The sequence below is a fragment of the Pholcus phalangioides genome, unplaced genomic scaffold, assembly GCF_987345545.1.
Source record: "Pholcus phalangioides strain wild (caught in Gottingen) unplaced genomic scaffold, Ppha-v1.0 ptg000004l_1, whole genome shotgun sequence".
Classification (NCBI taxonomy): Eukaryota; Metazoa; Arthropoda; class Arachnida; order Araneae; family Pholcidae; genus Pholcus; species Pholcus phalangioides.
This window is the reverse complement of record NW_028301597.1, coordinates 17,431,476-17,503,564: the sequence shown is the minus strand read 5'-3', so window position 1 is coordinate 17,503,564 and position 72,089 is coordinate 17,431,476. Positions and strand designations below refer to the sequence as shown.

General features: G+C 38.0%; 4 protein-coding genes across 4 annotated transcripts; 3 read left to right on the top strand and 1 right to left on the bottom strand.

The window, feature by feature from the left end:
• The first annotated feature begins 20,340 nt into the window (after positions 1-20,340).
• On the top strand, positions 20,341-32,296 carry LOC149086626 (soma ferritin-like). The gene is made up of 4 exons (XM_089231016.1): positions 20,341-20,565; positions 26,181-26,327; positions 28,601-28,726; positions 31,962-32,296. The coding sequence occupies exons 1-4, from the start codon at positions 20,464-20,466 to the stop codon at positions 32,109-32,111; spliced, it is 525 nt and encodes a 174-aa protein (XP_089087142.1). The 5' UTR covers positions 20,341-20,463; the 3' UTR covers positions 32,112-32,296.
• A 2,725-nt stretch (positions 32,297-35,021) lies between these two features.
• On the top strand, positions 35,022-36,029 carry LOC149086625 (uncharacterized). Its single transcript, XM_089231015.1, has one exon. The coding sequence runs from the start codon at positions 35,119-35,121 to the stop codon at positions 36,010-36,012; it is 894 nt and encodes a 297-aa protein (XP_089087141.1). The 5' UTR covers positions 35,022-35,118; the 3' UTR covers positions 36,013-36,029.
• Positions 36,030-49,972: 13,943 nt separating this feature from the next.
• Positions 49,973-52,160, bottom strand: LOC149086624 (uncharacterized). The gene is made up of 2 exons (XM_089231014.1): positions 52,068-52,160; positions 49,973-51,455 (listed from the first exon to the last, which is right to left on the bottom strand). The coding sequence occupies exon 2, from the start codon at positions 51,449-51,451 to the stop codon at positions 50,048-50,050; it is 1,404 nt and encodes a 467-aa protein (XP_089087140.1). The 5' UTR covers positions 51,452-51,455; positions 52,068-52,160; the 3' UTR covers positions 49,973-50,047.
• A 286-nt stretch (positions 52,161-52,446) lies between these two features.
• Positions 52,447-63,606, top strand: LOC149086623 (uncharacterized). Its single transcript, XM_089231013.1, has 2 exons — positions 52,447-52,920; positions 59,653-63,606. The coding sequence occupies exons 1-2, from the start codon at positions 52,693-52,695 to the stop codon at positions 63,400-63,402; spliced, it is 3,978 nt and encodes a 1,325-aa protein (XP_089087139.1). The 5' UTR covers positions 52,447-52,692; the 3' UTR covers positions 63,403-63,606.
• The last annotated feature ends 8,483 nt before the right edge of the window (positions 63,607-72,089 follow it).

Sequence of the window (72,089 nt, the reverse complement as noted above, 5' to 3'; positions counted from 1 at the left end):
AGGAAGGTGGACGATAAAGGAAAATTGAAACTATTGTATGTAATTCCGAAGTGCATGCGGAAAGGTACTGTGATCAAATTTCATGATCTTATGGGGCATTTCGCCACAGACAGAACAGTTGGGAAGATCAAGGAAATGTACTGGTTCCCATACATGAAACGCTATGTAAAACGTCATATAGCTATGTGTCTGGAATGTTTGGTCAATAAGTTACCGGCAGGTAAGCAACAGGGATTGCTGCACGCAATCGAACCCGGAAAAAGACCGTTTGCAGTGATACATATGGATCATCTGGGACCTTTTGTCAAAAGTTCGAAGGGAAATCAGGAGCTACTAGTGATCATTGACAACCTTACCAGATTCGTACGATTATTTCCAGTTAGAAATACTTCAACTACTTCTGTAATGAAATCGGTCAACATCTTTGTGAATGACTTTGGACTACCGGACCGAATTATAAGCGATCGTGGTTCTTGTTTTACGTCACAGCAGTTTGAAAAGTACTGCAAGGATAACGGAATTCACCATACGCTCAATTCAACGAAACACCCTAGAGCAAATGGGATGGTCGAAAGAGCAAATAGGACTATATTGTCGTCGATAACTACAGGTATGGAGAACAGAGACCATAAGGACTGGGACGTGAAAATCAAGTTGGTAGAACGAAATCTGAACAACTTTGTGAACAAGTCATCTGGTAAGACACCATTTGAGATGTTGCATGGATATTCTCCAAGATTCAATGATGGAATGTTGAGACGGTTAGCAGATGAGGAGAATAACTCGTGGATGGATCCAGAGGAAGTAAGAAAAGAAGCTCGAGATATAATCGTGGAGAATCAAAGAAAAATGAAGAGCACCTTCGATAAGCGCAGATGTGCTACAATAGTGTTCGAACCAGGCGAGGTTGTTGTTATAAAGAAAAGTCCGAGAGCCATGGGGCAACCGACGAAGACTCAACCGAAGTATAGAGGACCGATGACTGTCACGGCTGTATTACCAAATGACACGTATCGGGTGACTGAATTGGAATCAACAGTGAAAGGTCATCTGTACACGACAACAGCGCACGTGAGCCAACTAAAAGCTTGGAGGTGTGAGTCTGAGTCCGATGATGAAGACATTTCAGTGCAAGAAGAAGATGAGCCAGTGTTACCAAGACGTAATCCGAAGAGGTCGACACGTAAAGACCAGTACTGTGGGGCAATCGGGACGATTGCAGGTCAGGATGACCGAGTGTAGGAAGCTGTTGAACAGCCGCTGAAAAGGAAGAAATGTAACGTGACTTTGTGCTCGAGGGAACGAGCGATTTGTAAGAACGTCAAGCTTAAAAAAGAAAGTATGAGAGCGGTAGTATTAGAGAGATTGAATTAAGGGATGGTAGAGGAGAGTAGTCGTATTTAGGCTACGCTTGTTAATGTTCTGAATTCGAATAAAGTCTGCTTTTTTGAAAACGTTAGTAAAAACCCGGAATACTTGAATTGAAGCCGCGGCCATTTTCCTTAGGAGCCAACATAATGTTCTGAAACATACCTGTAATGAGCTGACCTTTTATTGAAGGATGGGATTTGTTTGACATTTGAATTTTTTTCAAGTGATAATTTTTTCTAAAGGGAAATTATGAAATTTTCTGATATTATTATAATTTGTCACACTTTACTGATGCTTATATAGGGTTTAGTAACTGTAAATGTCACATTTCAATATGGTAATTTAAATTTGAGGAGTGAGTAGTTTGGTTTGATTCTCTTTATTTGAATTTTATACTTTTGTGCAATTTTGGTATAAGAGATGCTTACGTGGTAACTAAATGCTACGTTTAGATTTGAAATAGTTTTTCACTTTACATTTTATTGATTGAAACAGCAAATTAAAATTATTATCAGCAAATTGAAATTTCTCAAAAGGATCATTTATTCCTCCTTCCAGATCATTTTTATATTAAATAATGAACAAATATATATCCAAAGAAGATTAACCAAACATGTGATCAGACGTCATGTTAATTTATTTCTACTAATCCATACATGCACCTCATAACATTCATTCGAAGAATTTCTAACAAACTGGTGTTTTTTTATGTATGTATATATGCATGGTTCTAATGTATCCATTATGTTAGAGTTATGCGTGTTTTGTGTTCAAGAAGTGCTGTCGTCTGACTTCCATATTGGAATTGAAAGTGGCAGATGCCTGAATTCTCTATTTTATGTGTGTATAGTGTTGATGTCTGCCTCCTCTCCATGGACAAATGTTTATTTAATGTGGATTTGTCCAGCAGTGCTGCTAGTTCAGGACCCAATTATTAATATGGAAGTCCTTTTCTGGTTTGAACTGCTAGAAATAATATCCATTTGAAGGGTAACTGCAATATTTTAATGACTTGATATACAAGGTGGATCAGAAAGTCTCTTCATCCTGGAATAACTTGTGAACCGTTGATCCTGGAAGCAGGGGCGTAACCAGAAATTTTGTTCGGGGGGGGGGGGGACCAAAGTGACAGAACAATGGATTTGGCCATCTTTTTCCCCTTTTTTGGGTCATTTTCTCACATTTTGGGGGGGGACCAGAATCCCAAGTCCCCCCCCCCCTCACTACGCCCTTGCCTAGAAGCATACTTCCAGTTAGAAAAAGTATCAAAATGGCTCGCAGACCTCAGATAGGGCATTCATATTACAAGGGCTTGTCTAACTTTTTATTTGCCCACCCATCCGAAAAAACCCAATTAAAATCCTGTCTCTCCTTAGCCCAACAAAAAAAATTCCACCTTTCATAGTGCAATATTTGCAGAGATATTTCAATTGTAAAATCATTGAAAATAAAGAAAACAACCACATAAACTATATATATAATGAACATACTCATTCTGCACTTCTTTCCTCCCATTTTCAGCAATTTTTGAATTCAAATATCAAATATTGCACTTGAAAATATGGAATTTTTGTTTCTTAGGTTAAGGAGAGACAGCAGCAACTTTTTCTAATTGGTTCCTAAAAAGGATAGGATGAGAGTCCCATTAATGAACGAGAGGAAGGGGGAGAATATAGCAAGGAATTTTTAAAATGAAAGCATTTGTTAAGAAATTCACAGGGCTCCCACTCCAAATTGAAAGTTAGTTTCTTTAATTTTAATAATTATGCAACCTGTTGCATAATGAATGACGTATCTGAAGTCTACATGTTTTTTGGATACTTTTTTTCAATTGGAAGTATGCTTCTAGGATCAGTGGTTCATGAGTTATTCCAGGGACTTGCTTATGCACCCTGTGTAATCACATCCATTGTCAGAAACTTTATCTCTTGATTTTAAGTATTTGTCAAATTTAATTTGGATATATTTATAAATTTTAAATTTAATTTGGGGTTGGACATTAATTCAGTTGTGAAGACAAACAGCTGAACTTGACTTTTCAGATCCTGTCAAAAAATCATTACATTCACTGTGAGAGAAATTTTTGTCATAACAGAGTCAAAGAACCATTGAAATAATATCAAAGACAATTGGTAAATAAAAAGTTTTTGTGGATTTGTAAATAGTTTATGTATTTTTGATAATTATAATAATTTACACTTTCTATTATCATTTAAATAAAGAATGTTGTAAGTGTCACTGATGCACTGACTGAGAGTCCCATTAATGGACGAGGGGAAGGGGGAGAATATAGCAAGGAATTTTCAAAATGAAAGCATTTGATAAGAAATTCACAGGGCTCCCACTCGTCCTACTTTTCCTACTTTTTGGTAAAATGTCCTACTTTCTAGTTTTTTCCTACTTTTTCACCAAATCCTATCGACAAAATTTGTATAATTGATTTTAATTGAGCAGGAAATCATTGATATATTGTCAAATATTACAAATGTTGAAGAATGCAATTAATGATTCTGCCAAAGCAGAAATTTTATCATTTTGAAGGTTATTTGGGGGGGGGGTGTATGTGGACCATTTGGTTGATTAATTTTTCATTTGCTTAGTTTGAGGGTTCAACACGTATAGTAGTCATTAAAAACTTCTGTCTGGATGGGAGAAATAATTTTGTATTTATTACTTCATGGTCTTTGCAAATAGGTGAAACAACAGTTTGCATTTCAAAGCAGTTGGATACATAGGCCTATTCTAGGTTTGGTGATTCTGATGCTACCCAATAGCATTCAGTTGTCTTCTGTATTTTTAAGGCATGAAGAGGCATAAATAATATTTACAATGCTCAACAAAGAGCTAGAAATTTAAGTGCTTCATTTGTCAAAAATGATTACACTGGCATTGAACAGTAAAATGTGAACAAATCCCTCTAAAAAATGATGGACAATGCAGTAAAACAGGTTCACCTTGCCTTATTTACATCGGATCTTGTAATCTACACATTTTGCACTGTGCTTTTGAAAGTGGTCTTGAAGGAGCGTCATTCTTAAAAAACGTACGTCTTAAAAATATGATGTGCCTTGTCGAAGAGAGTTGACAAGCTCTACACTTTGGAAGACTCTCAAAAAAAGAATGTAATGTATATGAGGAGAGACAGCAAAGAATTATCTGTGGTTGCTAGTACACTGTTTTGGCCAATAATTAGTTTTGTAACCAAGTCATTTATCATTTTGCTTTGGCTTGAGTCAGTCTTATAGGATACTGAAATAGTGCTATGAAAAAAAAAGTTAATTCAAAATTAATTTTTTTTTTAAATTTGAAATTTTTTGTTTTGCAAAAAAAAAAAATTTTTTTCAGGGATTTTCTTCCATTATGCTATGATTACGTTGTCTAAGGGGGTTACCCTCCCCCATCCTACTTTTTAGTCCTGCGTTTTCCTACTTTTTCTCATTTTTTGAGTGGGAGCCCATCTCTCATATGTTATCTTATGGAAAACCATTGACATAGTATTCTTAAACCAAGGCCGTAGCCAGAAATTTCGTTCGGTGGGGGACCAAAATGATATAACAATAGATTTGGCCATCTTTTCCCCATTTTTCGGTCATTTTCTCACATTTTGGGGGGGGGCAGACCCCCTCGCTACGGCCTTGTCCAGGGCTGTCATTTGGGGGGGTCAGGGGGCCGTTGCCCCCCCCCCCCTGGCTTTTGAAAATGCACTAAAAATGGTATATATATGTACAACAAATATATATATACATACATACATTGAGTACATGTGCTTTGCCCCCCCCCCCCCCCCGGAATAAGTTGAATTGACGGCTCTGGCCTTGCCAAACATATTTTTTTTGTATTTTATGATCTTTTGAGATTTTGATATTCTCTAAAAAAACTCCTCTTAGTGAGATACTATACTGGTTTAAAAAAATTAAGAGCAAATGATCATAAGAAAGAAAAATATATATTTTGGCATGCTAAATTCACTGCCAAATGCATGGAATGCATTTTCATTATAAGAAGTAACAGTTAGGAAGTTTAAAAATGAATAATGTCAAAGCTTATTGCCGTTTAATTAGCAACAATGACTTTCCATTGTTTTTCTTCATGGTAAAAAGGAGTGTATAAGCCTCTGTCGCTCATATCTAGAGAATTGCGACGCTATCTAAGTGATTCTCTGCTTTTTCTACTTGCGATTAATTTTGCGAGTGGCGATTTGTTTTCGATCGTTGATTTTTTTTTTAGATGGACTGTGAACAGTTAGAGGTAAGTGCGAAGCATTCATTCATTCACTTATCTAAAACTTTTATTCAAGTATTCGGTGCTTGAAAGAGTTCGTTAACAATAGTTAATTGATACGTCCGTTGATTTTCTGAACAGGTGGAGGTTGGGCTCGTTGACACAGTGGCAGTGGTACTGAAAATGGTCGAACAAGTGGTGAGTGTTACACGGTTCAAACCCTCCTACCTTTCATTTACTTTTTCCGATTTGGTTGCATTTTAATATCATACTTGTTTTTGTTTTTTTTTTGGAGGGAGGAGTGAGGGGTAGTAATGAAAATGATATCAGTGCATTACTTTTCCATATTTAAAATGCAAGCCTTATATCGCAAAACTGAGTTTTCTAGCTCTGCTTTATAGGAGGTGCTCGAAGTCCTCAACGATCTGATAGATCAGGTCGAAGAGGAAGTGGAGGTGGATAGTCGTCTTGAGCCTTCCGAGGAGTCAGGCGCCTTGACAGAACAAGTGAAGTTCGTCAGGGAGGTGGTTGCGGAGTCATCCTCGGAGTCATCGAGGGTAACAATCAAATTATCCCTTTTTTATTCCATCTTTCCCCGATTTAGTTGTAGGTATCGATGAAGATATAAAATTATTACCACAGGTTCAATCAATTAAAATTTAATTAATTATTTTTTTTTTTACGTCGTGAAAAAAATATTTCAATAGCAGGAACATAAAAAAAATATGATACTGCGAAATTATCATTCGAATAAAGTGGGCTTGGAATCGAATGCAACTCGGATATTAGTGGGAATATAATCGGGAACTTGTTCGAAATTCCCGATAAGTCTTAAGCATTGATTAATTTCTCTTAATTTCTTGTAAAGGGAATAGCGTAGGAGATTAGATTCTATATATTACTTGTTGAAACAAGTCTTTACGATGTACAGCAGAGGGGTCTTCAACCTTTTTCCAGTCGCGAGCACTGCCTGTACCCATCGTCAAAAAAGAGCACCGTTACGGAAAGTTTAATACACGAATGCATGAAATAACAATGATTTCAAAATCCTTGAATGCAATTCCTCCAAGGTGTTTAATTGATGGAACGTTGTGTGTGAGAACTAGTGCTCGCGAGCACGAAATTGGATATGAGCATCGAGCACTCTGAGTACTTCAGGGAGCACCGTGGTGCTCGCGAGCAACGGGTTGAAGATGCCTGATATAGAGTAATACCCCGAATTGCGTGATTTTGTGAGAGAAATGCACATTTTTGAAATTCAAACACTAGATTATTGCTGAGGTAGTAGAGATTTAAAAATTATAATCAGGGCCGAAACTAAGGGGGGGGGCAGCAGGTGGGTCTCGTGCCCCCGGGGCTGGACCAGAGAGGGCGCAAATCTTATTCTCAAATCTCTCCTTCGACATTACATGTGGGCGCCAAAATGCGAACGTTCCCCGGGTGACCAAGCATCTAGTTGCGGCCCTGATAATAATCAAGTAAGGAATGTTTTATTCGATTCGTATGTAATGAAACTACGCTGATTTTTGAGAGCTATAAATAAAGATATAAACTTGCATGGCGTCTGCCATTTTTACAGAGAGGGTCGCAATTTCATACTTTAAGTGCTACGTTATTGCCAGTCTTAAACCCCAGTGCGCTTGGTCTTCAACCCTCGAATAATTTTGACCTACATCTACGAGTGATTTTTTTTTTTGCCTCCAAACACGAGCAGCTTACTTATTTGGATGGACCAAGATGTCAAAACAATCCAAGTGTTTAACACGTGGCTTTCATTTGGACACGGTCCGTGGGCCTCAAGGGAGGGGAACCTCAGAAAAAGAAGTAGTTTAATTTTTCGAGAATTTGCCAGTAAATCTCAGAAAAAACATTTAGCCCGGGGTTCCATGAGATGCTCTCAATACAGCCCTGGTCACACTGCAAGTTAAATTTTATGAAGTCAGGGAAGTACGATTTTGGGGTTACACCAATAATAAGAAGGAAAAGGGTGGGTGTTTTGCCCAAGTTTTTGTCTCAATTAACTAAGTTAATATTTATATGTACTTGCAAAATCTCAACCCGACTTAAGCGAATTCGACCTAATCGGTTATCGTCGGTCCCACCAATCACGTAACTTCGGGTATTACTGTAGTCTATATTGTTAAGATTATTGTAATATAGATTAGCAAATATGGCATTTCAGATGAACAGCTTTAAAGATTTCTATGTTGAATTTCGGACTCTCCATATTTTGATTTCAGGTGGTCTCCATCAACGATAGGCCTCATATCTACATTTATGTAAGTTCATTTTCATTGCTGTTTTATTCAATGGGGTGCAATGATTCTTCTTTATTTCCTTTCGTATATTCGAGTAAGCAAAGACAATTGCACTCGTAGGTCGTTGGATAATACTGCATAAACAACTGTGTGATTTTCGGGGGTTTTTTTTTGGTGGGGGTAATACTGTGAAGAACAGCTAATTTTCTTTTTATGAAACTATCTTAATCTAGATAATGAAACAATTGAAGAGTTAAAATTTCTACAAATGATATTTTCCAAGTAAAGCGCCAGATTTAACCCTTATTCAAGGGGTTCAGGACCCATTTACCCCAGACGACAAAATAAAATTCTTTCTGAACGGTTGCAACTAGGGGCTTGTAGGTTGCATGAATATTTTCTTTAGCTTTATCTCATTTTTGGGTACCCTTTTAACTCATTTTTGTGTTTTGAGACGTAACCATTTTGCTTTTCAGGATCCGAGGAAACCGCCTAGCGAGTGCATCGTGGATTTCTGCATCTACATGGAGAGTAAGTACCAATTCAAATGCATTCTAACTATCAAAGAATTTTTTTTTTATTTGCTAGAATATTCTTGTAGATTTCTATTTCACGTAATTGAGTAAACTTTTCTCTGGTTCTTTAAAAATGCGTTTATCTCAATTTCCTCTTATTTCTATCGACTTCCTACATGATTTGACATGTTGTTTCTGCAGCGATGTCTTCAACGAAGGAGGCCTGGCAACCACCTGTGGTATATTCCGAGCCCTTGTTCGACCGGATGGCGGAGTGGTTGAGAGTCCGCAGAAGGAGGTGCCGCCGTGTTGTTCGGCGTTCCTGTCTCTGTGTTCGTCGTTGTCTGCGTTCATGCTTTCGATATCGATGACTTTTTTTCTCTTATTTATTTATTTGCATTTTGCTATTTACTTACTATGGTTTTTAATTTTTTTATGTATGCGTTCGTGTGAATGTTGTCTATATTCGTTTGTCCCCCGTTATGTGTTGGGACTCATGCAGCCACCTCCTCGTGGTGAGCCCTGGGAAGTTTCTTAAGTTTGGGAAACTTGCTGAGAGCTGCACCTTTTCGATTGAACATATAGGAGTAATAATATTAAAGTGATACGTGATGATGTCATTGGTATAAGATAGCAGCGCCACAAATGGAAGAATTGACATTACATAGTCAATTCTTTCATTTGTGGCGCTGCTTATCTTATGCAATTTTCATAATTTTTTTTTAATGCCTAGCTAGGCATTATGGAGTGTGTTTTCTTGTATTGGAGTTCAGTCTGGCTCCCACCGTCGACCGAACATGTAATAAAAAATCTCTCTCTCTTCTATTTCTTGTATTAAATAACTTAAAAAAAAGGATTTGAGGCAGTACGTTTCCAAAATAAAGAGACATCCACCAACACTCGCGTCACCATTCATTCTATATGAGTAATAAAAGTTTTCTTCTCCAACACTTTATAAACGAATCAAATTCAATTAATTACTCGTAATGTGTTTTTAAAGTAGCTACTTTAATATTGCAGACAAACAAGATGATAAGTCACATTATTATGACCATCTCCTATTTTTGACATCACCCAAGTGTAGCTTATGAACTCTGAGGTGACTTTGGAGCTGGTTTAAGGGTAAATATAAAGCGAGATGCAAGCATTATGAATCCCTCGTTACTGTTCTGTTATAAATTTAAAAAGCTGTTTATCATATTTTTTTAATAAAAGGAACAATCGTCGCCTTTTCAGCCAAACATTACTATCTGTATATCTAAAACTGGGCAGTTTGTCAAATACTCCAATGCTGTTGATGTTCAAGCTTACCGTAACTTGACAAAATGCATCTGTTCATGCGATTAACGCTGCATGTAATGGATGATTGTTGTGGTATCAGAGAACAAATCTCCGACAATAAAACATCAACCACTTCTGGAAGAATAATTAATATCGACTACGCTATCCCGAGTTAAGCTGCGTGATTTCGGAAGTACGCGATGTCTGAAATTCAAGCGTAATCACGAGATTATTGTCAGTCCCCCAACTAGAAACAAAAATTTACTCTTTCGAACCGGTGCCGGTGTCCATTTTTTGCACCCCCTCTCTCTCCGTAATTTCGATCGAAAAAGCAGAGGTGCAAGAGATTTCAACTCAGCACTCGGCACCAGAACCCCGTCCTCCCGTTTTACGTAACCCGGCCGAGCGAAATGAACCGGAACGAAGTGCACCAGAAGCAAAAATTTTGGGTCCCAAATTGTGGCGCCCTTCACCCATTATACTAATTGACCACTCATTGCTTAAATTTCCAATCCTTGGTTACAGCCCTCGTACAAATGCGCCTCTGCCAGAGAATTCTTAATTTTTAAGAGCCCCAAATTAATACCTGCTTTGTCCAGAATCACCCTTAAGTCAAAGGTTTGCCAAGTCAAAACCTGACTCTCGGTGTTACTTCACATGTATAATGACGGGAGAGTTTTCAGTTACTAAACGCTGCCATGCAGTTAGAAACAGACGGTTGTCAAATTTCCTCATAACGGGTAATGAATGGCAGATGGATCAAATTTCCTCTATTATCTACATATACCTCCATTTATCAATTTTAATAATAATGGAAAAACACTTCAAAGATAAAGTCTGCAATCTTTTGAGCTTGTCGCAAACAAGTCTTTTCCATGTTCGGAATTTTTTTGCTGAGTGCTCTATGTTTGATAGGTTTCCACGTGATCTTATCAATATTAATACATTTTTATTTTGAGGAGAAAAAAAAGTGCTAATAACAACTTTCTTCCTTTCACATTTTTTTTTAAGTCCTCTTTACCGACTGGAAATAAGTACGCAATAGAAATGATAGCACGTGGCAATGATAAAGCGAAATCACTTATCGAACTTTTTTTTTATAGCATAAAACTTGTTTGCTACAAGAAACGAAAAAACAACTTGAATCCATTTTTGAGTGACTTAGCATAAATAAACTTTTTTTTCGAAGCTTTTTCATGCTAGAAAATCACTATAGAGGGAACCCATGAAAAGTCCGGCTTGGAGGCCACCAAAGACCGAAGTCTAGGGGCCCTGTCTTAGGATGTGGCAGCCACGACCTAAACATCCCTTGCCCGGGATGTCCACGAGGAACCTTGTCATCATATCCTTGGCGTAGTCTCTCCACGGAGAGCAATAGGCCTACAACGGCACAATTTATGGTCCCCGCAAGAACGGGGCTGACAGGGTTCTAACCCGGGATAATTGCTATTTTTTTGTTTTATCATGCACTATAAAAGGTCCCGTGAAGATCCCAGCTAGGAGACCTTGTTCCAAGATGTGGTGGCCATGGCAGAATTATTCAATCATTACACTTCACTCATAGTTTGAATACTTGATGGTAGTTAGGCAGACGTTAGGTACACAATATATTCACGCAGGGCCGGTGCCAGGCATGAGGCGGCTGCGTAAGGCGGTATTTTGTTATCACAGAATTATTATGGCGGTGTTTTCACTCTCGCTCAAATTTTTATACATTGAAATAATTTTCAAGGGAAAGCACGAGTGGATAATAATAAGTGCGGGTAAATACAATACTTTTCAGTGTTGAAATGCTATTCGATACTTAATTCCTCTCAACACACACCTTCTTTGTTCTTCCAAAAAATGTCACCTGTTCTAGAGCAGTGTTTCTCAACCGCTGGGCCGCGGCAATGACATCAGTCAAACCGGGCAGTAAATGGTTAACCGTTTTTTTTTTACCTATTTATTTCCTATTAATTGTGACGACCAAGACTCTAGAAAAGCTGGTTTCTGAAAGAAAAAAATTAGGTTCCTTCTCTTTCTTTTTTTTTGTTAAGGATCTTTTCACTCTTTATCAAGATTTTACCAATTGACTTTCCTTTCTTTAGCCGAATTTCCCTCAGCATAAGTTGATTGCGTTGGATTCCTTGTTCCTCTTCAGAGACAAATGCCTCTTTCAACGAAGACCATGCTAGAAGTCTCTCTAGTATGGTGCTGTTTCTGCTCAGAATGTTTTGGCTGCCCATTTCTGTATATTGTACACCCACGCTGAGTTGGCCTCTGGCTACGTCATGAAACGTCAAGATGGGCGATTCCATTTACCTTTCGGTGAAAGGTCACGGGGAAAAGGTGCAGGTTAGTATTGTCTGTTGGCGTCTTTTGCGCTATTTTAGCGAGTTCCCCCCCCTTTTCCCCTTCTTGGAAAATGAACTCTCTCTTCAAGCGTCAAGGTCAGAGGCCACTCAGTATGGGCATACAATACCAATATCTGTTCTCTCTATATCAGTATTTTCCAACGTAAAATTTCTTGATGACTATAAGGCTGTTCCACAGAACTCAAACAAATTTTTGGAAATTTAATCCCCGAAAAAAGTGTGTCCCTACTGCCGTCCCAGCAAAATCATAGAAAAGCTATCCTATTCAACTGAGGCCCCTGCATGGCCCACAAAGGGAGTGGGCCTGGTAGGACTCCTGCCAGGGCCCGAGATGATTCTCATCAGATGTGATTCCCCTTTTTGTTTTTCACACTACAAATTCATATCGGAGAGGCCCCATGAAGAGTTTGACCTGGGGACCCAACAGAGATTTCAGTCTGCAGGATGTGGGGCCATGGGTGTCCGTGCCGTGCTCGGTTGAATTCACAGTTGGGGCTCACGAGATTGGAGCCCTGTAAGCCTATTGGGAGGCATATTCACGAATCAAGAGCTTTAATTATAATCATTGCCAAACGAAAAGAACTGTAACATATGCTTCAACTGAACTAATCATGATGCTAATTATCGCATCCTGGAGTGAATATCTCAGTTGTGAATATCTCTCTGAGCATGAAATCAAGCATCTATTCTCAATGGTTTCAGTGAGCACTGTGATCCCTACAAGGTTAGGGATGGCAGGGCTCTAGCCAGGGCTGTCTTTAAGACCATCATGGTGGTCAACTGTAGTTGGTTTTCTGTGGTTTTCAACTTCGAGATGCGAATGTGAGCCCCGTTAAAAAGCCTCGCCACAGAGAGCAATAGGCCTACAAACGATACAAATATTCAATCATTACAATTCACTCGCTTCACTTCTGAAACATACATGACAGCACTGCGAAAAATCAATCGCAACACTAGATGCACAATCAGACTGTTAGGCACACACACACATTTAGACTTCCGGCACAACTCACTAGGTTGTAAATTGCCCATGACGATAGACCGGAGTTGTGCTCGGTTTGAAAGAAAGAAAAGGTGACGTCACGTGCTTCGCGTAGAGGCCTTCTGCTATAGATGTTGCTCTAGCGGAGTCCCGGAAGGAAATATCTTCTTATTTACACTATAAATTCACTATAGAGGAGGCCCCATCAAATATTTCAGTCTTGTGGGCCTAGCTCCAGGATCAGCACACCGTGATGCTCTCGGTAAAAAGGGGAAAAAATATTCTTACATATGAAATGTGCCCTTTAACTTTTTTTTCAAGCTGGGGGCCTATTGCCTTTTATTTTACCTGCACCTGCCTCCCTACTCACAGAATTTCGGTATCTGTGCGGAATGACAAAATAACGTGTAACCTTATGCAATACTAGCTGTTACCCGCGGCTTCGCTCGTGTGGGTTTCGTAATCTGAAAATTACTCAGCGATGATCCTCCCTCCACCATATAACATTTGAAGGATTCGTTACCCCCCCCCCCCTTGAGGACTGAATTTTCACAAATCCCCTCTTAGTGGGTATCTACCGTTATAAAATTTAATACTGACCAAATTTCATATTTATAGCTTCAGCGGTTTTGGCTCGGCATGATTTCTCTGTTCAACCTTTGGGAGTTCAAAAACCCTTTCTTAGTGAGCCCTTATATCATTTAGTAAAAGTACAGTCGAATCCCGTTATAACGAACGCCAAGAGACCGGAAGAATCACTTCGAAAACGACGAATCACTTCATAACGAAATTTCGTTATAAAGGAATAATTCCAGGTTACCCAGCATTGTTCCTATGTAAACTTATTTAGGGGATTAGAAAAGTATTCATTAAAACGAGATTTTCGCTATAACGGTATTCGTTAAAACGAGATTTTCGCTATAACGGTATTCGTTAAAACGAGATTTTCGCTATAACGGTATTCGTTAAAACGAGATTCGACTGTACTGATAAAACTTCATATTTGTAACTTAAGCGGCTTCTGTACGGTGGGATTTCTCTATGTAACCTTTGAACCCCCCCCCCCCTTAGGGGAAAATTTCAAAAAATCCTTTCTTAGTCTTTATGTCATGAAATAAAAAACTGCTGACTAAATTTCATAATTACAGTGGCATGATTTCTCTATGTAATCTTTGATCCCCGCCCCTTATGGCCCCCACTTCGGGGTCGAATTTATAAAAAAAAATCTTAGTGAGTCTTTATGGCATTGAAGAAAACTACTAACCAACTTTCATAGATATAGCCCCTTCAGCGATTTCGGCTCGGCGAGGATGAAGCGGTCAAGATATGTTATTTTATATTGCATAGATGGATTTTTTTTTTCTTCGCAGCAAAACTATGTACACGGAAGCATTTTCAGATTATAAACGTTCATGTTTTGTGGACTTTTTCACCATGAAAAAATGATGTCTTTCTTTGTTACTTTTTTCCATAACCAATAAACGGGTAGAGTAAAATTTCATCAGCAAAAATATGCGTTCTAGAGAATATTGAAAACAATTGTAAGTATAGTATTATATTACATGCCAGAAAGACATCAATGAACTAGAGCCCCTTCCGCCACCTATGAAATAAAACTGTTACAATGCTTCGATTGTTGAAATTAGCAACCGGATTTTGATTAACATGCAGTATGAAAAAAAACAATATGATATTGTTATTTGATATGTTATAAGCAATAATATATTTGTTGAATTATCAAGTTTGAGTCTAAATTTTAACAGTTGTTTGTGCATGGTAAACATGGGCAGAGATACGGGGGGGGCGCCTCCCCCACCGTCAAAGGTGGAGTCGTCTGATCTTATGTATATATGAATTGACATCATCATCATGCCCTTCAGCAATAATGACCACCCCCCCCCCCCAGGCATTCAAGTCTATCTCCGCCTATGATGGTAAAGTAACGTTAGCAAAACTACAAAGTGTAGCCGTCCTTAGCTTTTATATTGTTTTTATTACAATTATAGAGAGCGTAAGAGATGGTTACACATTGAAAGTTTTATTAATATTGTTTTACCACGCACGAATAACAACTGTTAAAATTTGAAGACAAACTTGATAATTCAATTAATATTATTGCTTTTAAAATATTAACTAATATCATATCCTACTGTTTTTTTTTTTCATACTGCTTATTAATTTATTAATCCGGTTGCTAATTTCAAAAATCGAAGAATTGTAACAGTTTTATTTGATAGGTGGCTGAGAAAGGGGTACTGGTTCACTGATGTCCTTCTCACATATACAGGATGATTCTAAAGAAATGTATGAAGAGATAACATACAGTATAATGGTGTTTTTGTCCGATATTTTAGTTTTTTTACTACAATATTTGGAAATATGTTCAATTTTTGATCATTTTGGGGGAGGGCACGCCCCCTCCCTCCCGACACTTATGTTTTCTCCTGCGCACGCCACTAGTCACAAACGTATGAACTTAGGGATGTCACTTGGCTAGGACATTTCTCAGAAACCTAAAAATAAAAAGGTAGGGGAATACCTTGTCTTTTTAAGCTGCGCGTGTGTAGCAACATAACGTAGGGAAATTGCGATTTTAAAAAACTAGGAAATATATATGACAGCGATTCTAGGATTTTCAATAAGGGGCCATTCAAGTATTACGTAAGCAGTTTTTCAGATATTTTTTACCCTCCCCTTGTCAGCAAAACAGTGACCCCCCCCCCCTCCCCCGTCAGCAAAATTTGGTCAGCAGCTTAGAATATTTCATATTTTCAAAAAAGGGGGAGTTGATGACGTAAGCAACCTTCAAACCCTCCTTCCCCCCCCCCTTGTCATCAACAGTCAGCAAATCCGAACCTCCCCCCCCCGATGCTGACGTAATATTTAATTGACCCCTAAGTGTGTGTGTGAATTTTGCCTTTGGATTCTGAATAAATATTAATTTAATAATTTTCATGTGTGTGTGTTTTCTCGTAAAAAGTGCGCAAGAGCACATTTAACACATTTGTGTTACTTGATTGAATGAGATTTTTCTTAAAATCATTTTTAGTAAATTTTACGTAGAATTTTAATGCGTTATATGATATATATCGACTAAATGTGGTGTATTATCTCGCAGGCTTTTTTCTCTCTTCCCCCCCCCCCTTCACAAAGAAACAACAACAGTAGCAACTTCACCATCAATCATGATGGGGCAGGTGGTCTTACAACCCAATAAACACACCAGCTGCCCCTGAAGGACGAAGACCAGAATAAGGTGGCTCATTGTTTCACAGACATTTTCATTTTCTTTCCATAAGAAGCAGCACATCTCATATTTTATATTAGTACTAGGATTGATATATATTCAACAGTTTTTTTTTTATACTTTCATTACTCCCAGTTCATGGGTGGAGATACGGGGGGGTCAATGCCCCATGCCCCAATATCATCATCATCATTCCCCCCCCCCTCCCAAATTTTCACGTCTATCTCCGCCCATGCCCACGGTTTTACTGTTCAGTAGTAAAAAAATAATCAGCTATATACAGGATGGTTATAATTAAAGTTAGGATTCCTAAACATTATACAATAAAAACCACTGGTCAGAATGATGAAAATTTACATGGATACTCCTAAAGTAATGGAATTTTCTTTGGCAAAGGGGAAAAAACTTGAAAATGTACAAGTAGATGATGCTGCACTTGCCGAGCGGTATAATCTATTTTGTGCAACCATAAATCATTTCAGTACTTCAGCAGCATCAGTGTGTGGATAGCACAACTTCAACACCAGAAAAGCAGCAGCTGAAGTACTACAGTAGAACCTCTCTATAACGGACACCTATGTACTCAAAACTTGCCTGCTAATGGAGAGTGGTCGCTATTCGGAAGGTACGATATACAGCAGAACGTCGTTTATACGACCTTCACATTTATACGATGTTTTGATTCAGTCGCAATCGGTTCCTATAAAATATTATAAGTAAATTTGGATTACCACACCACTGTGTGTAAAAGTGATACACCGATGGTTATGAATAATCATTAATCGTCTCGATAAGGAAAGTTTGATTAAATTTCGCTTCTTTTGCCACTTTTATCGCGATTATGCATAATTACCAAATAAAGTTGGAAAGTCTGATAAAAATATACATGTAGAAAAAATTTATAACATTTCTTCTCTTCATTAAACCAATTAATTATTTTTACCGGTGCATGATAAGTGCACTACACATATTTTGCAATGAAAATTAAATTGAAATAAGTGTGAAGAAGAAATAAACGTTCAAAACAGCACCATGAGTAATGTTGGTTTTCTTCACACGTATCAACATGTGTAAACAAAACCACCATTACCATTCCGAATCAGCATCCTGGATAATAATTATATTCAGCTAATCAGGTAATTAATTGACGCATTACCATAAGTACCAACGTGAACTTGGAATTATGCATATAACCACTTTCAAATATGATAAATTCTCGATTTATGAGCAAAAATTCGCAAATTAGAGTTTGCCTGCTTTTACTGTCCGCTATCGGGAGTGTGCGCTAACGGGGAGTGAAATACGTTAAAGTCCTATTTCACGGGACCGGGGATCAGAAAAGTGTTCGTTAAGGGAGGTTCCACTGTATTTTGACAATGACAGGATGAGGGAGAGACCCGAAATCTGACCGCCACGTTCACCTGACCATAACACGTGCATCTTTTTTTTGGAGGATGGCTCAAAATGTTGCGTACAGTGATCGGATTGCAAACTTTGGTGAATTGAAAGCATATCACATCATTTCCATGACATTTTCTCATCTGTTGTTGAACAAGCATTTGTGTGCTTTCACCTCATAATCAGAACACGGTGGACAACATATTTTACATTTCTTGTGAAAGTTGTAGTTGTTTGTGCAATGACTTCATTTTTGTGATGTTCCATGAATTATGAAATCGTGCAATACTAATTAAGTTATAATTTTAGCCTGACTGGGAATCGTTTCTATTCTGGAGTGAATTTCCCACCGATTAGATGAGTACAACGTATACTGTAGTTTCATTTTGAAGTACTTTTTTCTCCTTCGCCATACAAAATCCCATTGATTCAGGAACATTCATGCAAATTTTCAAGTCTTTTCAAGTCTCTTCCTTGACTAGTGGTTTCTTATTGTACAGTGATTTGAAATTGGAATTTCAGTTATAATCACCCTGCATATCGTAAATCGTCGCTAATTGATTTGCATTAAATATGCTTTATTAAACGCATTGTATTTACCTAGTTTTTATCTAAAAACTGGGATATAAAATAGCTTCCTAATTAAGCATATTGAAAGTGACTGAAGGAAACTTCTTTATTATATGGTTAATGATAACCTTAAGAATTTTCAAAGACAAAACAATTCCTTCAGTTACTACTTCACGTAAAAGTGTTTGCATAGGAGGATTGACTTGGAAGTCTGGGGGGGGGGGCACGATGATGTGAATTCATACATGCATATATACATTAGATCAGTCAACTTCACCTTTGACGCTGGGTGGGGGGGGGGGGTGCAATGCCCACCACGCCCCCCGTATCTCCGCCCATCATGAGCGTTTGGCAAGAAATTTGGATTATCTGTATTTGACGAATCGGCGATAAATCTGGTAACCTCTAACTTAACGGCACGTTAGAAAAAGAAAGAAGGGGGAAAGAAAAAAATATATATATAATGAAAAAGTATAATAAATAAGATAGAGATAAAAGAGTTTTTTAAAGTATATTCTTTTCACCTTCACCTTACGTGTTCTTTTTCGCTCTCACAGGTACAGAAAGATACATTATATGTGTGGAAAAAAATCATTAACAGGAGTATAGGAAAGAAAGAAGTGAAAGGAAGAGCAACTTCCGTAGAGATAAGGTTATTATAAAGCTTCCCGATGATAATGAGAGAGAAAAACACAGAGAACTTGTTTGAATTTATTCCAATGGTGTTGGGCGTAATATTACTCCCGTGATCGAATAGAGATTAAGCCACACATAATTAAATAGCAATAGTTTGCCTTCGTTATAATGTAAGAAATATTTATAGATTAATTAATATGGGAATAGTGTTAAATACATTAATAAACATTTGATTTTGATGAATTATCAGAAGTTTGAATGATCTTTCAGAAATTTTATTGTTTTCAATGTAAATGCTATTTAAAATATTAAAAAAAAAACTGGTTTAAATTTAAAAAAAAACCGGTTTTTTTTACCAACCCTGATTTGTGTATTAGGCTATATGCTTAAATTTGTGTATGTTCCTAAACTTTTTGTATCATCCCTTTGATCAGAAATTTTTTTCCCTCATCGCCCGCAACTCAAGTTAACCCAGGGCCGTAACTAGGTTGGGACAACCGGGGCACTGCGTCGGGGCCCGAGCCGAATGGGGGTCCTCACAAATAATGTACGTTTATTTTGCGTATTTTTCCCCTTTTAAGGGACCCCCAAGAAGATTTCTGCCCCGGGGCCTCGAGAAGGCACGCTACGGCCCTGAGTGAACCCATAGGATCCTATGTTAAATCCCTAGCTTTTTCTATTCCCCCCCCCCCCTTCGGACCATCGCGCACTTTGAGAAACACTGCGGGTATGCTTGCATTTGTGTGTATTTTATGTAGGGCCGCAACTAGATGCTTGGTCAGTTGGGGCAAGCAGACATTTTGTTACCCCCCTTGTAATGTTGAAGGAGAGATTAAAGGATCAAATTTGCGCTCTCTCCGGTCCGGCGTCCGGGGCACCACAACCCGCCTGCTCCGCCCCCCAGTTGCGGCCCTGATTATATGTTTGTATTTATGTTAAAATTTGTAAATTATATGTTTGTATTTATGTTAAAATTTGTAAATTATATGTTTGTATTTATGTTAAAATTTGTAAATTATATGTTTGTATTTGTGAAATAAAAAAGGGGGGGAACCAAAAATTCATATGTTCCCAGGAGGAACTCATGAGGAACAGGCCCTGTGCCATTTCCAATCCCAAGAAATGTTTGCGTTGGTTAAGGTTACTGCAAGAGAGCTTCTCCGATAAGCTCGAAATATTTTGAAGAGCCTATCGAAGATAAGGTTGGGCAGACAGAAGCTGTGTGCAATCATGAGTCATGTGTTTCAACATCCAAACAATGTGTGCAATCCCTTAATTTTTTTTTTTTTTTAATTTATTTTATAATTTTAATAAATTGAACATTTTTTTTTAACGAAATTAATTTTTTATGAAGTTTTTCGAGAAATCTCTAGATTTTATTTCAGTTTCTTCTACAGAATACATTTTTTGATAATTTTCTGATATCGGGGGAGTGATGGGACACAGACGGAACAGCGAGCGCATAAATATAGCTGCGGAATGACTTGACGTCACAGTAGTGCTTTGCTTCAACAGTGTTTGGACGGGCACTCTCTCAGCTCTCTCTCTTTAAATTTTTTTTCGAAACTGTTTCACAAGTTTTATTACAGCAGCTGTAATTTTCTGTATAAGAAAAGAAAAGTAAAGAATGGCCAGTCGAGTGAAACAAAATTTCCACGCTGAATCTGAAGATGGGATCAATAGACAGATCAACATGGAGCTCCATGCCAGTTACGTCTATCTTTCCATGGTAAGCCCTCATTCCGCCATGTTCCATGTTGCGCATGATTATCTTTTACTTAAAACAGTTGTATAAGTATGATGTCACGGTTTTGTTCAGTTTTACAGTTCAAATCATTTTATTTTCATGTTGTTCTTGTTCACTGAAAAAAGTTTGAGTCAATTAAATGCGACGTAATTTCTTTTGTCCTCCATGAAACTTGTACAGCTGCTTTCAAAACATTGGAAATTTTCTCTCGTTTTGTGTTAAATATTTTGTTTCCGACATCTTTGATATTTAATTTAACATCTTATTTAAGATAAATTTTGTTGTCCACTAAGAAAGGCAGTTGGAACTTTTTTACTTCTTATGAAACAAACTCTTGTTTCAATGAAACTTATGTTATTAGAATCAACGTTTTTCACAGCATGTGTAGGTTTTAATGCACAGCTAGTGGAACTCGTGTAAAATCATGAAAAAAAAGGAGGGGCAAACGTTGCACTGACAAAAAACGGGTGACAATGACACGCTGACACAAGAATATCATCTGTAATGAAATGCATATAGCCCGTTTACATGCTTTAAGTGATTATGTATCCCGATGATAAGGGTCATTTACACTTGGCATTATCATCAAGCGCCACCAAACTGCGAAAAAATTCTTATTGAATAGTTGGAGTTTTTTTGGTGCTTTAGTAATTTAGTAGTTAACCCCTAACTGACATTGTGAAAATTCTGTGGGTAGCTGGCGTTAAGTATTAATGCATTTTAAAAATCGATAAAAAGTCCTCGTAAAAGCAATGGGCTTTTTACATGACTTCATTCATCTGTCAATTAATTCATTAAATTTTTCAAATTTCTCTATTTTCCTAAAAATTTTATCTTATTAAGACATAAATTTGAAAAAAATGGAGGGATGCATAGCTTTTGAAAATTTTTTAAATTAGATATTGCATTTCTTGAACGTAACTTTCATGATTAAAAAATGGAAAGGATTGAAATATACTCGGAAAATAAAATTTACGAATTAAAATATTTACTATATTTTCACAAGCACCAAAATTTGTCTTACTCGGTAGCGCAGTACTTGCAAACAACACCATGACATGTTGATTACACAGATCTTATGTACAGTTCACTAACAGCACTATTCTCATGCTCACCTCGAATATCTAATGTTTCAGGACTAATTTGAAACTTGAGAATAATGGCACTCTTCTGCTACGCCATTTCAATTTAAACACTTCTGCCATCAGACAAAAAGACTTGTGCAAGTGGTGGGATCATGACCTCAGGGAAACTTTTGATCAACAATATAGGCAAAAGAAAAAATCATAAATTTGTGTCAAACACGTGTAAACTACTACACTGAAAGGTACTGAAAATAAGATGGTCCAGATGCATTTCTTTCTCAAGGGGTGGCAAGATGACCCCACCAGTGCCGTCTTAAGGCATGGGTCCACCCGGGCCTCAAAAAAATAGGATCTGGTTGAGATTTTCAAAAATTTGCCTGGTAGGGCTTCAGAAAAATCATTTGGCCCGAGGCCCATGATGCTCTTAAGACGGCCCTGGACCCCACCCCTGTTCATCTTGCAGCACATTTGTAGAAGTTATAGCAATTTTTTTTTGGTAACCTGGTAAGAGTGCTTATTGTAAGGCCGAGATTGAAGAATAAACTTGAAATATTGTGATACAGTATACCTTTCATGTTGAAAAAAAACAATTTTTAACATGTTCAATATTTGAAGATATGTGTAAATTGATTGAGTGCTCATGAGTGACTAAACAAATAAATTAAAGTTTCCATGCAAATTTTTTTGGATTTATGTAAAATTAAAGAAATAAAGCAAATTTCTATCCTTTAATTAGCCTTAAAGTTTTTCATCAAGTTTGAAGCTATAGAATAAGTATCTTAGATGCACTTGTACATAGTTCTACGGTATTATCCCTGTTTGTATTTTCTGACTGTTTGATTTATAATTTCCAAAACACTGACATTATCTTATTGGCGGAAAAAAAATTGAATGTGAATCAAAACACTCAATAATTTTAAATCATTCCCATGGTTTTATTACCCTGTGCTGAATAACTTCTTGAAATTCTCCCTTCATCCCAGTTAGTTTTTAATCCTACAATGGTTTGGAAAGCTTGGTGGAGAGAAAAAATCTAATTCTTTCCTAACAAAAAAAACTTATTTTGATTATTTTTTATATAGTCTTGAAAAAAATATTGTCAATGTTGATTTCAATTTTTTTTTATTGGTTTTATCTTTACCAGTAGGAAAAATGCATAAAGTCTGATCTATGAATTTGTTTGAATTGGGTCATAATCATGACTGAAAATTTATTTGTGCCATATGGCCCAGTGTGAAGGCCATCCGTAAACATTGGAACTAAATCTGTTGCTGCTCTGCTTCTGTTGTATTTGCAAGCAATGGTATGAAGTGGGGGGAACTTTCTAGGGCTACTGCTGACATGAAAAATAACTATGGATAGAAATGAATGTGGAGGATATATATAGGGTCTCTTGTTTCTAGGCATCTTTTTTTTTAACCTTGGGAGGGGAATGGGAGTTTTTGTAGAGGAAAGAAAATGTGTGAGAGGGAGCTTGAGACCAGGAAAAAAAGTAAAATTTCTTTAGAGCCAGATCTTTTTCTTTTTGAGACTTGGCAATTCTTTTCTATGTGGATGGGCATGGTTACACAAATTTTTAAAACTTTATATTGTCTTTGGACTCTTTAGTAGTTATGATACAATATTTTATGTATATCGATACAGATTTCTTAGAATTAGGTTTATTGAAATTGTGCTTCTTTTTTAGGATTTAGCCATAGATATTTTTAACCAAGCAGTGTGTATATAGAATATCTCTCCAGTATTTCATTACTGTGCTAATTCAGATAGTTATCTCAAAATGCTTGTTAAATGTTTGGAACAGTGTCTGAATAGTTGAAATATGTAATTTAATTAGTGAAAACAGAAATTGGTGTAGATTTCACTTCAGATTTTTGAGACAAATCAAAACTTATGTAAGTTATAATTGGATTAGTTGATGCGAGGAGGAATATTCTCTTAGAATGAAAATATTCTCCTGGATGTACAAATTTGAAAGTAATTGAGAATATTCATTTTTCTTTTGAATATTTTTTTTACTAATTTTGTTTATATTATGAAATATAAATCAGTTTTTTCATTGCCTGAAATATTTAAAACAAAGCAATTTTTAGAGATAGATGGCTTTTTTTTCTCGGCCCAAGATATCAAGGAAACATTTTATTTTCTGGATATTATGCTGAGGTGAACTCGGACAGAAAAGTCATCTTGTCTTCGCCGTGACTCTCTCGAACCCAGGCCGGTATGCAAGAGAGCCTGGGTTCGAGTCCCAGCGGAGACAAGATCATTTTTCTTTCAGAGTTCACCTCGGCGTAAAATCCAGAAAATAAATGTTTCCTTGAAAGCAATTTTTGTCATAATCACACCACCTAATGATAACTTATAATTTGAGAATATTCTGTCACGAGAGGTTTCAGAAGTATGGTTATGAAGATTTTATAAGCATTAAGATTGAAATCTTAAAAAAATATTTCAAAATTGGATAAATTTTCAGAATCAAGTTCAAAACCAAAAAATTAAACCAAAGGTGGTTAATAAGGGATAAAGTGGAGGATAAGTGGATAAAGGAAGCTATTCTTATATAATCACCTTCATTCTTAAAGGATAAAGAATTGTTTTGTTTTCTTTAATGTACATATACTTAAATTCTATATCATTCATATTTCTTTAAAAGTTGTGCAATTTAGCCATGTTGGTTTAATTTTCTTGCTTTCAAACTTTAATATTGTGGGCTACAAACTTCAATATTCCAGTCTTCTTGACGTTAAGAGATATGGGGATAGCGAATATTCTTATCAAAAATAAGAATTATTTTCAAGTTATTTGAAGAAAATTTATTATAATACATGTTATAACAAATATTCTTAAATATTCTCTGGAAGGACTATTATTAGTAACTCGAATTATTTTCATTTAGAGAATATTCCCCAGTAATTTATAAAGATAGTCTTTCCAGATTATATTCTCAAGGATATTATATGTTCTATATTATAAATAATAGAAGAATATTCTCATCAAGAATTTATAAGAATATTCTTAAGAATTAGAATTAAAAATATTCTAAGAATAAGTTTTTATTTATTTACTTCAGATACAAAACATGTAATACAAAACATTTAATACATAAATGTTGTCCTATTGTGCACGAATACAGACATATAATACACAAAAATACATACACACATATTATAAACACTTTGTAGCCTCAAGGGACTGAAAAGTTCTTCCAGCAGGCCTAAAGGGATAACCTATAGAATATTTTTTTTTGCACAACAAGCATTATTATATTTATTAGATATATGTTCAAATGTATTTTCGCTTATGTATATATTTGAATAAAGTTCACAAGTTGTTTATTGTGAAGCTTAATATAATTATCGTACGTCATTTCTTTTATTGTATTCTTTACTTGTACTCAGTTCAATATTGTTTTTATATACTCTTTCAATACATTTATCAAAATGGTTTCGTAATGTATGCGTCTGAGGAAGACAAAAATCACATGATTTAGGTTTTTATTATTAAACTGATTTTCAGTATAAAAAATGAGTATCTTAGGGGCGATGAAGGAAAAGCTCTTTTTATATAATGCTTTATTTGGTTTTGGAACTTGATAAACTCGATTATATGAATTTGTAGTTCTATTTTGATTTTTCGTTAAGTAATTTTCATTTAATTAAAATTTGATAGCTCTGTACAGAAAGTTTGTCTCAAAGTTAGAGTATGGCATTGTGTTTTGGAATTATCGGTTAATATTTGAGTTCTTATTCTGTTATATAGGTCTATATTATCTAATTTCCAAAATATTCTCGTAATATGCTCCCCCCCCCCCCCCCAGGCACTGATTTCATAATTGACAATGGAATATATCCATGCATAGAATAAATTTAATCTTTTAAAAACTGTCCATCAATCTTTTCATTTTGTAAATAATCACTGCATATTTTCTAATCTTTTTATTGAAATATCAGTGCATGTTCCATTTAAGATCATTATGTATTACGATACCCAAATAATTGTACTCCGAACAATATCTATTTCTTGGCAATGGCATTGATTGTTCTCCAGGCACCGACAATGATTATGTGTTCTTAGATGTATGTTTGTTATAATTTGTTTCTTGTCTTCATATAAATATAAAACAATATTTATATAAATATGTGTCTAAATTTTTCGTGTGAAGGGACAATCCATTTGTTGCTAATGCATCAAGATATCGGGATGTTATGTTATTTCTATTGAAAAAATTAATGTTAATGTCACGAAGTATCGATCTCAGTTATATTCTGGGAAATTTATATGTAGTTCTTCAGCCGTAATTAAGTTGACTCCATTTTCTTTTTTGTTTGATACAGTATCATTAATTATATACATTATTACACCACCTGATCTATTGTGTGTTCTACATTTATTATTTATAATAGTAGTCCTTCCAGAGAATATTCTCAGATATCATCCTCGATAAGAATATTCTAGAGAATTTTACATCTCTATAGATTTGATAAGTTATACATAACTTTTTTTCCCTTGCAGAGCTATTATTTTGACAGGGATGATGTGGCTCTGCATGGATTCGCAAAGTACTTCAAGAAAAGCAGCCATGAAGAACGTGAACATGCTGAGAAGTTGATGAAGTACATGAACGTGAGAGGTGGAAAAATCATTCTGCAGGCTATCCAGGTAGGTTCTGTATGAGATTGTCTGATTCTGTATGAAAACTTGCAGGGCTCCCACTAGTCATACTTTTCTTACTTTTTTTTATCAGATCCTATCAATAAAATTTATATAATTAGTTTTAATTAAAGGGAATCGTTGATATATTGCCAAATAATACAAATGTAATATATTGCAGTTAATGATTCTGCCAAAGCAGAAATTGTATAGTTTTCAAGTTATTTTGGTGTGTGTCGACCATTTGGTTTATTCATATTTCTTTTGTTTATTTCAAGGGTTCAACAAGTAGTCATTAAAAACTTCTGTCTGGGTGGAAAAAATTTTGTATTCACTACTTTTTGCCTTGGACAGTAACTAACATTTCATGATTTAAAATTATGAAGCATGTTTTGTGTATAGGTGAAACAACAGTTTGCATAACAGAGCAATTGGATACATTGGCTTATTCTGGGTTTGGTGATTCTGATGCTACCCATTAGCATTCAATTGTCTATATTTTTAGGGCATGCAGAGGCATAAACAATATTTATAATGTTCAGCAAAGAGAAATGAAAGTGCTTCATTTTTCAAAATGATTACTGACATTAAACAGTGAAAGGTGAACAAATCCCTTTAAAAAAAGGTGAACAAATCCCTTTAAAAAAAGATGGACAGCACAGTGAAGCTATCTAGTTTACATGGACCTTGTAATTTACACGCTTTGTACTGTGTGTTTGAAAATGGTCTCGAAAGAGATTATATATATATTTTTTAAAGCCTTGTATGTCTTCATAATTTGCTACACACTGTCAGAGGGAGTGTGACAGTTTGACAGACTGACTGTGGATGGTTGCTGGTACACTGTTTTGGTCAAAAATTATTTCTGCAGGGCTCCCACTCTTTCTACTTTTTGGTAAAATGTCCTACTTTTGTGTTTTCCTACTTTTTTACCAAATCCTATCTACAAAATTTGTGTAATTGGTTTTAATTGAGCAGGGAATCATTGATGAATTGCCATGTAGTACAAATGTTATAGATTGCAATTGATGATTCTGCCAAAGAAATTATATCATTTTCAAGGTTATTTGTGTGTGTGTTGGGGGGGGGGGATGTGGAACATTTGGTTTAATAATTTTTCATTTGCTTAGTTTGAGGGTTCAACAAGTAGAGTAGTCATTAAAAACTTTTGTCTGGATGGGAGAAATAATTTTGTATTTACTTTTGATAGTAACTAGCAGTCATTTAAAATTATGGTGCACATTTTGTGTGAAACAACAGTTTGCATTATAAAGCAGTTGGATACATAGGCCTATTCTAGGTTTGATGATTTTGATGCTACCCAATAGCATTCCATTGTCTTTTGTATTTTTAGGGGATGCATAGGCATAAACAATGTATACAATATTCGGCAAAGATCTAGAAATGAAAGTGCTTCATTTTTCAGAAACAATTACACTGGTATTGAACAGTAAAATGTAAACAAATCCCTTTAAAAAAGGGATGGCAATGCAGTAAAACCATCCAGTTCACGTTGACTTATTTACATCAGAGCTTGTAATTTACACATTTTGCACTGTGCTTTTAAAAGAGCTTGCAGAGGAGCATCATTCTTAAAAATCTTACATGCCTTCATGATTTGCTGTGCATTGTCGAAGAGAGTTGACAGATTGGACTGTGGAAGACTTCAAAAAATAAATGTAATTTATATTGTGAGGAGAACACAAAAGAATTGTCTGTGGTTTCTAGTATGCTGTTTTGGCCAAAAATTGTTTTTGTATCCAAGTCATTTCTGTTATTTTGCTTTGATTTTAGTCTTACTTACAATCTTTGTCAATCTTACTGAAATTGTCCTATTAAAAAAATTTTAAATTTAAAAAAAATTTAAAAATATTTTTGAGATTTTTTTATTATGCTATGATTATATATATGTTGTCTAAGGGGGTACCCTCTCCCGTCCTACTCTTTAATCCTGCTTTTTCTAATTTTTTGAGTGGGAGCTGTGTTCCTGTCATTTTGCTTTGGCTTGAGTTAGTCTTATAGGGTATTGAAATAGGGCTATGATTTTTTTTTTTTAATTGTTTAAAAATTAAAAAAAAAAAAGCCATGATTATGTTGTCTAAAGGGGCTCTTCCCCCTCCCCATCTTACTTTTTCCTAATTTTTTAAGTGGAAGCCCTGCAATTAGTACATCTATAACCTGTTTATCTTGTCTCTGGTTGATAGTGTAGTATAAAATTCGCATTTGTAACCAATTTATTTTCATTTGAGAAGAGTTATTTAATTTAAGTTACTTTTTCATAGAAACCTGATAGAGATGAATGGGGCTCTGGAATGGATGCCATGAAAACTGCTCTGGATCTTGAAAAGGAAGTCAACAAGGCCCTTTTGGATTTGCATGTTATTGCCACCAATCATAATGATTCTCAGGTAATACTAGATTATTATTTAATCATAAGTGGATATAGTGTGTAATTTTTTTTTTATTCTGCAAAATGTTTCTTTCATTTTAGAAATTAATAGTTTATTATATATAAACGGTATAGCCCACCCACATCCTGCATGAGGGCTCCTAGGCTGGAATCTTTCACTAGTTCCCAGGCCAGTTATTTCATTCAGGGCCTCTTCTACAGTTAATTTATATGGTGAAAAAAGAAATAAGGTTAGTCCCCCAACACACAGGCTGGAACCCTATCAGCCTCACCATTGGTGGGTAACCAGGGGTGCATGCACAACTTGCTGCCGGTGGGCCAAGTGCAGTCTACTGAGGTGATTCATCCAGCCTGCGAAAGCTATTCAAGTATATGCTGACTATATTTGCTTGAAAAAAATATGTGAAATTATTCTTTGAAATACAGGACATTGCCAATAATCGCCAAAAATAAGCAAAGTTGTCAACTCATGTTAAAATCACAGAAAAGTTGTCAATCGAGGAAAATGAAGCATCACTTCTCAAATTGCAGTGAATTTAAAAAAAAAGACAAATGTGAAATATTCTTATTTGTAGTCATAATTATCATAATTTAGTTTTTGAATTGGGAAGATAATTTTAATTGATTTGAAGAATAAAAGTGAAGCTGGCTTGGTTGAAAATACATGAAAAACCGGGACTGATCCTGCAAATACGGGACATATGGTCACAGTATTCAAGTAGGAAAGTAAGTTTGATCTATATCTAAGCTGACCATATTTTTATCTTTTCGATAAAAATATAGGTATCAAGATTCATAGGGGACATCATAAATTAGTCAAAAACGTTCACAAAAGCAAGTAAAATTGTCAATTATAGCCAAAAAGGTCAAAGGCTTGTAAAATTTTCATTCACTCCAAAAAAAATTGTCAGATTCAAGTGAAGTTGCTAATAATTAGTGATACCTCAGCTAACGATTATTTCGGAACAAATCTTTGTTAGCAGAATTATGATTTCTCCTAAGATTCTATGGAAAATCATTTGATTCGTTCTAGCTTTTGCCTAAAATTTAAAGATGAGCTTTCTATAACAGCAAGGAATGTTATATTTGAACATTCCTTGTTCAAAGGTTTTAGCAGCTGGCTGATGCGAAGATATATTATGGAAAGAAAATTAAACTGCCTCTGAGGAATCTAACTCTCAACCTTTCACTTTCCAGGTGAATGCCCTAGACCACTAGACTACAGAGGCAACGAATAGCTCAATCTTTCCTTGGAGCTCGTATGCACTGAACAGGACTGTACATAATGGTCTAGGGCATTCACCCTGAAAGTAAAAGGACGTGGGTTCGATTTCCCTGCAGGAACAGTTGAATTTTCTCTTTCTAAAAATATATCTTCGCATCAGCCAGCTGTTAAAAACCTTTGTATGGATAGTGGAGAGTGACATCATCCTCACATTCCTTGTTTGTCTAACATTGAAAGTTGTGATTGAAGGCTAAAATGAACAGCTTCAAAATTGGATAAATGAGGATCTACAGGAACATGAGATGCTGAAGATCTTATTTTCCCCAGTAATAAGACAACCAAAACTAGCTTTAGTCTACTAAAGCTCATGTTGACACGACCCAATCGAGTTTGTAGGTGTCCTGATCCATTTGGTATTTTGTTCATTTTTGTGTATGATGCATGCAGATGGAAAATAGAATGTCCAGACTTTTCAGCTTGATGCCCATTGCTCTCATTTTTCTTTTAATGCATTTTCTAACAGCCCGATCTGTAATTTTGCATGAAATGGTTCAAAAAATTTCAGAAAGTATAGGTACATCTGGAAAAAGATTCCGAAGTGGGCTTGAGTTAATCAAGCTCTGGTGACAGTAATTCTGATTGGTGTAAAATATTCAGCTCATGAAGCAGCTATTTCATGTTGGCACATGCATTTATATCAACGTAAATGTTCACTTGCTGAGGCGCAAAAGAAAAATTTGTTAGCCAAAAAATTCATACGCGCAGCCGTTTGTTAGCAGAGATATTATTGCATTGTCAAGCAAATTGTTGAAAGTTTGTAAAGTAGCAAACTATATTGCTGAAAAAACATCCAATGACAGGAAATAGAGGGCTATTGCAGATCGCAATGCATTGATATGTAATTCACAAAATACACTTGAACTACTATTGTATGTGTGTATGTGTATGCATATATATCAAACCCATATGTTTGATATTTCTTTATAGATTCAATATCGAGTAATATATACTTTTAGGGATGGGGGCGCACTAAAACCATTCAAGTGCTTAGGGCCTTCAAAGGTTTTAATCTGGCCCTGAACTATATGACCTCTTGGGGAATATGAATGACTTGTGTGAGGTCTACACGTTATTTGTGGATACTTTTTTAATTGGAAGTATGCCTCTCTAGAATCAGTGGTTTGCCAGTAATTTGCTGTTAGCTATGTACCCTGTATACAAGTTTCTGACCTGTGAGCCACAGAAATATGTGTCTGGCCTGCTGATTGAAAAGGTTTTTCATCCCTGTTATAAACAAATCAAGAGAAGGAGAAAGATATTAATCTTAATATTTTTAATTTGATCTCGATTTAATGAATTAAAGTAATGGAAAGTTGTTATACAGTGGATTTCGTTTATAATAGTTTTCAAAATATCATGAAAAAAATAATGAATTTTTTGGGCAAGAAATCTCAATGAGAATTCTTCAGAGTTTGGAACACAACAATAAGTTGTACTGGGGGAATATTCTAAATGGCTACGTAAGATGGATCCATTGTAATTTGTCTTGTACATATTTCCTTGCATATATTCGTTTGTGAAATAAATTAAAAATAAATGCGCCAATAGCATTGTGGGCTCATGGAAAAAAATTAAGGCGTTAGCCAATTTTTTTTCCCATGAAAAGAATGGTTCCAAAATTATTTCTTTGCTAGTCCTATTGACCTTTTTCTACATTGTGGACACAGTCTAAAAAAAAATCTGAAAATTTTGCCTTTGCATGTCAATTTGATAATTGCACATAGAACATTTTTTGGTTCCAGTGGCAATTCTTTTTTGTTTTAGTTGTAGTGACCTGCCGCCTGGGATATTTGTGTGAAACTTTAATGCTGTATTTTTTTATTGTGATAGCTCGTGCTGAACACAAATTTCTCATGTTTTTTTTTTTTGACTGTAGTGCCCATTTCATGAGATATCAATACAGATTAATGCATTTAATTGATTCACGTTATCACTTTTCTACTTTCAGATGTGCGATTTCCTTGAGTCTGAATACCTGAAGGAGCAAGTGGAAGCCATCAAAGAGTTGGCTGACTTTGTCACCAACCTGAAACGTGTTGGTCCTGGTCTTGGAGAATACATGTTTGACAAGGAGACCCTTAAAGGTGATGAAGATTGAACCAAAGAAGCACCTCGCACATCAGTATTTAGATCAGCCAGTGTAATTTTTTTCTTGTAATTTTTAATTGACTCTAAAAAAATGTACTTATACATTCAGATTGCAGCTTGATATTTTTTTTCCTCTGATGTGTAACTTCGGTAACTTTTTTTTTCTTAACATAATAAAAACAGTACGAAACTTGCCTTTTAGTGTTTATTTACTTAGATGGACTTTATTATGCAAACTGTTCAAGTAGAAATTTTGAATTCCCATTTCTTGTGATTTAAGTTGTTAGTATAGTATGCATCCAAGCAATTAAAATGTAGTCTAAATTTTTTTATACCATATAATATAGAAACCGCCTCTGATCGGGTGTTTCACCATGCATTTTGGAACACCTGGTGTAGTGGCAAATGTTTTAATTATCCAAATGTTTTTACCAGTTAACCCATTTGTATCTGGAGTTTTATCCTGGAAAAATTGGTTAATTACTAATTAATTAGTACTGGAATAATTAGTAAAATTATTGTCCCTCCATTGGCCAATCCTGCTTACATCCCTATATACATGTGTAGTGAAATGAAAATACTGCAAATTAATTTTGCGCTATCCCAATATTGACCATTACCTCTAGCATACCGATATAGATTATAGCTCATCTTAATATCTATTGGAATCTGTATAGAAATCTCTACCTATTTGGGCCATAGATAGATACAGAAGGAGGGCTGTGGAGGTGATTCCCCCACTAGTTCTCAAAACACCCTCTGTGATTAGTTGTCACCCCGTTCAAGGAGTCTGAAATAAAAATTTTTTTATTTTGACTTTGTTGATCTTATCCACCATTATTTTTTGTGGAATAGAGATTAGATTTCATAGTTTCCCGAGTAATTTACTGTGTGTGTGCTCGTGAGACTAAATACAATTTTTCGGCTTTAAAAAAATGAAACTGATGAAAGGGAAAAACACATTCCTCTCCACTGAAGATCTGCGTGGAAAAAGTAAATAGAATTTGAAAAGTGAATTTTTTTAATTTTGAATAGCGCATAACTAATCAAAGAACAATGAGTTGTGAATAATTGGATTTTGATAAAGCTCCTTGGAAATGCACACAGCCCTAAGGGTTCTGTGAAGCACTGGTTGAGAACTGCTGATTTAGAGAAATTAGAGCTTTCGAATATATTAAGGAAAACTAAAATTTTTAACCTCAGTAAGAGCTAGTATATAATTCAAGGTTTTCTTATTCAAAAACTTTTCATGTTTAGAAATAGGGGGGGGGGGGTTGACTTACACTCACATTTTTAGAAGGAAACATGGCTATGGTTTTGATGGTCCTTAAGTGAGAGGGTGAACTTTCTCACAAATGGATAGAAAAATCAGAAACACTCAATTTTTTTCGCCAGTCAGTTGATCATGTATAAATAATAGGAATTACTTTTACAACTTCTTAAGAAAAAAATGCACCTTTTTATTAGGCCACATTAATTCATTATTAGAATGACAATATTATACCTATTCTGAGAAAGAAAAAACATTTCGTTGAGATTTGTTTCATATACATATATTTAGCAAACATGATTTTTATTTGGCAAGAAGTTCCATGTGTCACGTTAATTACTCGTTGAGAAATTTTGTATCGTTTGTATTGTTATTTACTATTATTATACGCTGAATACCCCCGTCTACCGGATGTTGCAGCCAGTTGATAAAAATATAAATATTCATTATTTTCCTACACCTATTCAAGCAGATGTCAAATATGTATATTTTTATTTGGCTTTCAGAATTCAATTTGCGCCCCCTCGGGTCTAGCGCCCGGGGCACCCCCCTAGTTGCGGCCCTGATTTCTGTTTGCCGTTTCTTCATATCATCAAGTATGTTGAAATATGTGATGACAAGGCTTTCCCTACCAATATTTCTACATGTGAAGAGCGTACCATAGAGGGATCAATGTCATGAAAGCAATCGATTGTGCTGATTCGAACGCGCGAAGCCCTTCCGCTATGTTACTCATGTGGTGAACTTGTCTTCGATTTCTTTATTTGGTACCGCTTGTTTCAGGAGCAGTCAACTGCATTAATTCCTCCTCGGTCAATACCTCTGAATTGCTATTAATTAGCTGTTCGACTTCCTTTGTATCCATGTCATTGAAACCTTCCCACCTGTTTCGCTAACGTGACAATGTCTTTTTATAGTCTCTTCAGTTGGCTCTGTAGAAATGGTTGTGCCCTTTAGCGCACATTGTGGACAAAGGTTATTCCAACACAAGGTGACTGTTCCGTAGGCGGAGATAGACTTGGAAGTCTGGGTGGGCAGGATGATGTCAATTCATATATACATTAGATCAGTCGACTTCTCCGCCCATGGCCTGTTTCTCTCTTGGGAGCTGCCATGGCTCTAGTGATGGCAGTAATGTCATTAGCGAGCCATCTTTAACATGCACGACTCAAATTTTATAAACAAAACACATGAATGACGATTTCTGTGTTGCAAAAAAAAATAATATAAAGGGGAAAAAACGATGAATACGGATATTGAAGACAGAAGAAAAAGGAATCGAAATGCTCTAGTAATGAACAAAGCGCTTGAAGAGGCTCTCTGCAAGCGCTTTGGTAATGAATACGATTTTACATATCAGTTGGTGCTGCCATCTACATATATTTTACCCTAAAGAAATAATTTTACGTCACGCGTTTTGAACGGATGCAACAATTTCATTTCAATCTTTGTTTTATTTTTCTTACATTACATAATTTAAAATAAAAGTGCATTTTGCGAAAATTTCAATTTTTAATGGAAAAGAAATATAGGTACAACCGCATGCGCGGTAACAAATTTAGGTTTGCAGTTTACTCCATGGAGTTATAGTTCATCCTTGTTCGGATTAAAATGAAATGCTAGAACGCAGCTGTTATAAAGCCTAAATCAAAAGACAATTTTGTTTACGTTTACAATGTTTATATTTTTACTACCGGGAGTCGGGTAAAAATATCGTCTGGTACAATTGATTGAAGATCTCGCAAGTATGTGGCTGCCGATCTTCCTGATAATAAGTTTGGGTTTCGTTGGTTGCTCGACTTCCAAAGACGACGTCGACGAATCTGCGGAATTCGAGAAGATTCTCGAACAGGAGGCGAACGGCAACAACGCGATGCTCCTGGTACTGTTCTCGAAGAAATGCTGCACGTGCACGGATTGCGTCGAGGCCGAAGTTCGACTCGGTGGCATGAGCCAGAACTTGGAGAAAATGAACATCCTGGTGGTCCGCCTGAGGAAGTCGTCTCACCGCAAGAGGTACGGCATCAAGACCCTGCCGTCGGTGGTGTTCATCCGCAAGGGCGTCCCGGCGCTATACGACGGCAAACTCGAGGTCGAGAGACTGTTCTGGTGGCTCACCGACAACTCCGAACCTGTCACGAAGGAACTCGACGACGACAGCTTCGAGCACCTGACCCAGGCCGCGACTGGATCCACGACAGGTGATTGGCTGGTCGCTTTCTACGATCCTTCGTGCATCGACAAAAACGCTCTCTACACGCATCTGGAGTGCGTCGCGACCCACGCTAGGAACTACCTGAACGTGGCCCTAGTCGACGTATCCAAGGCTACCGAAACTAAATCCAGGTTCGCTATAAAACAGTGCCCCGAAGTTATATTGTTCAAAAAGGGGAAAATGTATAGGACATCATGGTCCAATGCGGCAACTCTTCGCTTATTCTATGAGAAACTGCACCAAGAACACAAAGCTGAATCAGTTCCTGTACCGCTCTCTGGTTTCGACAAACTCATAGATGGTTGCGTCTCGTTATTAAAACAGCACACGCAAATTGTACTAGGGGCTGCGGTTCTTGTACTTGTGGGAGGGATTCTATACTCTGTGATAGCCACGAGGAAGCAGCCAAAACCTAAATCTAATTAAAGTCATTTCTAAATGTGTGTACTTAAATAATGTACATGTGGCCTATTAAGGCTTTGTTGTGGTCTAAAATAATGATCATTAGGGCCCCGGATTATATGCACTAAAAAAATGACAAAATATGCTCTAAAAATATGTACTCAAAACAACCAGAATATACTCTAAAAAATACCAAAATATGTGCTAAAATATCCTGAAAGAGTTAAGATTCCGAAATATGTACCAAAATATGAAAATATGCGTTTAAAAAATTATTATGTAAAAAAGATATGTTTTTAAAATCCATATTTTCTATTTCTTAGTGCATATTCATTTACAAAAAAATATCCCTACATATGGATATACTGCATATGCGAATGACTTCTGCATATTTTTTATTGAGGCATTTTTAATCTCAGAAATGAATAAAAGAATTTTGACACTATATATATTTATGAAAAAGTTGAACACTTTTGACGCTATCTCTAGAAATAACATTACAATGGAACAGTTGATATTTGGAAAAAATTTCAAATATCTCTATTAAATCACCAAGTCCCACCCGTGGAAATCGATGTTATGAAAATATTATGAGGTCATAATATTTTCATATCATTGGTTTCCAAGCTCAATCACTTTTCTCATAATTTTTCAAGTGAATATTGGGACCAATACCCATTTGAAAAATTATGAGAAAAGTGATTGAGCTTTAATAAATCTTCAAAAATATGCACTTATTCTCAAAATCATTTGAATCATTTGATTTTATTCATTTACTAGCTATAATACCTGGCGCTGCCTGGGTTTTTTACCCCCACCCTCCGAACTTCAAGTTATCCGTCTGCCTGTTTCAGCTTTCAAATATGCTTAATTAAAGCTATGAAATTTCTTCGATGTACTTTTTACGGGCCCATTGGTACTTTTAAAATATCCTAACCCACAAGAATGTATATGCAGTTGAATATCAAAAGACAATACAGAGACATTAATTTTTTCATACTTGAGAAGATATAAATAAAAAGTTTAAATCAATATCATTGCATGGATATCCAACTGAAAAGTTGGTCCGGCTAATTATTTTATATTGAATTTTCTGAGCTTCGTATATCTCTAAGCAAACTCAATATTTCAAAAATCGAGAATTCAATACAATTTTTTAAATTATTGATGTGGCAGGAAACCCCCACTAAATTTCCGCATTTCTACAGTAAAATCAGCAATTTTAACACTGATTTCTATGGGGATCATCCTTTGCCTGACCCTTAGAGTGATGCTCATGATGATTCTGAGGTCTATTCAAAAGCTTCATTACTGGGGGGATTGCAAAAAGTGGCAAATCATTGTAAAGGTATAAACTATTATACATATACTGGCAGCACATTAAAGAAGTGACAAACCATTGTAAAGGCATATACCTGTCTGAAACACATTGCTATGGAACCCCGGTAACCAAAGTAAACGCTCTGAAAGTGATTGTTGTGGCCCAAAAACCATTGTTGCCTGACAGTTTTTTGCCCATTTCGGGCATTTGCCCCCTACTCACAGAAAATCAATTTTGTATATATATTATTTTCTGTGCACTTTGCTTTTTTAGCATTAATGCTAAAAAAGTCAAAATATGCATATGCACATATATATTTGTATTTGCATATAATCTGAGCTCTAATGATCATTATACAGTGAAAATCTTACATAATGACAACCCGTATATTGATAATTACCTATATAACCTCTTTGGTCTTGGTGCACTTTTCATAATGTTAATATATTCTATCTATAATGGTGTATATTTCTTTATAACAATATGTTTCTCAATTTCCTTGAGTATCATTATATAGGAGTTTCACTGAATTGAAGGATTGCACACACACCTCTTACAATTCAGAGAGATATTGAGGCATTCTCGAAGAATAGGCGTGTATCAAAATTTGGTCAAATAGTACCAGCCACTTTACTCTTGAAAATCACAGTATCCCCATTGCATATCAGTGTTTCTTGAAGCTCTCTTAAAGCTTTTATACGAGAGGATACCTAAAAGTAACCCAGAGTTTTTCAATTTTTTTATTCACTTTTATCACAAACATTCTTCGATTCCCTTGAAAGCACTCCCCATTAGAGCTAATACACTTGTTGAGTATTTTCTTCCATTGTTTCAAACATTGAAATTTATCTGTTGTGATGACAGATCCTCGGGCCTCCATCGTTTTTGTTTGTACCTCAGCCATGTTGGCAAAACATGCTTTTATATCAGGCCTATCTTTATCTGTAGGAATAAAGAAAAGTCACACAGACCTAAGCAGGTGAATAGTCCGGGTGTGATACGGGAGTCATGGAGCCATACTGTTTTTTCTTAACAATTAACACACTGTAAAAGATGTGTAAAATGGAGCATTGTCTGATGCAAAAAACAGTCGCGCACACCGTTATGCAATCATCTTAGCAGTTAGCTTGTAAGAAAAGCATCTACACACTTGAGTTTTGCCAGGACCATAGTGTGCCTTCTTGGGATCCCAGGGCATTTTTTTCTTGAGGGGCCCCTTGAAAGGGTTATTATGCAAAATAAGTGTAAATTTTTTGTGGGGTCTAGGGGCAGAGCCCTGATTGCCCCTGCCTAGTTAGGGACCTGAGTTTTACCTATAGCAGCATCTCCATAAGCTGTTCCTGACAACCCCAATACAGTTTCTATTGTTTTTTCCCAAGCAGGAAGTAAAACTTCCCAGCCTTGCACCATTTACATAACGGTCAAGTCTGCCAAGACCAAAAATGAGGAACATGCTAAACACAAAATAAATTAATGGATGTCAAATACAACCTCTTCCTAAGCAAAGTCACTTCTAATCAAAAGGTGTGGCTTTGTGCTTACCTAATGGGAAAACCACTTACCACAGATACTTCTCTTACTCTACAAGGTGATTCCGGTAACCTTTAGCTGCCCCTTCACATTCAAGGAAAAAGATTATAAGGGGGCTGTTGGTAGAATGATGGTAAAATCATTTTTTTACACAAGTTTTGATCAGTGTCATGAGTCTGGTGGCTTTAATTTTTGTAAGTTATTACATATAATTTTTTTTACATATAATTTATGTAAAAAATTATATGTATATAAAAATACAACAGATTTCCTGAGTACCCCAGGTTAGAATCCTTTAATCCTCCTTTTGCTCCCATCCCTTTCTTATAATGGGAAATATATGATGCTAACCATGAACTCATAACCTTTTTGAATAGGCATTTGTTTTTTTTTTAAATGTGATTGAAACTTTTATGAAATTTTTTTCTAATACAAATTTATGATCTTCTTTATTTGATTACTTGACTTTATAAAATAAAATTTTCTTGTCAGAATTGAAGCTTCTTGCTCATTAATTTGACGCTTATTCATTCCAGTTGCCTAGTTTTTATTTATTATTATTATTTTTCTACTATGAAAATTATAGAAAGTTATTATCTCTTGAAAAGATTTAGATTTGTTTGATTTTTTTTCTACCCTTTATTTAAAAAAAATCCCGATTCTGAAATTTATTTATTTATTTAAATTTTCATTAGGTTCTAAGTCGCTGACGTGGTTAGGGTTGCCAGTCGTCCTCCTCTTTTTGATGTCATTTCAAGCAGCGTCCTACATTTCCGCAAATTCGACCTTTTGTCCTCCTTTTCAGGTTTCCGGAAATGTGTTTCTTGTGATTTTTTTCCCATTGACCAAAAGCCATTGAAATTCCAATGTTTTTTTTTTTTTTGAAATACGGGACATTCGGATTCCAAATCACTTTCCAAATACGGGAGAATACGGGACATCGCCAAGAACAACGCCAAAAGTGAACAATGTTGCCAAATATTGCTGAAATTACGGAAAAATCGCAATGGCGGGAAACGAAGCATTACTGCAAATTGCTGTGGATTCCACAAAATAAAACGTTCACCAAGCCAAATATGGGAGAATAATGTTGATATTTGTAGTTGTAATTATCATAATATAATTTATGAGTTCAAAAATTTCTTCAATCTTTGACTTCAATAAAGAATAAAACTCCAAGTAGGCGTCATGAGAAAAACGGGGAAAATCGAGACACTTTTGTCAAAAAGTCGGGACTGTCTCGGAAAATACGGGACATATGGTCATCTTAGCCAATACAGGACGTATGGTCATATTAGTTAATACTGGACGTATGGTCACCTTAATTACCAGTAAAAATGTATTTGCGAAAATAATCAATCAATCGCTACAGCCATCTACTGTACTTTTAAGCAAAAAGAAAGTTTGTAGTAGATTATGTTACTAATAGATGGCAGAAGAATCCAAAAAGCCACTATTAAAGGCGCAAATTTCAAATCGTGTTTTCGTTTGATCGGTTCTTTTCATAGAACATTTCATAGATCGTGTTTTCATAGAGAGAGAAGAAATAGAAGAAGATTTCCCCGCTAAGTTTTTTTAGCACTCCCTTTCACTACTGACGGTACTTTAAAGTAATAGGTTACATGATTTGCTATGTTCTTTTTTTTTTACCTACGGAGCCCTTTGTGGTATATACTGTAATTTCTATGTCGGAGCCACGTAGGTCTTTTTTTTATTTATTCATTAAAGTTACTGACATTTTTATTTATTCAAAAATATTAATAATTACTTTTTCAAATTTACTGTTTTTTTTCTTATCGAGGAGAAAGTTGAGTTGAGAACCACTGTTCTAATCAATCGTTTGAAAAATAGTTTTTTGTCGCCACTTTCAACTACAATGACCTACAAAATTACATTCACATTTACTGTCAACTAGCTATATAAGGCTGCCCGGGTTTTCTTCAAATACTGGGAGGATTGAAATATAGACAAACCATTGTAAAGGGATGAAAAAAGTGAAGTGAGCCCCAAAGTTACCTACATACAAAGGTAACATTGGCCCAAAATGTTTTTTTTTCTTCCTTTTAATTAAATTAATTAAAGCACTACACATAATTGCATTGCATTACACAGAAACAAGCTTCACGTTCAGGTTCACAACATATGCACACACATTTCAACATGCACCAATTCATTAGAAATTCCGCAAAGAAATGTAGACGAGATGCACGTATGGTTTAGTAGTACTAGTAGCTTAAGTTGAAAAGAAATCTGTTTTTTATTTATATATGCATAATGTAAGATAGCCTATTGATATAATAAAGGTTGCCAGAACTGGAAAAGTAGTAATAATACTGGAAAGTGCAATTACTAGAAAGTGTATTTGAAATTTTTTCGTTAAGTAAAAATGAAGTTGCCCACGTTTATATATGGTACCATCGTTCGTTGCATTATTTGCCAATCATTTCCATCCATAGGAATATTGTGAGATTTCTCATAAGCCATCAATGTCAAATCCCACATGTTCTTTATTTAGCACTAGCTATAATACCCGGCGTTTCCCGGGTTTTCCTTATATGCTGTCGTTATTAAAGAAGTAACAAACCATTGTAAAGACGTATAAATGATGGTTATAATACCTGGCGCTGCCTTGGTCAAAGTTCTCGGTAAGTGATTGTTGAAGCCCAGGAACCATTGTTATCCGCGGTTTTCCGCCCATTTCCGGCATTTGCCTTACTCAATCCGGGAGCTGTTTGGTATATATGCAAAATTTGGCGACGATTGATCCAAAATTGTTTGTATAGAGAACGCACGCACACAGACACATACATACAGAGAATCAATTTTATATACATAGATTTATTTATATTTATGATACTTTTCTTACTCCACTTATACTTGTCAATGGGTTAAAAAACAGGGTTCCGTCCAACCTTTTTTTAGTTTTAGGAGCGAGAAAAAAGTTTTTGTGCTGCACTAGAAATGCAAATGTCGGGGGAAAAACGACGATAGTCCCAATTTGCGCATTTTTTGGAAAAGAGAAAACAAATGGGACTATCATTGATCTTCTCTATGTGGGTACTTATTTTAAAATGTGTTTTTTAAGGGGGACTATTTATTTATTTATTTTGTTTCTATAGTATTGGTGGCCCTGGGGCCTATACAAGAGGATGCGATTGAAAGTGAAGGAGATATTGTTTGATATTGGACAAAAAACTAGTGATAGTGGGGGATTCGACAATAGAGCTTGGGAGTTTGTTCCATTCACCAATGGTATGAGGAAAGAAGATGTATTTAAAGCAGTCAGTGGAAGCGAAAAAATAGGTTTTATTTTAAGGGAATCGTCGAGTCTTGTGGAGATGCAGGATGGTTTGGCTAGGATACCAGAAGTATGAAAGTTGAGAAAACCATGGAAAATCTTATTTAATAGGGTTAATCGAGACGAAGAGTGTGTGGAGAAAGGGAGATCTTTACACGCTACAGAATTTGAGACTGCACTCCGTGTGGTCAAGTGTGTTCATTGATAATCTTGAGGAAATATTGAAGAACTGAAATCTTTGAGAAATATATCCAGAGGAGCTATATATGTATTTATATCAATAAGTTCGAACTGTAATGAGACAACTGACACAAATTCGAAGAAGGCGTTCGTGTTTTGAATAAATAAGTAATATTATTTACGATCGGTAACTACTTACCATCACAACCCACGACGGCAGTTGTTAAATTTTCAGCTTCCGTGTTCAGAGGGAAAGGGGGGAGAGAGAGAGAGAGAGAGACGGACGAAATGAGAAAAAAAAACGAAGCACAAATGTATACTGCGCCTGCGCAGATAAGGCAAGACGCGTATGATCCCATCTTATTTGGATGTCGTCTGTTTCTGTTGCCAGAAAAGATCATTTCAGGTAGACAGCGATCCCCTCCTGTCTTTACAATCGGATCAGTCTTGCGAATGCAGACAACTGAGAGCGACTTGTTTATCGATTCAAGTCACTTCCAGTGGATGACCAGCCTTACAGGAGCAATGACGACATATCTCGCCTAACTTCATGCCCTCTATTTCGGCAATTTAAAAAAATCGCGCGTCCTTCGAACCCTCTCATTTCGGAAATGACGAGTCCCACACAGCCTTGTGAATATCTTTCCGTAGACCCGGATTAAAAAATCCCCCGGGACATGTTTCCCCCGTAAAACATGTTTTCCATTCCCCCAATCTGTCAGATCAACTGTCAGTTGGTAGCGTCAGCTTTTATTCCAAGTATTTCTCTTCCTTGTTATTATTATTAATGTCATTGTTATTCTCGGTGTAGGAGGGGGAAGGGGAAACACTTATCATCTGCACAAAATCGAAAAAAAATATTCTTCTTGAAAACTGGTGCGGCATTTTGCAAAATGTTCGGTGATTTCCACTGAGGCAGTTATAATGCGGATCAGAGAAATTTTAAATACCGCTTAAAGGGTTAATATCGTATGTGTCTGACAATAAAGTAAAGACGTGATAGTAATTAAAACATTTTGCAGCTTGACCGTTGACAAATATTGAGAAGGCAAGGACCCGATACAAGTTTGCGCCTAGGAGCGCCTGGGTGCGAGGATTTTGTGGTTTTTTCTTTTCATAGAAATAGAGAATGTTTTAAAATACTTGGTGTTTTGATTCGTACTCGCAACTAAATGTCAAATTCATTTAAACAGCCTTCTCTTCCCCCCCCCCCTCATACTGACTACAAAAAAAGATTTGTCCATGCGACATTGTTATAATTTGATGAACCATCAGCTGAATGATGTGAATTCCTGTTTATATACCGAAGAGTTCAGCTGCTGCTATTTTCTTAATTTTATTTTTGGCTCATTCAGCCACGAATACGCACATAACATTGTTTTCATCCAACAAATGTCGAACATTCTCCTTACGTAAGGCGTGCGTGGGAGGCAGTTCGCCGAAATCCTGAATCAAAGTTTTTCTTCTTAATGTGTGTCAACTCAGGCTTTCCTCTCGTTCTCTCAAAACCTTACAAGGAACATGCTCTGAGAATCAATCTAATGTGCGGGGATTCGTTCTTAACCAGTGGTCTAGAAAGATTTCGGGCAGGGTGGGGGGGATCCGTGTGCTCGGATGGAAAAAAAGTATTTTTTTTTACATTACTATATACTCCTAATTACTAAGCCGTACATGGACCTCGCAACTATTCTGCGGAATTTCTAACAAACATTATTATATAAAACTTAATATTTTTCATTTTTCTGGCACAAGGAGGCCGTGGAATTCCAAAATCCAGTGAATTAAATTTTTCGCTGAGAGCAGGCAAACGTTTAACATGATATGCTACATTAATCTACGTCGGTGCAACGGAAAAAGAAAAAAAAAAGACGTACAAGTGCGTAGGCACATAAGTGAGAATTGGGGAATGCCCTACAATACATCCTATGAAAATGGATACATGCAAGTGTGTATGCAACATTTACAGTGCTTAAGTGAAATGCATAAATGCAATTTGTAAATTTGACTTCATTCTTAAAATGTAGGAAAACAATATTTCGTCATCGAATTCAGATGAACATGTAAACCATCCTGTAATCACAATACTATTACAATGCTATATTTATAATTTTAGACTTCCTTTATTGCCGTCTATCCCGGAAAAAAATTTTCAATTTCAAATTCGTATGAGGATTAGAAAGTCACGCCGGCTTTTTACGTGAAGTATTATGGGAACTACAATTTATTGTAATCATGAAGAGTTTTTATCAAAAGTGAAAAATTTATTGCAGAAAATTTAGCAATAAAATTCTGGAAAAATTGTATGTGAAGAGGAATTTATACCCTGCATCATCGTGGCTGAAAAAATTTGATTGAAGTAAAATATTTCTTCACAAAAAAAAGTAAAAATTTGAAAAATAAAGGTTTGATGACATTTATGTTCTTAATGCATTTTTTGAGTATCAAAAGTTCAAAAAAAAACATTTTGAAAATTTCAAAAAATGAATGCGTAGGTCTGAAAGGGTTATAACCTCGCCCCCCCCCCATTTATATTTGTGTTTATATGTGTTAATGTCAAAGCGTGAAATTGGAAAATATCGTTAAAATGTTCGAAATTCGGATGTTTACCGTCCAGTTCGTGAAGTTGCCGGTGATTCCTGGCCAAAGTCCAATAATAGGGGACAACATGATTCGAGATCATCGTTGGCGTATTGTTTCGTGATAATTATGTCTCCTTCAGTTATGGCAACCCATCAAACCACAGTGACAGTGCGGTAATAATTTTTTTCTCTCCAAAATTTGGCAGAAAAAACTATATGTTTATATATAATTATTTTTTTAGTTTTTTCTCTCAAATTGCACTTTTTTCCCCCTCGTCACGCGGAGCTAATCCAATATAGCTGATGTATATAGACATGTATCACACGTTGTCGATTAAAAAAATGTATTTGGCTCCTACCGGGTCATCTTACATAAGCACATCGAGCATTAGCCTGGGATCTCCGGCCGCCATTTCACGAAATGGCTCGGTCAAAGTCCGAATCATTTCTATAATTTGAACTTTGGCCAAAATTCTAGGCCAATTCACGAAGTGGCCGACCAGTAAGTAACATATATAAGTGTATATATCGATATATTTACCCTTTTTTTCACACACATTGAACTTTTTTTTTCCATATGAAAAACCCATCATATAGTACGTGACAATCATGTTCACCTTGGATGACTAGTTGTCGTTATTTGTGTACGTTTGTAAATTTCATTTGTTAAATAAATAAATAAAGAAGAAAAAATAGGGTTATAAATATATGAGTCATCTCTCACACACAGCAGAAATGTTTTTTCACCGGGCCGCAAATTCCCTAAGCCCAACTTTGCTCGTAACCGCAAGGTTCGTATTGATTTGATTTTTGGGAACTATGCAGAACAAAAACCATCATTAGAATAAGAGTTAGGGCTTTCTAATACTTTGAATTGTATGTAGACCGAGGGTCGCGATTTTTTTTTTTTCCTGTCTGTATGCTATCAGAGATAAGTGGCCGAGTCAGAGCCTCCTTCAAATATTTTGCTGGTCGCTTGACCATCAATCACTCCGTCGAGCGACCAGCACGTTCCAAAATTCCATTTTTTCCCTTTTTATTTTGTTCCTCTTCCCGACTTTTCCCAATTTTTTTTTGTTACTGTCGGAAGAGATTTCGTTCCGGATTATTAAACCGGTGAAGCACCGATTTCGCGTCTGGGATATAGGAAAAAAAAAAAAAAGAGGACATCGAGGCTATTCACTTACCTGTACAGACAGAGAATGTAAAGAGGTTTTGGTACGAGGTCGTTAGCGGTTGTGATTGCGTCGTGGAGCGGAATTCCAAAAGAGCCTACGAGCCCTATTATTACGTGATATATACCTACCTCAGTGCACTAGACGTCGTTAACATTTAAAGAAAATCGCCGGGGTTAGTGTCATTTTGCCGTTTGTTCTTATAACGTATTGTGTGCCGTGTGTGCGTGTGTGTGCCGAATCTAAAACGATTTTTTTTTTCATATTGGTTCGATTTGCGCTTCTTTTATTATTATTGGTTCGTTAGTTGATTAACTATCGGCCGAAGGCGTGGCTGTACCGTCTCGCGGTGCTGCACCCATTCCAGGGCGTTACGTGCTCCGTAAAGAGGATTGAAAACATTTTTTTCCCTCTATCTACCCCTTATTGGAGCACCTTTTACTTTATATTTTTTTTTATGAGTGCTACCAGGTGAATATCGATCACCTTAAAACGAAATAATAAGTCATAGATACGCTCTAACCTCGCTCTCAATTCGTCTGGAAATTGATCGAAAATTGGTCTCTTAACAGGATTCCGCTACATCGAGATCAGAAATTTCTAATCAAATATCCGGAACTACGATCAAACTTGGTTGTAACGATATTCAAGGGATCGTGACATTGTTCCGTTACAACGAGCGGGTTTAAGGTTTGAAATGCAGTGCACACATGTTGTAGTCCTTCGAACACAGCCGCATTGTGGTCGTGTAGGGCATTTCTCATCGTCAAGATACAGGTTCGAACCCCGTTGGCGGCACAGTGGTGGTCGGCTGATGTTGGGTTTTCTGCAGTTTTCTAACTTTGAGGAGCGATTTTTTTTTGTCTCCGATTTGAAAATTTCTCTCCACAGACAGCAGGCAGACTTCCAACATGATACTTGCATAACATGAGAACATTCACCAACTTCACTTCAAAATATGGGAGACCAATAGCAGCACCAGCAAGAACACGAAATAATTACAACTCTGACCACGTAAATACGTTATGGGCCATACATACGACTCAGAACACTATTCGGGCATGCATCGATTCGTCAGAAATTTCATAGAAGAATGTGTGGGAGGTGCGTGTACTTAAGTAGTAGTTTCCCTAATGGGAGAGAGCGGGGGGAGGGGGTCATGGTTTGATCTCGTGGTTAACTAGTAGTAGTTACATCGATCAACAGCTATGTTGTAATATAGAGCCCTTGAAATACCTCTATAGGCATCTTAATTTACAGGAGATGTCACAAAACTCCCTTTCCTTATGACTTTTGGATTCTTCTACTAGCAGTAACACAATCAGTCTGGCATAGTTTCTTCAAGAATTCTCAGACAATGCTGTACAAGTATTTTCTTATTTACTTTCCACAACCTCAATATATTGTTGCCTGGCAATTTACTACCGTTTTACCTCCAAAAAAAGTGACAGTGTGTTTTTAGGTGCTGCCATCTATTTCCTAAATTCGAAAATGAAAACTAATGAATGATTGTTTTAAGCGAATTTGAATGTTTTAGGTGTGAATGCCACCTGAGGGGAGACTTATTTGGAAAGAGACACACTGCATTGCACTGCTGTCAACTGTTTTGCATATACTGCTCTCAATATTAAGCTCTCATAGCCCTTTCAGACCCTAGTGTCAAATGTGTGCGTTGCTTTTTCTCACTGTAGAATTTTTTGTATTGACCTCAGTGAGTCAGTGGACCCTGACTTGAGAGATTGTGCAAGTTAAGTTTCGAGTTAGAAAAATGGTGAATATGAGCTATGGGGGGGAGGGGCTTCTATCAAAGGGCAGCACTCAAAGTTGAACTTTCAGTGGGGTTTATAAGATCCAAGGATGATGTCATTCTCCAAAGATGAATTCAAAAAAGAAAATTCAATTGCCCTTGCGGGGAATCGACCCATGTCTTCTCACTTGAGCGCACTAGACTGCAAAGGCAACGAATCTCAATCTTTCCTTATAGAGTTCGTATGCACTGAACGGGACCGTACATGGACGGCCGGACCTAAGGCGACTGGAATATCCAGGGACTATCGTCGGACCTAACTCAGGCTTGAAAACCTTCGTATGGATAGCGGAGAGTGACATCATCCTTGGATAAGTCACCATCTAGTGGCAGTGTCAGCAATTGTGAGCTTTGGTCTGAACCTGAGTTAGTCCGATCATCTATGTACGGTCCAGTTCAGTGCACGCGAGCTATAAGGAAAGATTGATTTTGGTTCCCTTGTTGTATAGCGGGTCTAGGGCAGTGTTTCTCAACCACCGGGGCCTTTCATGAGTCAAAATGGGCCGTGAGCGATGTCTTTTCATTTTCACCCGTTACTTCCCGTTAGTCGTGTACATGACTGGGCCTTCAACTTACAAAAATAAATTAATCTGGCCGTGGACTTCAAAAAGTTGAGAACCACTGGTCTGCCCTCACCGGCAGGTGAGAGGACGTTAATTCAATTCTCCACAAAGGCAGTTGGATTATTTCTCTTCCCTAAATTCATGTTCGCATCAGCCAGCTGTTAAAAACATTGTTTCTAGCATGACTTCTAGGAGGAAGAGCCCCGGGAAAAGTATGATTTAATACATAAGATTTGGCAACAAAATTCTAGAAAAAATTGTATGTGAAGATAAATGCATCTTGCATCATCTTGGCAAAAATGAATGCTCGGGTCTGAAAGGGATAACGGTTGCCTCAGTGAAATCGTGCAGCGTAGTGCACCAAGGCTCTTCTGTGTTGTTCCTACGAATTTTCTGTGGCGAAGATCTTGTCCCTATGAGGAGTGTAAATAGCAGACAAAAGCAATGAATTTTTATATATTTATTCTCAATATATATAATGATAGTTATTCCCCTAAGTAGGGTGATTTTAGCGGTTTTGGTGCACAATAGGACTGCGCATTTGCTGCGCATCAAACAATAGGGCTCCCCACTTGCTGCGCATCAAACAATAGGGCTCCCCACTTGCTGCGCATCAAACAAATGGGTGCTTCGCACTTGTTGAGGCTCGCTAGATGGCGCTTCCTATGACGTCATTCCTAAATTATCGTTCTTGCCTATGACGTCATTCCCAAATTATCGTTTTTCAGGGGGGTCATTCCTAAATTAAACTTTATTTCCCAAGTGATGATTTTTTTCAGGGAACATTCCTAAATTAAACTTTTGAATTCATTTTCTGACTTAGAAAAAATTTGCTCCTAAATTAAACTTTATTTCCTGACTTGTTTTTTTTTTTTTGGAGGGATGCTCCTAAATTTTTTTTTTCCATCCCAAGTGATGAGATTATTTCAAAGAGGGGTCATTCCTAAATTAATCTTTTCTTCCACAAATTATTGTTTTTTTACTGACTTAGTTATTTTTCTAATGATTTTTTTTTTCATTCCTAAATTAAACTTTTGAATTCATTTTCTGACTTAGAAAAAATTTGCTCCTAAATTAAACTTTATTTTCTGACTTGGTTTTTTTTTTTTTCTCAACACCCTGGGAAATTTAAAGTTCATTACCGTTCTTTCAACTCTTTCCCAAATTATCGTTTATTTTCTGACTTCCCAAGTGATGAGATTATTTCAAAGAGGGGTCATTCCTAAATTAAACTTTATTTTCTGACTTTGTTATTTTTTGGAGGGATGCATTTTCTAACTTAATTTTTTTCTATCCCAAGATTTTCCCATAACGTCACTTCGAAGATATCACCAAAGAGAAGGATCTTTCCCAAATTATCGTTTAATTTCAGACTTTTTTTTTTTTTCTAACTTGGGGATCTTTCCTACATTAAACTTTATTTTCTGATGATTTTTTCATTCCTAAATTAAACTTTATTTTCTAAACTAAACAAAGATGAATCGTTTCATTAATTTTAAAATAAAATTTTTTTCAAGTCACAAATAAACTTTTGTATGTCCAAGCTGAAAAGTAAAAATAAACCAAAGGAGCAATAAAATACAAAGTCATTTTATATGATTTTCATTTATTTCAAATAAATTTCTTCTATCTTAGATTTCAAAACATCAAAATCAATCGCATTAAAACATTTTTCCGCTACATCGTAATTTTCCGCCAGAGTTTTAGCGACTTCGCGAAAGTCAATCAGGGTTAAAGCATGATCAAAATATTTATAAAACATTAAATTATCATTCAACTGCAGACATTCATGACCCAACTGATTAGCATATCCCATGGAACACCCATGGCAGTCAACAATTTTTTCGATGCTAGCAAAAAGTTTTTCACTCACCAATTTAGCCAAAATGTCGGTGATATCCATAGAACTCGTTCCTTTAGTTTGGTTTTCGCGCACACACACTTTCAGATAGTCCAAGCAGAGCGTTTTCTGCACGAGCTCACTGATCACGGTATGAAGTGGTTTATCATCCTCGCTCCAGAAGAGTGCCTCGATTGCCTGGAAAGTCATTTTGAGGGGGTTTTCGGAGCACTTGAAAATTTTGTTGTCCCCGCGATGTAGAGTTTGAATTAGCACATCATCACCGCTGTAGTCCACGATCAGGTTCTCCGACACTAGGAAAGTTCTATCAACGCGTTGCAGCATAGTACGACGAGAGAATTCGGTTCTCAAACATTCCCACACGTACGGCGAAAGAGTCACTCCATTTTTAGCTGGGTGCATGAGTCCATCGCGTTCGAAAAATTCTCGAATATGTACGCGCACTTCACCACTGAAGATCACGACGCTGACGAAAAAGTTCTCCTTCACGTGAAAGATGTTGGGAGGCGGCGCTTCCTTATTGAATCCACTGCTGCGAGATCTCTTAGCCGATGGTGGTTGAGTGTTCGGTGATGGGCGCTTGTTACTCGAAACCATTTTCCGGAACGTCAGGCTGAGTCGGACGTCTTTTACTTTTGGGTCTTTAGGTATCGCGTGACGCCACAGCTGGTTGGTTGGAGGTAGCATCGTCAGCAGGCTGTTGTGTTCCAGGATTCGGTCCACGGATTGGTGCCCCCGTCGAGAGAACACGAGCTTTCTTTCAGCGCCCAGGGAGAGGCAAGCGATGGGGTAATCTTTGACGAGCTGTGATTCGTCATCGGAATGCGGGGAGATGCTCTTGGTTCCATCAGAGTATCGGTTGACGACAACAAAGTTGTAGTCATGGCCTGAGATGCTCTCGACCACGGCTTTCAAATCCAAGAGGAGAGGTGTCCACGGTTGGGCCTGGAGGGTCATTCCGGAAAAGGTGTAGTGTAGGCCAGCGTCACCATACCCAGCATGCTGTCTGGGCATCGGATAAGTCTTGTCGCCAAACTTGAAGACGCATTCCTCTGCTGGACGGTACACGATTTCAGATTCGAGCTGGTGTAGTATCGCAACGGAAGTATCCAGTACGTTCCGAGCGTATTCATAGCGGAGGCTTTCCATCTGTCTAAATGAAAACAACGCATACAGTCTCTCTCCGCAACTCTCAAGATGAAAAAAAAAAAAATTGCGAAATATATATTTTAACAGAAGTTTTTTTTTTTTTTTTAAGTTTTTTAAATTTTTATTATTATTATTATTTTACAAAATTAAATTTTTATGCATCTAACCATTCAGCGCATGCTACGACCTTGCTTCTTGCGCAATGCCCTTTTTGCAGAGGGTGAAACCCGCAAGAAGTCAAGGATTTTGGGAAGTTTAAGACTTTCACTGTCTCCAGGTTGAATCGTTGCTCTAGAAATTTTTTTTTTTGCCTGCAGTTCACATAAATGCAACTATATCTGTTATTAACAGTGGTGAGATGAATTTTCATTAAATTATAATCGAAAAGCCCTTCCCCCCATCTAATATTAAGAAGATTTCTGCTAACCCAGAGCATTTGTGGGAAATCTTCTTCGGATAGCTCCTTGCTAGAGAATGGCGGCTTGTAGAGAGAGTGATATACTCTCCCTGTGCTTAAATCAAAGCAAGCCATTTCCTTAACAACATATATCCCACTTTTAAGCAAGAATCCCTCAAAATCTAACACGCAAGAAGCCATAGAAAAAAAAAATCTTACCAAGTTGCGGAGAGAGAAGTGTATCCAAGCGAGCGAGAGAACTAAGTTAAGGAATTGTGTCTGTCCCGCAGTTTATATACTGCAGTTGCAGTTGATAAGCATAAGTATAGGAATATACTGTGAATCTCAAAGTGCACCCAGTAGCATCACTATCTCATTCACGTGAATCACTAATACAATATATTCATGTGAGCATGCATCACTGATACAGTACCAATATCTAATGATACACTATCCAATGTTACATGAATCACTGATAATGATGTGAGTAGCATCACTATCTCATTCACGTGAATCACTGATACAATATATTCATGTGAGCATGCATCACTGATACAGTACCAATATCTAACGATACACTATCCATTGTTACATAAATCACTGATAATGATATTGACGTGAGTATGCATCACTCGCGTTGCTTCGATTATTCTGCACGCGACACTGATAACTATATGAGTACTGTCTGCCCGAGTAATGACGCATAGCACACGAGACTCGTTATCGCTTCCTAACCCTTTATCTCATTAAAAGTATCATCTTCTTTGCAGATCCTCTCACTTCGTTTTTGAGTTTTGTCCAGACAGCATCATGTTTTTTAGCTTTCGCTTCGTACGTTCGCGCAATGGCTAGTTTTATCGATTTCGGTATAAGTAAAGAAGAATTAGTTAGATTGTTGGAAAATGACGATAATTTCGTCAATGAATGTCTCAACGAGGATTTAGTTAGTGATCGCGATATAAAATTAATGATTGAGGATGAGGAGAATTTCATCCAGCAATGCCTGAAGCGTCCTGCGCCAGTAGAAGCTGGACCAAGTGGATATGCTCCGTCAGAGAAGAAGAAGAAAGAGGTTAGTTGTTTTTTTAAATTATCGCGCGTTAAATTTTATTCCAAATTAATTTTCAGGAGTAAATTTTATTTCGAGTTGAATTTATTTCATGTAAGGTATTTAAACTCATTTATTTAATGGTAGAGCTGCGAAACATCTGGGAATTTCATTACAAGTTAAATTTTATTTCGAGTTAAATTTAATTTCAAATCAAATTTATTTATGTCGCGAGTTAAATTTTCATTCATCGAAAAAAAAATTATTCAGTTGTATTTCATGTCGCGAAACAATTTCTCAGGCGTAAATTTATTTCAAGTTAAATTTATTTCATGTAAGGTATTTAAACTTTATTTAATGGTAGAGCTGCGAAACATCTGGGAATTTCATGTCGCGAAACAATTTCAAAACGACACAAGAATTCAAATAGAAATTTTTTTATTCAATTGTACATCAGCAGACTCGTGAATCAATTTATACATTTGCGCATTAGTTAGATTAACAGCTTTCGTAGTAGGCGCATTTCCGTTGAAATAACGTATATCATATGTTTTATTACAATACGTGAGAAAAATATTTCCTCCCAGCGGAAGAGAGGAATTACATCTTTCATAGTTCATTTGGGTTTTATATGTGAACGTAGCAATTGATGTGAATAATACAAACAGCAGGAGTATGATTATCGTATAAATTCTCTTGTGTCTTATCACTTGGCTCTCCAAGGACCAGCAGCTAGGTAGATCGAATGACGGAACATCAGCCTTGTTTTCTTCTGTAGCCATTTTTCAAAGCTCTAACCAATTATGTTTCAAGAATGGATTTTTTATATAATCTCTCGGAGCTCCGGTTTCTTCTAGCGCTTTCAGGAAAATCTCTTGACCCACCACGGGTGATTTTCTCCGACCGAGCACACTTGATATCAACTCACGAATGTCGCTTCCTTTGACGAGCCTGCTCTTATAAACGATCGAGCCGTTAGAATTAATCTTTAATATGTTCGGATGCTTATTTATATGTGTGATAATTTTTTCCGAGTGTCCCCTTTGCGATTTCGGGACAGAAATCAGAGCTATCGGTGATTCGTCAACTTTCTTCTCTTCTTGAATTGCCGGTGGATTATTCTCGGCTACGTTGATTCTCTTGTTCAGCAGATTCTGATAGAGTTTAATTTTTATAGCTTCGGGCTCCTTGCTTCGAAGTATTTTCAACATCTCGTTGTCCAACTCAGAAAGCTGCTCTTTTGTGGTGACGTGACGCGATAACAAATTTTCTGGGATCAAAGCGTATTTTCGAGCGTATTCCATTATTTCATGAACAAAGTTGCGAGGGTTTGTATAGCGGCAGGGATTAACTGGAACAAGAAACCTCCTTTCTGAATGAGCACGCGCTTTTTCTCGTACAGCGGCGTCTTTTTGCAGGCAAGTTTGCGAAGTGTATTTTTATGTCTTTTCAGTTTATTTTTCTGTTTCGGGGATAACGGAATGACACCCTTCAAAATATTGAGCGAGCACTCGCAGACCGTCTTTAACGCCGATTTCGGTAATTTCTTCAACAAGTCTTTGCGTTTATTCCTCGGACAGGCAGAGAGTAGACGGAGTACTTGTTGCTTCTCCAATGCCATACTTTAAAATAACGATGTTTTTATTCCAACCATGTGCTATATGCTATAGCCTTCTTCAGCGCGCAGTGCTTTATCATGTTTTCGTGGAGAAAACAGTTCGCGCTCACTTCTGGCAAGTCCACAATGTTGGGGCAGAGAATCGCATCTAGATTATAAACTTTTAACCCGTACTGCTGCAGTAGCATCCGACACTTGTCGTGGCCCTTAGTATACAATACGACTTTTGATAATCGCTGCAAATGCCGCTCCAGCATTTCAAAAGGTACATCACCAGCCGACCACGATATTTCGTGTATGTTGTTGGTGACGTAGAGGCACTGGTGTCTATCTCTAGGAGATAATTCCGAAAACTTTTTGGGCGGTTTATATACATAGTGAAAATTTTCTCTCGAATGCATGAAACACCATGCCAACTCCTTGATTATGAATGTTCTATCCGACAGCTGGAAACCCTCGACCTCTATCACAGCCGTCATGTTCGAAAATGGAAAGTTTCATTTCCTGGGTTTATAGATATATTGCGTCTGCCCCGGTAACACGTTAGTGCGCAGGCGCATTTCCTCCTCCGTCTCGGGTCGTAAATCAACCATTAAATACGAATACGGTTTTTTCGTGCTATCCTCGAACACCTCGTTGAAAAATTTGATTTTATTGGGAAACAGCTGACGTCCCAGGTGGGTCACCTGACTGACATCTCTTCTATTTTTGAATAGAAACATATATTGCGCGTTCAGAGAAACGTTTCTCATTTCCCGCCCCTGGTGAAACACGTTCTGCACTATGAAAATCACGGTCAATTTTCTGTGGTGACTGTACTTTGTGAAAAGGTTTGCTAATTTTTTCTCGCCCGATAGCTCGTTCATGAGGTCATCTAAAATCACCAAGCTGTCTTCTTCCACGCTTTCGAAATTGCTTCCCTCTCGAAATTCCACGTGGTCCTCCATGTCTTCGAACAAAGTCTGATATTCGCCGTAAAACCATATAACTCGTTTCGGACGAGGCTCTCGAAACATTTCGTTTCTGTGTTTTAATAGTTCTCTGAGAAAATATGTTTTTCCCGAACCGGTGGGTCCGGCAATGAGCACGGTGCTCGGATGTGTCAGCTTGAAAGGTTCCATAGTAAATGACAAATGAATGAATTTTTTTTCTCTTTTATTTAACAGAAAAATTTTTCTTTACAAAGCTTGCAACGCGCATATCGTTTTGCATATTAAAACGCGATACAATGTTATTCATACTTTCGCCGATACATCGAGAATAGATAAAAAAAATCACGTAGTGTCCGCACACGGTTGTCTTATCTGATTGCAGCATGACGTCATTGTAGTCGACGCGTGAGTAGCGGCGTAGAAATCTGTTTATGTCCCCCTTCTTGAAGTAAGTGGGTGGGTTCCCGTAAGAGTCAAAGAAATCAGCTCTCGCTTCGTTTTCGATGTAAATAGCCAACCAATGCGTTCCGGGTTCGTTCTCTCTGTCTGTATTCACAACCAGTGCAGCGGGATACTTGATCACGTTTTCGGGTAAGTTATCGCTCGCAAAAACACCTAGGAAAGCCTTTCGGGTGTGGGGGTGTGTCGAGAGGGCTCGCTCTATCTGTTTAGTGTTCATCCCGCAAAGTCACACAAGACGCTTCTGGACTTTGTTATTTCCACCAGCGATTCGAATTCGGCGAATATGATAACCGACACGGTCTTGATCAAGGCTGAGGAGAACTTGAGTTCCACTCGCAGATTGCCCTGCTTTTGTAGGTGCACGTGTCCGCAGTCGCTCATGTCGGGTATCAGGTTGAAGGCGAAGAGGCAGTAACCGCCGGTTTCGTATTCTACTCTGCTCACGTCGCATCCCTTATCTTCACCGGGTCTACCGGTGCCTACGAAGAGCGTGTTGTAGGCTCTGATGACGTGCTTGTTCCTAAAGTCGGGTTGAAGTGGTGTATGGGGTACTGGTCTTCCATCGATAGAAACACAGACAAAGTTGACGTTGTTGTGCTTGAAGTCGAAGGGGTTCAAATTGAACGTTCCGTTGAATGCTTCCGTGTCCACCATACCAATCACCAATCTCTTGGGCATGACCCCGAGAAATACGTTATCTTGAACGAAACTCATACTCCCCATGGATATCGAATAAACCTTGCATATCACGCGGTTAATGCAATATTTGGCTGTTGTTTTCTCGAGCGCCATGGCATGCGCTACAGCCACAGCCGGGTTCATTCTTACTTTACGCATAAAAATACTCGCTTGCTCGATCACCACGTCGCAACCCTCAGCAGCTGTGATCAGAAAGAACTCGGGTTTCGAGCGAACCAGTCTCATCTTCAAGTCCACCAGAGAGAGCATCAGCTTCGGTTGATAGAATATGTCGACGTGAGGTACGCCCATCATTTCGAAAGAGTTTTCCAAGAGTTTAGCTCTTTTCTTGGCCCCCTCGTTCTTGGTTAGGTCAGACATGTGACCTGCAGTGTCCTTGTAGTAGCCCTCGGCTGTCAGGGGTCCTTTCTTTGCATCCGATCCGTAGTTAAGCAGCGTTTCCAGGTAAGCTCGATACGGATAAGTGTGTGATGAGTTTGTGAGCGTTCTTCCATTCAACGTGACGTCAATCTGAGAGAAAAGGGTATGCAAGAAATTATTCGCCGTCGAGACCGCTTCGGCGGTTTCTGGTTTTGTCACCTTTACTCTGACATACAGCTGAGTGGCGGAAAGGTCTACGTATTCTTCCGCACTTCCGGCCACGTGAAATTCGATGGGGGCCCCCGAATCGCGCACTTGAGATATCGGATGGTACTGGACCCATTCGGCTGATTCTATAGAGGTTTCCGTGGGCGGCACCGTGAACAGGTCGGCTTCGCTTTTCAAACACTCATGAGAATTTTCGTGGATTAAAAAAACCATCGCTGAATATATCGGGTGTCGACAGCTTTCTAGCTTTCTTCTTACTGACGGTTTTCTTGACGAGTCTCTTCCTTTTATTCTTTCCTCCGAGCATGGACTTGATTTTATTGGCCCCCTTATCCGTGAGGGACCTTCCGGCTTCCTTGGCACGATCGCGAGCTGCGATCTTTGCGTCTTTTCCTTGAACTATGTCGTTGGCGAAATCCACACCAGAGCGCAACAGTTGAGAACCGACTGCCTTGGCACCGCGTTTCAACAGGGGCACGGCCGATCTGAAGAGAGAGCTGAATATAGATCCGAGACCATACCCCCTCTGCAGGGCGCTACCCTGATAATATCCGAGTCCGTTTCCAGCCTGAGCGAGATAATAATCGTTGATGCTGTGTGCACAGCTCCGGTACGGTTTATAATGCATGTCGCAGTCTAAAGTGTAGTTTCACTATCACCTTTCCACGTTGAAATGTGAAAAACTTGCCCATGTGCGTCCTTAAATACATGTGAACGATGTCGAAACTCTTTCTGGCCAGCGGCACGTAATGGGCGCGTTCGAAAGACACGCTGACGATATCCCCGTCCTGACCGCTAGTTTTCACGATTCTCAGTAGCGGGGCGTAGGTGTTACCCACGACCTGAGGTTCGACCAGGTTGCAGTACACGTACAAGAGATGAAAGTCTAATTTAGGATCGGCTGTGAAAGGACCCTCGACTATGGTCGGACCCTCTATCAGGCCGGGTTCGAAACCCAGGTTTTCGGCTATACCGTGTCTGAGACTGAGCTTGGTGTCTTTCTTGAGGTTCACCTTAACTTTTTTCGTGATTTTATTGTACGTCACACCAATCTTGTCTTGAAAATTTTGAGTGGATATGGCTTTGATCAGTTCGGGGGTCGTCTCGTAGAAACCCGGGGCTATGCGATCGGTCTTCATTATCTTGTTTCCGACATCGAATTCGAAAGTGTTTGTCTCTTGAGTGATGTTGTGGAATGAATGGGGATAAATTATCTCCGACAGTGCGACTTCCATCTCGGATTCGAATTCCAGGGTGTTTGGAAGTTTAACCACGAAACTCGAGAGCGTGTTGTCGGGAAAAAAGTCTCTGGAAGCATCGCTGGGTAGAGTGAGATAGAAAGAAGCCATCTCTGAAATGACAGATGCGCGCACTGTTTCCGGGTTTTTATAGGACCACCCACGCGTTGAATTTTTTCGGATACCCCCGAAATTTCACGAGGTATTGAATAATTCCTTTTCTTCTCCTCTTCTTTAAAACTTTTTCAATCGGAAATTTTTCTCCCATCTTTACACCTACCATCTCTTCAGCGTAGAATGTGCCCTTGATTTCTTCCCCCATCAGGTCCTCGAGCTTGTAAACGGGAATTTCCCTTTTCACGCACTCGGTCACCACGAATATCTCTTCGGTGAAATTAGAATCGTACCCCCTCTCGAAGGTGTGTTTTGATCTTGTGATGCGCACGTGATCACCCACTTTAAACTTGCAATCTTGTTTCTTGGGTGTATCCCCATAGAGATTGTTCCACACCTCCGGCTCGTTTCCGGGGTTCACGTCCACGGGCCTCATTTTTATAGACCTGTGATACCTGTGATTGTAACTCCACACGAGGTCTTCGATCATGTCGATGTAGCGATACGTGTTCTTGGCAGTGAAGTACTTGTACATCCAGTTTCTGAGAGACCTGTTCCATCTTTCCACCACGCTGGCCTTTATCTGTTCGTTCTCCGTAGTGAAAAACTTTACACCTTGACGCTTGAGGTAGCGCTGGACTGGTGACGCTATAAATTCGCGCCCCTTATCGCTCTGTAGCGCCACTGGTTGACGTTGTTGAAAGATGCTTTCTAAAGCTTTGGCCACGCTGTCACCGGTTTTCCTTTTGAGAGGCACGACGAAACCGTACTTGGAAAAGACGTCGATGCACGTGAGAAGATAGTTGTAGCCCTCGTTGTGAGGTGCCAGATTACGCATGTCCACCAAATCGACTTGAAATTGACTGTTTAGACCAGCCACTATTGTTTTGTTGCGGGGAAATACTTTTTTAATTGGTTTGTGCAACGTGTACGCTCTCTCGCCAGCCAACCAATCACTAATTTCTTTTTTAGGTTTATTTAACACGCGTTTGAGGGCGGATACGCCACCGAAACTAGCGGGAAGACGTGGGTTTCTATACCTCTCCTCCATTTCTTCATGTGTTAGACTTACGTGTGTTACGTTACCTTTTTATTTGTTTTTCAGGAGCGTCATCTATGCGAGACGTGTGGTAAGGAGTTTTCCTTGCGTAGGAATCTGAATCAGCACAGGCTAACGCATGGCGAGCGTCGCCACAAGTGTTTGGTGTGCGATGCAGCGTTTCACCGCAAGAGCGATTTGATGCGCCACCAGCGTGCCATGGGGCATGGTGCGCCACCCCAGCATGGTGTGCCCCCACAGTGGGCACAAGGAGCACCACCACAGAGGCCATCACCGAGCCATCACCGAGCAGGACCACCCCAGCATGATGCGTCCCCACAGTGGGCGCAAGGAGGAGCACCACCACAGCGGCCATCACCGAGCCATGGGGCACAGCAGCAGCTTGGAGCACCCCAAGGAGGAGCACAGCTAGGAGGAGGAGGGCAAGTCAGGCGCGCACTCGACATGTTGTCGACGCACGAATTGATCCCCACCCCAGACACCGAAATGGATATGACCACCTTCCTCGACAGCGTCAGAGAGGAGTTGACGCGGCTGTTGAGGGAGGATATGGCCACACATCGGTCATTGAAATGGAACATCGTCGCGACTGCTGTATTTTCCAGGAAAGGAAGTGACGGTGAGGACGAGTTCTGCAACGGGTATCTTCGGAGTAAGATGCTCACCACACTAACCGTTGACCAAATTGACGAGTACCTTCAAATAGCGTTCAATAAGGTTAAACAGGCTACAGAGGATTTTGAAGGCAGCGGAAGTGGTTGGGTGCTCGAGCGCGTGCTCTCGCTCGAGCTCAACACGGCGCAATACCAACCACTAGCGGCCGCCACTTATATTCCGCTGCCAAAGGGGGTAGCCAGCAGAAGAGCAGTGGTAAATGTAAAGAACGATGATGAGAAATGCTTTCTCTGGTGTGTGTTGGCTGCCCTACACCCGGTGAAACAAAACCCCGAAAGGGTGTTCAACTATATTCAGTATGAGAATGAATTGAATACCAGTGAATTAGTATACCCGGTGACACTTAAACAAATCCCACGGTTCGAAGCTGCGAATTCAGTGCGCATTAACGTCTTTGGGTTGGAGGGAGGAGAGGTGTTTCCTCTCAGGATTAGTGAGGTGGTGTCTGGTACACCAATCAACCTCTTGTTCATCAGCAACGAGACAACGTCGCACTACTGCCTCATCCAAAACATGTCTCGTTTGCTTTCCTACACGACCAAGTATGAAGGTGCATCCCACTTTTGCAATTATTGCTTGCAACGCTTCTCCTCCCTCGAGCAGCTGAATGCGCACGAACCACTTTGCCAGACACACGGTCTGCAACGAGTGACGTATCCCGGTGTAGACGACAACGTGATGTTCTTCAAGAACAACCATTACCAGCTGCACGTTCCATACGTCATATATGCGGACTTTGAGGCGATCTTGGAGAAGGTGGACAGCTGTAAGCCGAACCCGTCTCTCTCTAGCACAACCCAGAAGAGCCTTCACCGCCCCTGTGGATTCGCGTATACGGTCGTGGGGCCCGATGGTGTATACGTGAAAGAGCCCACAGTGTACAGGGGTGAAGATTGCGTGGACGTCTTCTTCCGGTGTCTCGTCGAAGAAGAACGAGTGGTTATGGGCAAGCTCGACAACCCGGTGCCTCTGCAGATGACAGCTGAAGATGAAGAGAGATTCGGGAATGCGACCACTTGTATGGTGTGCGACCGCCCACTCGGTGACGACAGGGTTCGTGACCACTGTCACATCACCGGTGGTTTTAGAGCGGCGCTGCATCAGAAGTGCAATCTCCAGCTCAGGTTAAGACGTCACATCCCGGTTATATTTCACAATTTACAAAACTACGACGCTCATTTCCTGATGCAAGGACTTTCCCGGTACCCCGATCGCAGGATCCAGGTGATCGGGAGGAATATGGAGAAATTTATCTCCTTTTCTCTCGGTCGCCTGCGATTCCTGGATTCCAACCAGTTCTTGGCGGCGTCGTTGGATTCGCTCGTGCAAGCGATGAACCCCGGTGACTTCAACAACATGAAGAAATGTTTTGGAGCTACGAGTCATCTTCTTCAACGTAAAGGATGTTATCCGTACGAGTACGTTGACTCGTTTGAGAAGTTCGAAGATCCGGTGCTGCCCCCACGAGAGGCCTTTTACACCTCTCTGGGGGATCAACATATAACCAGTGACGAGTATACATATGCGCATACCGTTTGGAGAGAATTCCGGTGTTCCAACCTCGGTGATTACCACAACCTCTACGTGAAGACTGACGTGCTGCTTCTCGGGGATGTGTTCGAGAGTTTTAGAAAACTCTGCGAAGAAAACTACAAGATCGACCCGGTGCATACGTTCACATCCCCGGGATTGGCCTGGAACGCATGTCTGCGAATGACCGGTGTCAAGCTCGAATTGATAACAGATCCGGACATGCATCTCTTCATGGAGAAAGGTATCCGAGGTGGGGTCTCAGTGATCTCCAAGCGGTATGCGCGAGCCAACAACCCGTTAATACCCGGTTATAACCCCAGTGAACCTACATCATATATCATGTACTATGATGTGAACAACTTATACGGAAAGTGTATGATGGAGCCCCTCCCGGTGAGAGACTTTAGATGGTTGTCCCCCAGTGAACTCGAGAGCATCGATTTTCTCAACATCGATGACAACGCCGTCAAGGGGTATATTTTAGAAGTGGACATGGAATACCCGGTGAAGTTGCACGACGAGCACAATTGTTTCCCCTTGGCGGCAGAAAACATTGAAATTACTGGTGACATGCTCTCTCCATTCATCAGAAGACCCGGTGATAAACCATCCAAAAAGCTCTCACCAAATCTGATGAACAAAACTTCCTACGTCATCCATTACCGGTGCCTGAAGTTATACACGTCGCTGGGGATGAAGCTGACGGGTGTTCGGCGTGCAGTCGAATTCACACAAGAGCCTTGGATACGCCCGTACATAGCGTTCAACACCGAAAAGAGGAAAAATGCCCGGTGCGAATTCGAAAAGGACTTCTATAAGCTCCTCAATAACGCTGTGTACGGGAAATCGCTAGAAAATTTGAGGAAGCACGTCGACATCCGTCTCGCCAACAATCAGAAGAGCTTGAGGAAGCTAATATCATCCCCGGCATTCGAATGCTTCAGGATAATCACCGGTGAGTTAGCCGTCATCAAGATGTTGAAGACGAAAATCCATCTGGACAGGCCCATATATACCGGTGTCACGATTTTGGACCTGTCCAAACACTTGATGGCGGACTTCCATTATAATTTTATGAAGAAAAAGTACGGACCCGGTGTGGAAGTTTTGTTCACAGACACAGATTCATTCCTCTACGAGATAAAAACCGGTGACATTTACAAAGACATGAGGGAGGAGCTACACAGGTTCGACACGTCAAACTATCCCGGTGATCATCCTCTGTTTAGCCTGCACAACAAAAAAGTGGTGGGCGTCATGAAGGACGAGAACGGCGGCGAACCCGTTGTGGAATTCGTCGGATTAAGATCAAAAATGTACAGCATGATTACAGCAGTCGCGGAGAAGAAGACCGCCAAAGGGGTCGTTCGTGCGGTCGTCAAAAAGCATCTCAAACATCAAGACTACCTGACTTGCCTCCGCAACAACTCCTCGATCAAAAACACCATGCTAAAAATCTCCTCCAGTAACCACAAACTTCAAACGGTCGCCCTCCGCAAAACGTCGCTGTGCCCTCGCGACGATAAACGCTATATTCTCGGTGATGGCATTAAAACATATGCGTATGGCCACTATGCCATTCGATGAACAGTGCTACATGGACACTGATGTACATATTTTTTCCCATTTATTTTAACATATTTTTCCATTTATTTTGTATATATTTTTTTCCATTTATTTTGTATATATTTTTTTCCATTTATTTTGTATATATATTTTTTCCATTTATTCTTGTATATATATTTTTTCTCATTTATTTTGTGTATCATTAAAATTTAATTTTCTTTATCATCAATGCTTCTGTCATTAATTGAGTTACGTGTGATTTTTTTTTTTTCAGCTTGAGTATGATGAAAAGTCAATAACATTTCTTTTTGAGGGAATTTTATTTTACAGCTTGATATGTGAAAAAAAAAAGTTTAATTTAGGAATGAAAAAAAAAAATCATTAGAAAAATAACTAAGTCAGTAAAAAAACAATAATTTGTGGAAGAAAAGATTAATTTAGGAATGACCCCTCTTTGAAATAATCTCATCACTTGGGATGGAAAAAAAAAATTTAGGAGCATCCCTCCAAAAAAAAAAAAACAAGTCAGGAAATAAAGTTTAATTTAGGAGCAAATTTTTTCTAAGTCAGAAAATGAATTCAAAAGTTTAATTTAGGAATGTTCCCTGAAAAAAATCATCACTTGGGAAATAAAGTTTAATTTAGGAATGACCCCCCTGAAAAACGATAATTTGGGAATGACGTCATAGGCAAGAACGATAATTTAGGAATGACGTCATAGGAAGCGCCATCTAGCGAGCCTCAACAAGTGCGAAGCACCCATTTGTTTGATGCGCAGCAAGTGGGGAGCCCTATTGTTTGATGCGCAGCAAATGCGCAGTCCTATTGTGCACCAAAACCGCTAAAATCACCCTACTCCCCTATTACCCGGAAGAAACATTACGTTGAATTCCTCTTGAGCCATTTAATTCCAGCTAACGAAGTCAAAGTTCATGCTATTGCAAAATTTTATGATTACGTGAACATTGCACTGAATGCATTTATTTTTATACTGAATTTCCGGAATAAAAAAAAAATTCTATGATTTTATGATCGAAGGAAAACCTCTTCCGATATAGAGGGAAGGTTTTGCTAAGACAAATGCATTATCCACTCAATATGTCCATTCGGCCATAAGGCAATCGAGGGCAGAGGTTCCATTATGGCGAAATTGCAGTTGCCTTTCTATGATTTCTCTTCCTTTTTGGTTTCAGTCCATTTCTTCTTCTTCCCCCTTCCTTTGCCAATGGATACAGCCAGCTGTATACATAAATAAATAAATATCCGATCCGAGAGAGGCTTTCTTGAGCTCCGAGCCAACGAAAAGTTCAGATAGAAAAGCTCATCGTATAACTTCTGCGTACGCTTTCCTAGAAAAACTATCAAAGATTTCTATCCTATTACCCGCTGTTATCGTTACTTATTTCAACATTTTTTTTTTCTTCTCCTTTTGCCTTCGAAGCTTTTAAAAGAAAGTATTAAATGAGGAGAAGGAAATGTCCTCAATGCATTTTAGATTGTACCTGTTAAGATAAAATGCAAATACGTATAAATCCATTTTCTAGTAAATTAATGCATTTAAAAGGAAAGGAGTGAAAAAGGCAGATTATATAATCTTGTTAATAGCATTAGAGCGTAATTTTAGTTGGAAAAAAAAAAGTTGATTTTAGTTAAGCATTATATAGTATATAATTTTCGTTGCTTTAGCTGACTTATACTGGACTTATTGCATTACATTATCTTCAATTTTGAATTTCAGACATTTCCTGGCGTAAATGAAGAGCGTGAGATTATTATTGGATGAACTGATTGGGTCCTTATGTTCGTTGCCCTGAATTGTATGTATAGGAGTGGTAAAATATAATTTTTGGTCCACTACTAAACCACACATGCACCTTGTTCAAATTTTTCTGCGGAACTTCTAACGAATTGACACATGTTGGAATGTGCGTGCACGCGTTGTGAACCTAACGCGAAGTTCGTTCCCGTGTAATGCTGGTTACGTGAAGTTTGTTCCTGTGTAATGCTTGTTACGAGAAGTGTGCTGCCATCAATTTTTCTAACTATGAGTGAAGTGTAATGATTGAATAATTGTACCGTTGTAGGCCTGTCGCTCTCTCTGTGGCGAGACTTTTTAACGGAGCAATCGGCTAGCATTCGTGCCTTGAAGTTAGAAACCGCAGAAAACGAACTTCAGCCGTCGCCACAGTGGTGGTCGGCTTTATATTATTTTATATTCATATTATAAATTATTTATATTATGAATTACAATCGAATTTTAACGAATTACAACTCGTTTTAACGAATATCGTTATAGTGAAAAAAACTCGTTTTAACGAACACTTTTCTAATTCACCCCCCAGATAAGTTTACATGGGAACAATGCAAAAACCTGGAATTCCTTTATTACGAAGTTATATTTTTCCAGTCTCTTGGGGTTCGTTATAACGGGATTCGACGTATTTCCGTACAGAAATTTTTCAAAAAAGGAAAAGTAACTTTGTACATGAGACTTGACTGTATATATGTGCAGTAAATAAAGTCCCTAAACGGATCTTTCTCTCAGAGAGGTTAAGCATAACACTGTTCAACAAACTTCATGAAGTGTTTGTAAATGCATTCAAATGAGTTTACTTACATTTCTATGACCATAAGGGAACAGAATATGACCATATCGCTAAATCATTAGTTCTAGTATTCAAAATTGGAGGTGTGGGACGATGAAATTATTGAAACACACCATTCGTGGTTACAAGGTGAACTTTGAAAAAATCTCCCACAAATTTATTGGGAATGTTTGTGACAAACTTTCGCTTGGCCGGCTGTTTGTATAGTATCTCTGGAGCATCTCTTTTGATTATCAAGCAATAGCCTCCTTACATATATATTACCGGGCTCCATTTCTATTCATACTTTTTTTACATTGACAGCAATGTCCTGATGGAATCTCAAACTATTTCCATCACCACAAAAAAATCAGAATCATTTGAAGGGCCTTCGCCCTTGTTCCTTCATGACAGTACAATGGAAACTCTTTTGGTGCTTTCGGAGTAGGTGCACTTTCTTCATGTGGAACAGGTCAAATGACTGAACGGATGTTCACGCGGATAGGTTATATTCCTCTTCTTTTCAGATGGACCTATTCCTTGCCGAATAGGTGACATCATACAAAAATAGAAATAGCGTTGTGTTGAATGATTTGTGGATTCTCTCCGAATCATGGGCACTGCAAAAAGCATTGAACGACTTTTATCATCAATTTCTGAACTTGCTGGTACAAGCGTTGCAAACAGTATGCAGTGCCCATGGTTTATCCTAGTCTTCGATTTGACACCCAAAATAATGGCGATATGCCGTTTCAACCAGTTGCGTGAGCACTCGTTTCTAACTACAAGGATTACTTCACCTTTTACTTACACCTTTCACTTTAGTTATAGAAAGGATTACTTCACCACACACACACACATAGTTGGTGGCATACGCAGGATTTTCTCAAGTGGGGGGGGGGGGGGGAGAGGGGTTCATTTTTTAAATAAAAAAATGCTCCATAATCTCGACTGAGGGGAAGGAGACCCCATCTGTGAGGGCGCCAATGCAATAGTAAAAGTTTTCAGGACAGCGCACAAACGCGTGGCATTCTAAAACGAGAAAATGATCACAAAGCTGTAAGCAAACAATATCACATAATGAAAATGTAAATAAAGTCGAAGGTTTCATTGTGATGTTGACATTTGTGGATAAAGAAGTATTGATGAAGTTGTTTTACTTCAGTCACAAATCACGGGCTGATGCATTTACGAACGTTCCGGACATAGAAAAGATTGAAGAACAGTTCACAGAGGTCAACTATGTGATTTGCTTTCGTTCAGCTCCCTCCATCGGCAAAATTTGGAACTAAATTTATTTTTTGACAAAAAACAACAACACACACACACACACACACACACCTTCCTGAGAATAATTTTTCATTGCGAACCGCGTTACAGTACTCCAATTTCTTCAATTTTCGGGAATTTTTACACAATTTACGAATTTATGGGACACTGTTTTTGTGTGTTTATAGGAGTGTATATATGTGTGTATGTGGGGGGGGGGAATCATAATATTGCATATTTTCAGTGAGAAAAATTCGTGCCGTACGGTCACCCTGCTATAAATCGATGTTGTGAGACTAAATATTTTTGGAATTCAAAATTCATAATTTTCATAATTATTTTTTTTACCCTTTGAGCGACACTGACGAGATGCCTCACCTCCTTAATGGTTTCTTATTTAAGAATTGACAAGCTCGTATTGCTCATGAAAAACCGTTTCCCCTATACCCCCCCCCCCTTACTTTGTAACTGCTGGAAGTCGGAAGAAGGCCTGCTTAATTTAAAAAAATTATAGCATTTTATTGGGGGGGGAGGGTTATTTGTTTCTGTATGCCGCTTATAAAAGGTTAATTTACAGAAATTTCAATATTGATAATTTTTATGGCGAAGTGAAATTCCACACTTCTTGTTAGCGGTGACATTTAAAAAAAAAGAAAAATACAGCCGGTCCCGCGTAATCGGATATCAACGATAGCGATTCCAGCACACAATATCCGATTAAGCGGGGTGTCCGACTATGCGGGAAACAATTCAATTGCCATTTACAACGTCAGTATAGTTTGTATATTGAAAACTGACGAAGGATTATTACAATAAAACTTCTCGAATAAGTCAGACATAAAAAAATATAATGAAAATTACATTTAAAATTACGATGATCACAATGCCAATATTTTTATTTTTCATTAGGAAAGTTAGCGCCCTCTATTGGCTGAACAGAGAACAAAAATAAAATGATTAAATGTGCGCATATATATTGAAGACAACATGAATATTTGGAGGCCAGTATCTACTCCCAAATGTATTTCTTTTTAATATTAGCTTAGTAACATATTTTCCAATAATTCCAAATGTCTCATTCAATAGAAACATTATGTGCATAGTGGTTGATGTGTATTAACAGTTGACGTGTTTTGCGTGATATTCCATTAAACCGGAAAAAGTCGTTGAAATTATCATATTAAGCGTGGAACTTTAACATTGTCTCTACGGGAGAAATTTTGGTGACGGAGGATTTTATCCGATTAAGCGGGGCTGACTCTGTATTACACATACTAGTTTTCTTCGTTCGTATTGTTTCGTAATATTGAATACAAGTGGGGGAAAAACCCCCACAACTCTGACCGGATGATAAATTATGCACTCGAGAGCTTATCTTGTTTTTCTCGTGTCTACGTTTTATTGCTAAAAACGTACTATGTTACAAAAAAAAAAAATAGAATTTGATGCAGCAATAAAAGAAACAAATAAATAACAGGCTATTTACATTCCGGAATAAAAAAAAACCATAATGGCTTTGATTCTTACGAGCAGCTTTCTAAGATATAACGGTTATAAACACATAGAAACAGGCTATTGATCAGTAAGTGGCCCGTCGAGTGATGTTAAAAAGCCCGGTAAAAGAAGATATCAAAGTAAACGCCGGGGCACGAATGGCGTCCATGTAAATGAGCGATGAAAGGCCAATGGACAGACAAAAGAAAAGTTAGACAAAAAATGAATGAATGGTTTCAGTTATATACGCTCCAAGAAAAAAGTAAGACGGCAAAACGGTGAAAGCACGAGTATATTTTCTGGCAGAGACAGACATCTTAAAGCTCCTCTATTATAAAAGTTGCATAAGGTTATTTTATGCAACCCGTTTTGCCGTAAAGCCAAATAAACGGTCAATACCTCCGCTATGTGCGCGGTGTCTGAAAGCATCGTCTAGACACCGGGTTGTAAGGTGTGCGTTCAAAACTTTAAAATTTTACAACTGCGTCTTGTCTCTATCCTAAAAGACTGGTTGCAAAAATAAATAAATACAGTAAAAACTAATGTTTTTCCTCTTACAAATGAGAGAAATATTTATTATTTGTGTGTTTCCGCCATCATATATATATACATATTTTTTTACTGCAAAATCTTCGAGACAATCCTGATCCTGAAAAAAAAAGTGTTTTCGGTGCAGTATAATCCTCTATTACTTTTTATTGAAATAAAAGTTGTCAGAATATCTTTCTACCTAGTCGAACAGCGATGGATGCATTAGAGGAAAAAGACAATCCTAAAAAAAAGTAGCATGAAAAAATTATGAATTTCGGCATTTTTAAGATATGCCAGTTTTTCCCTTAACTCTTCTGCGAGACATACAAATGAAAATTTATTTTAATTTAGTCTAAGTCCGCCACGGAATTTAAAACCCGTAAAAAGCTTTGAAGTCGGCTTGGTTAAGCAGTTAAAGTCAAAATAATACGTAATCAACTAGGGCTCAGATTTTTATGACCTAATTTTATGTCTGTGTGCGTGTCTGGTATTGTGCCGGAAGTTAGTGCTGGCATCTGTATTTCGAATTGTGAGTAAAGTATGATTCTTGGATATCTGTATAGTTGTAGGTAAAAATTCCGTACTGAACTCCGCAGGGCGTTTATAATTAAAAGACCCTATTTTAAAGTAGCCTACAGGCGAAACCAGTGATCAGAAAATTGTGAAATTTTGTGGAGGACTTCATGAAGTGAGGGGAATTTGTCACTTGACGTGCAGAACGCAACTCCTCGTTGAAGTAGGGACCGAACCCCCGCCTTGCGTACGCCAATGACTACTACTGCTGAACCAGATATGCACCTCGTCCATATTCCTCTTCGGAACTTCTAACGAATTGGTACATGTTGGAATGTGTGTGTATGTAATAGTGAACCTTCCGTGAAGTTTGTTTTTGTGTAATGCTTGTTATGTGCAATGCTGCCATCTGCAATGAACTTTTTAAACTATGAGTTCTTTCTCAACTCATAGTGAGTGAAGTGTAATGAATGAATAATTGTACCGTTGTAGGGCTGTAGCTCTCTGCGGCGAGACTTTTTAACGGGGAGATTGGCTCGCATTTGCGCCTCGAAGTTTGGAACCGAAGAAAACCACCTTCAGCTGACCATCACTGCGGCGTCGGTGGGGTTTGAATCCGTGTGAGTAATGACTTCACCATCCAAGTGAAAATTCGCTTCGTCTGTCCAGAGGATATTCCAAGTCCATTCTGAATCGACCTCAACGCGAGCTCGAAACTGCAGTGAGAACCGGAGTGAGCGTCATAATCACGTGAAAGCAACCGCTGCACAAGTGAAAGTTTGTAAGGATAATTCCTCATGATCTTATGGACAGTAAAACGTGGCCTATCCAACGCCTGTGCTACACGCCTGACACTAGTGCTACCACGAGAATTTGAAGCTCTGTCCTCTTCCACCTGAAGCTCTGTCCTCTTCCACCTGAAGCTCTGTCCTCTTCCACCTGAAGCTCTGTCCTCTTCCACCTGAAGCGAAACCTCCTATACTGCGTTCTATACAAACGGGGTTTCTTTCTCTTCCAGAACGAACAGCCTACGATCTTGTGGGTTCAAATTTGCTATCACACTCCGAAGGTTTCTACATTCATTGGACCTTTTCGAATCCTCTTCCAAGTCCGACATTTCCGTACATCAGTTACTGCGGAAAATTACAGAATTGCTGTTTTGCTAAAACAATTTAACCAAAAAAGCGTGATCTCGTCAACTTATCGTTATTGTGAGCAGCAAACACATTCAGAAACAAGACCTCCGCGAATGTTCCTAGGTTTTATAACAGCTGCTGCGTGACATCACGTAAATTTACATGTTTACTACAGGTATTCAAAGTGAAACGCTCTCTGGTGACGACATGTGCAACTAATTTATTTTCCCCCCTGAAACAAATTCCCATCACTTCATGAAGTCTTCCACACAATTTCACAATTTCCTGATGACTGGTTTCGCCTGTAGGCTACTTTAAAATAGGGTCTTTTAATTATGGACGCCCTGCATATATAAAACGAAACAAAACAACCAATAAGCCCATTAGATACATTCGATCGAATGTAATCCTGAATTATATTGCTAAAGTCTATTGCTAAATGCTGAATTATATTACTAAAGTCTGTTGCAAAATGCTGAATTATATTGCTAAAGTCTATTGCTAAATACTGAATTACATTGCTAAAGTCTAAAGTCTGTTGCTAAATACTAAATTATATTACTAAATATTAAAGTACATTTGCAAAATGCATATTTCCGAATGCTAAATTATATTGCTAAATACTAAAGTATATTGGTGTGTGCTAAATGTATATTGCTGAATGCCAAATTATATTGCTACATGCAAAATTCTGTTACTGATTTAAATTTCTCTCATTCCCGAAAACTTCGATTTGAAGGAAGAAAAATTCGAGTTAGGGGAAAATTTTTAACACTGAAATATACGGAAAAAGTTTTGGAGCTGAATGAAAACTCAGCCAAAAACTCGACTAATACAGATATTCGAGTTATCGAAGTTCAGCTTGTCGCGAATTGACTATATACAGTCAAACCTCGTTAGTGCGTCACCCGGTTAACACGTCACTCGGCTTACCGGGTCACTTTTTGGAAGTCCCAATTGTACTTAGGCAGGAATTGGTTTACTCCGCTTAACGAGTCCCTCCGCTTACTAAGTCATATTTTTGCTCTCCCAAGAGTGACTCATTAACGAGGTTTGACTGTATATTTCTACAAATCTCACTAAAGGACGGAAGAAAAAAGAGAAAGAAAGCATTAGATGCGAGTGTTATAAAAAAAATGTTAGCTAATCCCTTCCCTTCAAAATATTTCGCAATATATTT

Bases quoted from the DNA above. Each gene is read 5' to 3' on its own strand.
- LOC149086625 (XM_089231015.1), top strand. From the start codon at position 35,119: ATGTGGCTGCCGATCTTCCTGATAATAAGTTTGGGTTTCGTTGGTTGC.
- LOC149086624 (XM_089231014.1), bottom strand. From the start codon at position 51,451: ATGGAAAGCCTCCGCTATGAATACGCTCGGAACGTACTGGATACTTCC.
- LOC149086626 (XM_089231016.1), top strand. From the start codon at position 20,464: ATGGCCAGTCGAGTGAAACAAAATTTCCACGCTGAATCTGAAGATGGG. The intron at 26,328-28,600 runs GTAGGTTCTGTA...ACTTTTTCATAG, and splicing joins TCATTCTGCAGGCTATCCAG to AAACCTGATAGAGATGAATG. The intron at 28,727-31,961 runs GTAATACTAGAT...TTCTACTTTCAG, and splicing joins CCAATCATAATGATTCTCAG to ATGTGCGATTTCCTTGAGTC.
- LOC149086623 (XM_089231013.1), top strand. From the start codon at position 52,693: ATGGCTAGTTTTATCGATTTCGGTATAAGTAAAGAAGAATTAGTTAGA. The intron at 52,921-59,652 runs GTTAGTTGTTTT...TTTGTTTTTCAG, and splicing joins CAGAGAAGAAGAAGAAAGAG to GAGCGTCATCTATGCGAGAC.